The following is a 72,089-nucleotide window of genomic DNA, read 5'->3' on the forward strand; positions in this document are numbered from 1 at the left end:
GATGTTGTCCAAGTTCTCCAGGGCGTTGTTGGTTTCCTAATTGTTGGTTTCCGGATTGTGGGTTTTTTTATTGTTTGTTTCCTAGTTGTTGGTTTCTTGATTGTTGGTTTCCTGATTGTTGGTTTCCTGGTTGTTGGTTTCCATCGGCGAGAGGTGAGAGTAGGGAGGAAGAGAGGTGAAAGAGAGAGAGAGAGAGAGAGAGAGAGAGAGAGAGAGAGAGAGAGAGAGAGAGAGAGAGAGAGAGAGATCACAAACTTATGAAAGACTTTAAAAACTCACTTTGATATTTATATGGCCCAACTTTTTAAGAAATTATAATTTATCATTAATATGCTCCAAAAAGTGGAAATTACAATTGTTATTGTGTGAGAAGCCACGCACGCCCTACTCTTTGCCAATTTCTCCTCCACACCGATGCTCTCGCGTGTGCATTTGACCCATGGTATCCTTCTAATTTGTCGGACACTCGGCACTTTCACATTATAGCGCCTAAGAGACAAGTTTCCCCATGCCCTTTGCTTCTTCATACCGGTTAGTGCACAGTAGAACCAATTGAACATCTAGTTAAACGCATTGCTGCGGATCTTGCCACCACCATGCCAAGTGCTCTTAAAATAGGTAGCCTTTGCTTGATAGTGTGACCTTTCCATCCCTTAATCGCTCCAGAGTGCAAGGGATCTATACTCATCAAGAAAGTATGGACCATGGACGAACAAGATATGCATGTAATGTGTAATATGGGTTTTGCCCCATGCATCGATCATATTAGCTCTGTGAATTTATTAATAGACACCTTGAATACTTGTATCTCATCTTCATATGGTGCAGCCACTCAAGGAGCCTCATCATCTCATCGCATGCTTTCGACACATGCACTCTCTTCAATCCTAGTGCTACCTCATTGCCAAGGTAGGTTGTAATGTCACACACCTGCTTCCATACCTCAAAAGGAGTATGGCTTTGAGCCTCTGGCTTTGAGCCTCACCATAGTTTGAAAGCAAGTGTCTTGCCTTTGACCCACCCATACATATCTTATTAGGGTTATCATGTGTGGTTGCTGGGTTTTTGCGGTCCTTTGAGAGGGTCACTTCACCGGAGTGAAGCCCCACCGATGACAAAGTCGTTTCAAGCACGAGAATGCACTCCTCTTGCCACGACTCTGGCTCCATTTTCCATGCATAATTTATGTGGAGCATTAGCAATTTGTCCAAAATTCTAAGTCTCAAATGCAAGGAACACACATGCACTCGATTAAGGGGAATTAAAAGAATGGGATGCCAATCTAGATCCTCCTCTGCATGAGATGGTGGCTTGCTTTGGTCGCAAGTCATGATGCCATTGAACCACACATATCCCCCCACTTGCATTTTGATTGTCGTTTGGGCTCTTAGCCCCTGCTTGCTTGCGGATTTTTGATCTTCTGACCTTGTGTCCTTCCCCAATGCATCCTTAGGCATTTTTACATGGCAATAGAAAATGTATAGAAATAAAGTATTTGCAGCACTGCTCTTAGTGCCCAACATGCATTTAGGGTCTTCAAGTCGCCACCAAGGTACCACTCTATTTCAAAGTTGCCAATGCCAGTGACATTGAGGAGTTCCCCATTGCATTGTCGGTCTATTGCCTCTTGAATACCTGAATGATTGAAATACCACCTCAAACTGTCATGGTCCTCGTGTGGGAGTACCCATGCCACGTGCCACCATATGTTCTTTTCTGATTGCACCCCATAAAAATCTTCCCTTTGCCTCCTGCCAAGTGACTCCGTCGCCTCTTCACATTCTAACCACCAGTGCCCTGCTCATTAGTGTGAGGCTTGTGCACTCCACCCTTTGGCCTTTGACAACTTGACATTTATCTAATTTTAACACAAATATAGCTTTTCCACTTGTCTCCTCTATTGTGATATCATATTATTGGATTATAGCTTGTTGTAGGGCTTCTACTTCAACGTAAACATTGTTGAACCTGTTGTAAACAAAACTCTTTGAGGACATTGGCATGTTGCCATCCACCCACTTGTACCCGCCTAGTAGGGTTGAAACCTCGTTGTTTGTCTATCCATAGCCATACTGCACGGGTTGGTAACATTGATCGAGCCATTCCCTTCTACTTCAACGTAAACATTGTTGAACCTGTTGTAAACAAAACTCTTTGAGGACATTGGCATGTTGCCATCCACCCACTTGTACCCGCCTAGTAGGGTTGAAACCTCGTTGTTTGCATTTTTTTCTATCCATAGCCATACTGCACGGGTTGGTAACATTGATCGAGCCATTCCCTTGTTGTGTAGACGCCCTGTTATGCATGTATACAATTCTTTGTACCCCTTATCATTGATCTCGGCTAAGTCACACATCATAAGCATGTCACAAGGGGGAATAACATTCTGAAACCCGGTAGCAATTTTTGAAGGGATTGTCTCAATGTAGCATGTGCGAGATCAGAGATTATATTTAAAATGTGTTTCTCATCAACCATGTGCCAAAGCATGGATGCCTTGAATGACTCCTCGATACTATTGCAACCTAGAATTGTTTCTGCACATTCTCTGCAAAAAGAAAATAGAAAAGGAGTCAAGCACTAAATTCTACTAACAAATTACACTCTTACAACCTACAACTACCTTGTTTGGTGCACAGGTCTCTTATGAGCGCCTCCAATTATTTTTGATATCCCTATTACAAATCAATTGCATATGCCTGCATCGATATGCCTTTTGATCTGCATCCTTCTAATCAGAATTTCTCATAATTGAACCAATCTATAACTATTGGGCTTGGGATGTTCACTCAAACATGCCACTTGTGAGCAGAAAGTCTTGGAAGACCCCCTATTGATGACTCATGTGAAGTAAAAAGGACCCCCCTTTCTACACTTATACGACATGGAGTTACTAAAACTATTATGCCCCTAACTTATATACAAGGTTTGGTATAGTTTCTCACCTTTAAGTTTAAAAAAACCAAAAAAACCAACCTTGATTCGGTACAAGTTACATTTTTAAAGTCAATACCTTAATCATACTAGCTTGTGTTCTCTTTACAAGGGCACGTAATGGGGTAACCAAATGTAATTCACTAGCAATAGTTGGCTTGTTTACTTAAAAACCCCTGATTTGTATGTCTATATGTAAGGTATCAATCTCTTCCATTATTCCTAAACATCCCTTATTTCACCCCTGAAGTATATATCACACCCCCCTTCCTTATGTTTTGGTAATGATGGAGAAATAATTAGCGGTCTACCCCTAACTTATATGTGTATCTAAAGTCCCAAAGAACCCCCTTCCTTTGCACTTACATGGTACAATAATTTTATCATGGTGAGTCCCCTAGGCTACTAGGCACAATCATTCATAGCTTCCTTGCTCAAGAGAGAATTCAATGTGAGAGAACCGATACTCCCTTCCCTTCTTCAACACCGGTGCTCAAGTGAGAATTCAACCCCAAGAACCGATCTTCCCTTCCCTTCTTCTGCACCGCATGCTCAAGAGAGAATTTGATCCCAAGAATTGATCTTCCCTCCTGTGTTTTTCTCATGGCTATGGCTTACTCAAGAGCAAGAAGGAGCATCCCTTTGATAATTGCTATCATTGCCTTTCCCAAGCATGAGGGAGAGAGCTTCCCTGCTTAGGATCTTCACGAGCTATGTGAACTTTTTCCCAAAAATGTCCAAGAGCATGAATCTCCCCTTCCCCCTCTAATCTCCAAGAGTACGCTCACTTCCCTCAGTTTCTTTTAATTCTCTCTCTCTCTCTCTCTCTCTCTCTCTCTCTCTCTCTCTCTCTCTCTCTCTCTCTCTCTCTCTCTCTCTCTCTCTCTCTCTCTCTCTCTCTCTGTTGCAACTTTTTTTAACCCCATTTTTCATCCTTATCTTTTATTTAAAAAACTCTCTATTTTTGGACTCTACTTGTAGCAATATCGCTATCGCTACACGCAAAAAACACCCCTTGATGGTGTGGCAATCAAGACCCTGGCCTATACAAAATTGGTTGCCAATAATGCCAAATGAGGGTGCCTCTAGATTTTTCGCATTTTTCACTTCTAAGTCGGGCTTGTTTGATGGCCATGGTGACTAGCAAGAGCATAACCTCCTTCCCTCCCTCACTGCTTGTCATTGTTGGGGCCCATTACCCTCTTTTTTCTTCCTTCATTCTCAATATTAAAAAAAAAGAAAACCCTTATGGGCAGCCACCCCCAATTTTTCTTACATGTCAACCAAGCATTTCCTTAGCACAACATATCAACCAAAGCATTCCCTACCACAACACATATTGCCAATAGCCCGTGGATGGAAAACTCATCGCCACTCATTCAAGGTGCAAGCATAAGTGATGCTTTTGTGAAGGCGCCACATTTAACATACATATCGGCCAATGCACCACTATGAACAACATCTTTCTCCAACAACTCATGACTAGCAATCATATAGTGAATTCTCTCACCCGTGTCAATTTTTGGCTTAAGAACACGTGTCTTCATTGCCTATTACAACACATATTGGCAATAGCCCATGGATGGAAAACTCCTCACCACTCATTCAAGTTGGAAGCATAAGTGATGATTTTGTGAAGGCACCAAATTTAACATACATATCAGCCAATGCACCACTATGAATAACATCTTTCTCCAACAACTCCTGACTAGCAATCACATAGTGAATTCTCTCACCCATGTCAATTTTTGGCTTAAGAACAAGTGTCTTCAAGTGTTAAGCATAGATAATTGCATCTTAGAGAGGTCTTTCCTTCACATTCGGTTGAAAAAAAGCACAAAGTTTCCTTGCCACAGCCATGTAGGGCATATCTTGTAATATCAACTTGTTCCAAAAGACAACAATTCGGATAGAAAGCTTATATTCTTTCATACATTCAACAAACATACCAATCAAAGCATTGTCAAAAACCCTGTTTTTCATATATATCAACCAAAGCATTACCATGCACGACATTTGGCATGCCTACCAGTCAATGCATGGATAAGCACGTCATTTATCTCTAGTAGCCCTTGTCTGGCAAGAAGATTGGATGGCAATCTACACCAAATCTATCAAAGTGTGCAATGACTCTTAGATTCCTGATTCTCTACCCATGCTTGCAAAGCAACATGACATTCACCCCCTTTGACCCTACACATCCTCCGGTATGTGTGAACTTTTAGAAGTCATCTAAGTCAACATCTTCATCTAAACACTCATCTTCATCTCATTGAAATACATGCCTTCAGGCACACTCAAGGCTCCATCTTCAATTTGAAGTTTTGCATCTCTCTTTTTATATATTTTGACATGTTTACTCACAATTGGAACCTACAACTCTATGCCATCCATTTCACATAGGGTATAGTAGCATTAGGAAAAGCATGTTTAACCACATAGGGGCCAAATTAATCATCTTGTGCATAGATGCATATTGATTGTCCAAATTTCTATCATAAACAAGAACCCAATCACCTTCTTGAATAATACTTGGCCTAAGCCTATGCCGTTTGTCAAAAGCATCCTTATGTTCTTAAAATGAGCATTCTTCAATTTTTCTTTTGCAACTTCATCCTTACTTCTCCTTTCTAGTTGTCGAATCAAAAGGAGCAAATCTTCCATGCTCGTTTCTTTATCCCAAGGCAATTTACTTCATGATGTAACCACCACCTCCTCTAGAGGAACAATAGGCTTCTGACCATACATAAGTTTTGATGGCATGAAACGTTCAACTTTGTTGTGTGTAGTGAGGTCTGCTACCCTTAAAGCATATGGAAATAACCAAGGACAATCCCCAATATGACCCTTACATGCTTTAGCCAATGCCTTGATAATGGGAGGATGCCCCCTTTCACTCTTACCATTCCCTTCTGGATTGTATGCAATAGAGTGATAATACCCATATGATAAAAAAAAGTATCATGCTTCATCAGCATCCAACTCTCCTCTATCTTCAGTAATTTTTCCAACACAACCAAATATGCATATTTCATTGTCCAACAAAAACTTTCATACTACACTTGTAGCTTTGGTTCACAAAGCCCTCCCTTCAACTTGGTTTGTCAAGTCTTTTGTGGCAAGCACGGTGTAACTCATTTTCCATAAACCTATGGGCATGGTAATCAAATTGACTACCCACTTGTAATGCACACATAATGGATATGTTGGATGTTATCCGTCATGATACTTTACAGTTGAATACATTTTATATATAGCACATCTTTATACATACCCTTCCATCAATACCAATCTTTGATTCTTGGTAAACTCCCATGTCACCAGTCTATAGTGACTCATGAAATTCCCATGTGACCAATCTATAGTAATGTGATGTGACCAATCTGTAGTGACGCGTGAAATTCTTTAAGTACATAGAGTTGTAATTCCCATGTGACCAATATATAGTAACGCGATGTGACCAATCTATAGTGACGCGTGAAATTATTTAAGTACTATCCAAAGGATACACCACTATTAAAAAACTCTCTAATTTAACATTTTTCCAAATGAAACACCAAGAAATATTGATTGCAAGAATAAGAGGCTATGTGAGAGTCCTTGAGAAGATGTATGGGATATTTGAAAACACTTTTTCTTATAATTCTTTGCTTACATATGTCCTTTTTGTTAGGTGAAACTCTTGTCTCCGATGTCCCAAAAGGCATAGACTAAATCTCTAATTTCACTTATGATAATAGTACATTGAGGCAATTTGTCTCTCACAAGAACCCAATGGTAACAATTCATCCTCATCTTTCATCTCCATGTGAGAACTAGTTGTTGCTTTTGTTGATGAGTGGGGGACCTTGAGATGATTGAATGTGTTACAAGCACCAGAGACAAGAGTCAATTTGACGTTTGAATTTTGGAGCTTGAAGAATGTTTGATGGTACATGAGCTACCGAAACATCTCCTTTTGTTTGTTTATTGAGAGCCCTTGGGTCTTCTTGCACCAACATTGAGCCATAGGTGAGCATATGTTCTTTTTTTACCTAGTACTTGGTTAATTTGATGTCAATGAAAGTAGGCACACTCATTTCCATGGCATCCAATGTATATGGTGGCTTTAAGTCAACGTGGTTGTATGGACTCCCATGGATTTTCACACACACACACACACACACACACACACACACACACACATATATATATATATCATAGCCCTAGCTATGGAGGGCATTGAGCTACTGCACAGCAACATGCATATCTCAAAGAGAGAGAGAGAGAGACTTATGGCTCTGGATATAGAGGTCACTGAGCTACTGCCCAACGACATGCACAACCACAGAGAGAGAGAGAGAGAGAGAGAGAGAGAGAGAGAGAGAGAGAGAGAGCGAGAGGGAGGGAGTAAGGGAGAGGCTATGGATTCTAGTAGAGTATGTAGCAACAACATTGCAGTAGCCACCACACAGTCGATCAACTAACTCCCCCTCTACCCCACATTGTGAAGGACCCATGTTTCAGTTTTTATAACGTTTATAAAAAGAAGCTTATAAAAACTAGGCCATTATTTAAAAATAGTAAACACTTTCTCTTTTACTAGCTCAATTTCACTTGAAAATATGTAAAATTTCATACAAAGAACCCCCAATCCAATGTGGTTTCAAAGACGCCCCTTTTTGTACCAACAAACCCTACTTTCAGCCTAATGTCTCTTAGAAGCAAATTTTGGGACCAATGTCAACAAGTTCGCACTAGCTGTGCGATGATGCCCTTGGGATAGCTCAATGTATCGATCCACATGGAAAGATGCAATACGCTTTCTCATTGAATGGAAATGAAATCTGTTTCAGGGGATGATATGAGATGCATGGGATTCCAAAGACATCATTTTACAGGTACAAGAAACAATTTGAAATAAAGGTGCTAGTATTCTTGCATGGGAGCACGACCATGTGGTGGGAAGGTCAAGGGACCATGTTGGAAATAATTTACAACAGATGTTTCACAAGAAAAATTAGGGTTTTTTTTTATCTTTACATAGAATTTTAAAATATTCAATAATGTTGAAGCATTGCTCTACAATAATTGTTATTCTCTTGGCCACAACAGCAATGCACGCAATTTCTATCTCCCTTTGTCCTTAAAAAACATCAAGCAAGGTCTAGATTCATGCTCCCAACTCAATCACATAATTTTGAAGAGTCCTCCAAGGCAGTCATAGAGCTCATTAAGATTGACTCTCTCTCCATTTTTCATGCCAATTGTTCATGACCACGATTAGTTATTCAACCTGCAATCTTCAAGGGATATCAAATTACAAAAGTGAACCTACAAGCATGAAGTGCTTAAATTCTCCCCATACAAAGAGAAAAAGAGGAAACCCTTTTACGGAAGTAAAATAGGGTATACCCTTATGTCTCTCTTCAAATCTCTTTATATGGTCAATTGAGCAAAGAGAACCAGCATCTTCAATTTTGCAATTCTCCAACGGGCAAAACCAAAGAATTTCTCTACATACTTCAGGTTTCTTAGCTAGCTTTTTAAGGATTCTTGGATATCATTCAATAATATACACATCAATATCTTGGATATCTATTGCTATCATTTTGGAAGCTCATTACAAGCTATGTTAATTGATCAAAATCGGGAAATCTCAACACAAAATGTCATCTATCTCCACAACTTAAATGGCAAGATGTTGAGAGTAGATCTGATTTTTTTCATTGCCAGTTGTATTGCAAAAAAATTTGTATTTATCAACCCTAAAGCCCTTAAAAATCCCTCTTTTTCATTAAGCTATGTATGCCCTAGTCATGATTTTTGGTGATGATGTGATCATTCTCGTCTTGTCAAGGAGCTAGACACTGCCAAGGTGATAATCCTTCGGTAAGACCTCTCTTCACACACATACCTTTCATCACCATTAGCCTCTTGTACACATGGGGAAATTTTCTTTAGAGAAAATTAACGGTTATGGCTTTCACATATGGCAAGTGAACGTTAGAGGTCGTCCCATGAAAAGAGCCTTTGGGGGGTAGTCAGGGATAACCATAAGAAGGAGATATGCATGCTGCACTAGCCCAATTCCAAGCAAAGGATGAACAAGCTTTGGTTATTCTCATTAGCTTTCTTTATAACAACTATGTGCTTTTCTAAAATGAAGCCTCTTTTGCATATGTTGCTTGGACCATACTTGAGAAAAAATTTGGAGATGCTTGGACCATTCTTGAGAAGAATTTTGGAGCCAAAATCAGGCATTTGACGGCGTCTTTGAAGACAGACGTTTATAAAATCAGCATGGGTGATGGAGAAGACATCTCAAGACTCATCGATAGGCTTAAGAATCTATGTGCTTAGCTTTCATCCAGCCAAGTCCGAGTGGAAAACAAAGACAAAGTTTCTCTTCTACTAAATGCCTTGGGCCAAAGGAATATGACAACATAGTGATCAAGATCCATGTCCAAGCTTGGAAGAAGTCACCAATTCTCTACATGAAGGGGGAAGGAAGATCAACAGAAAGTAGAAATTCCCAAGGTAATCAAGCTCTTCATTTCATCAAGGTTTAAAGCTAAAAAGGATTGCACCCATTGTGGGAGAACAAACCATCAAAGTAAAGATTGCTTTCAAGTGATCCCTTGCCCACATCATTACAAGACAAATTATCCCACCTTCTTCAAAGACAAAGTTAAAGCTCCAAATCAAACCAAACACAAAGGCAGAGTCAACCACATTAAAGAAGGAGGCGGTACCACTTCATATGTCATGGCATGGATTATCTTGTGAGCACTCCTCACTCATGTTAGAAAAGCTTAACTATACCCAATCTTTTTTAAGGAGCTACTCTTTGAGTTTTTCTACTAGCCCTTTAGTTATACCTCTTAGGTGTTGTCAATAAAGCATGTACTCGTGTAGGATGGTTTGTCTTATCTCTTGTAATTATAAGGAAGTTTTGTTGTCATTATACTTCCTTTGCTCAAGGGGAGGACCTATAAGTCACCTTGTGAAGAGTCTCTTGTTTTGTCTTGTGTCATCCATACCCCTAGGTTTAAGGAGAGGAATGTTGGCATTAAACCTAGGTCTAGTCTCCTTAAATTGATGGGTTGAATCTTGCAAATAAAGCCCAAAATCTAGCTCAACACTCAAAGGCTACAAGCCTATAAAGATGTAATCACTTTTCACTTTCATCTCAATGCAATCCTAGTTTTCTTTCCAACCATTATGGTTCTTTTATATTTCATCATCTTCCTCTTGAGAATAAGGTTTCTTTGGTCATCAATAATACCTTCCTTGGAAAGATACATGTCAACCTCAATGAATGGCATCGCATGAATAAAGCTTTCTTCTTTAAATGAATGATCGAATGTATGACTTCAATAAATGATCTTTCTTGTAACCTCGAAATGGATATAATGGAATCTAGTAAGATTCAAACACTCCCTAACAATAGCACATGCTACTACAATGTGGTACCTCTTAAGATAATTTCTTTTTCCGATAAATTAATATGAATCATGTTGATGCAACTACAAGGAATCCCAAGAATAATGAAAGGAACGTTTATGGCATCAATGTAAGGTAATGAAGAAGTAAATGCTTATCCATGTTCTTCTTCAATATTTATAAGGAAAGATGTGTGTCTCATAGGAATATACTTGTGGCAGACTATGTCTCTCAAGCACTGCATAGATTTTCTTCATATGGTGGAATGGTGAACGTGGAATAAGTAATAACAGTTGAGGCTACGGATTGATTCTCTCAAGTACCAAGTAGACTAGCCATGTACTATGGAACCATGTCTATGCTAACAGTGGATCTAATACAATATGGGATCTCTCTCTCTCTCTCTCTCTCTCTCTCTCTCTCTCTCTCTCTCTCTCTCTCTCTCTCTCTCTCTCTCTCTCTCTCTCTCTCTGACAATGTAAGGGCTGGTAATGTCAATATAAGTTTAATTCAAGCTTAAAATTCTCTAGAAGAAATTAAATGTCAATTTGATCAGTAAAAAACACTCTAGAGTGACGAAAATAAAGATCGAAGGCTTGATGAGAAATTTCTTTCTAACCTAGAGGGAGAAATCTATCCATATTTGCCCTAGAATGGAATACATAATTAGTGGTTAAGCTAAAATTAGTCTAAGCAATACAGCCTCTTGATCACTAAAAGTTGTTGTATAATGATCAAAATGAAAATCTACGACTTTATGGGGAATTTTCTCTCTTGGCTAGAGAGACAAAATGATTGTGTTTGCCTTAAATGAGCTACAGATTTCAAGGGAATGGAAATATGCTTATGAATATTAAATGAAAATTGGAACATTCAAAGCCACTTGGATATTCTTTAGTGGTTCTGATGAATATTTTGACTTGAGAAGCCCCTGTAAAAGGAGGAAAAAAAAGTGGGCAATTGTAACGACAAACTAAGCATGCAAGGTGTGTCTACTAATGAAGTAGCTTCTTTGTTATTTTGAGTTGAGAAATGGCACCCCCTACAATTGAAGGTGTATACATATGTGTGTGTGAAGAGCATGCCAAGGTAGCCTATGTATACTTAGCCTCAACTTGAAGCTCTTTCATACTTCCATATGTCTCTCTCTTCTATTCTTACTATAGCTACCTGCTTAACTAAAACCCAAAATCCTTCTTTGTTTTAGTTATGTAATCAAGATAGTCTACTTAGCACCTAAACCTAATCTCTCTTCCTTTTTGCAGAGCTACCCATTAAATTGTCACAAGTAAGTTTGGGTCAATTTAGTTTGATACCCATTCACTAACTTTAGCTAAAAATCTTCCAAGATCTTGAAGTGGGAGGGCCTTTGGAAAATTGCCAAAAAAATTAAAGGGATTCACAAAAAAATTTGGGTCATCTTAGCTTTTCTAGCATCTACATTGTTTTTTGGCTTATTGCATATAAATATTGAACCATCATACATGTACCATAAGGGGGTTGCTTTCATGGAAATGTGCGTGTGTGTGTGTGTGTGTGTGTGTGTGTGTGAGAGAGAGAGAGAGAGAGAGAGGCCTAAAGAGAAGCGATTGGAGAGAGATTATGATGCAAGAGAAAAAGAGACATACCAAGAGGCACACAAAATTCCATTTAATTGCTCATCCCAAAACTCAAGAGAGATGTATGTTTTGTTTACTTCCGTAAGCTATTCATGAACCTTGCCTCCATCCTTGGTTTTCTCGCACCTTGTCTACCTTATTGCTAGACTAGATACTTGTGCAAACACCAAGTAGCCCACGGCACACCTATGGGGAAAATTTTAATTTTTTCCCAAACCTTGAATTCAAATCCCCCACAACCCTTAATTGACAACATCTTAGTTCTAGTGGAGTCACATGATGCAAAGTACACTATTATAACCCATGTGCCTCCTATTGGCACGTAGTATGTTTTATTCAAATCATTTCAAGATTCCTCCGATTTCGTTTCTTACCTTACCTCTCAGGGCATTGCTTTAGTACCTCTGTAAAAGGTAGATGGCAGGCTCGAACCCATAACCATTCTTTCAACGGCCTTATTGAGATGTATCGTAGCCACTCAAGCAACCAAGTTGAGCTCCTCCTAGGCTTCAATCCATGGGCAAAAAACTCTACGCGGCTCAAGCTCTCGGCACCTCCTTCTCACTCTCCACCCTCTGTCCCTACGCTACCTCTGCTCTTCTACCCTCCACCTTGCCCGCACGCCCTCCTGTCTATTGACTGCTACGTCGCCCGACAACCGACATTGTGCTTCGACTTTCATTGCGTCCCTCGTATCTATCTACATTGATTCTTTGTAATTTCCGATTTAATCTGATTGGGCCCCCCCTACTACTAGAACACAAACTACATCATACAAAACCATCCAAGACCACCCATTCAAGCTTGAAAGGTTTACAATGCTTGGGAACCCAAGAAAAAAAGATGCATTGAATGCATAGCATAGAGCACAAAGAGGAAACCATTGGTACATCAGCAGTATTCAATTTAAGACTTCACACCTCAGCAATGAAATTTGTAACCAAAACAAGAATTGAATATGAATCGATACCTTTAAATTCTCCTTGAATATTTCGTTTGTGAGAAGATAAGATATATTATGTTATTGATGTTTATTGGCAGATGAATAGATAAAGGTTACAAGGATTTGTTCACTTCTGGCGGCAATTATAAAGGAACATCAATTTTTAGCTTATACAAGCTTAGTCTATATGCAAACTCTATCTAGCTCATGCAAAATTCTAATTTTATCAACAATGGAATGTACCTCTATTTTACACACTTTACATCTTGACTAATAGAGATACATTTACGAGGGGTGTGTTCATTCACACAATAGGGCCAATTGATCCAAGCTATGCATGGTCCTCCTTGTGTGTTTTTAGATGAATTCAATGTTCATGTCCACAACAATTGTGTCTTCTTATCCTAGCATATTGATGATGCTACAACATCCTTATTTAATAGTTCAAATCAGCATGAAAATTTTCACTTTACGCAATCCAATTTTAGCTTCTGAACTTGGAAACTTCACATTTTAGTCCCCTATGCTTTTTATAAACACTTTCAATCTTCTTCACTAAGCAAGTTACATTCTCAATCGTTGCAAGATACTTGGTTTAATTAGCTGCACCTCAAAACATTCCAACTATCCTGATAATTATCGATTTCAATTCCTTACACTTAAGCAATCTTCGGTTTCAATCCCTTTGCATATAATCCGAGTGAGTTACACCCAAAAACTCTCTTCCAAATGATTGATTTCAAAAGATTCAAAACTTTCGAGTGTAGCAAACTAAAAAAATCATCACAGAAGGAAAGTCAAAGAATAACCATTGCTTTTTATGTGATTTGTGATTCGCAGGTGCTTGCGCTGCGCAATGAGCATTACATTGTGATTTGCGCATTGTAGCATAATTATGATGCAATCAATTGTTATGGTTGATGATTTGTTGTTATTTTACGAATGTGTATACAGCTTATCATAGTACAATTGTTGTGGAGTCTACATAGCAAGTCCAACAATTGAGCCTTTCGTTGCCTACCTATGCTTTATTTGCCAATATTCTATTTGTCAAAAAACGATATTTTTAGATGTGTAAGCATCAATTGATGACTTGATTATGTTTCATAAGGTGCAAGCAAGATTGAATCACCTTGCTCGTGTTCGTCTCCTCTTCTGTGAACACTCCTATCTTCTTTTAATTTTGAATGCGAAAACAATTACATCTTAAGGTTCCCTTCACATCTTAAGACATGGAACTTATGTGCTCACATGCAAAATGAGCTTCTCAATGATGTGTGTATTCCATCCCTCCAAAGTCACGGTCCCACTTTCAATACTTTAGGTTGCTAAAATTTAGACTAGCTCTTTAGCAAGTGGAGGTTGCATCCTTGCCTGAATCAGTGTGAAACCTCTCAATGCGTCCATAATAATTGGTTTTTGGCACTGCATGGCCACACACGAGAGAAACACAGGGCAAGTTTGTATGGGATCTAGTAAACCAGATTTTCATCTCTCAACATGTGAACACTCCTTATTTTCAAAGAGATTTATATGAAAATTAGCCCATAAGCCATCGTGAAATAGGTGTCAAGGTGGAGACTAAGATGTGCAATCCCAAAATGCCAACAAATGAATGTTCCGATCTCCTCCAATAGGTCACTTACCATTGCCGTCACTAACGAGCTCTGAATCTGGATCAATGATGGGTCCTTCTGTCCATATAGTTAAGCGGTCGTCAATTTTTCAGTCTTGACAGTTAATTTGTGATGAATAAAAACATAAGCATTTACCTTCTAAGTAATCAAAAGAACCACTAGGATCATTCACCCATTTAGTATGATGGCTTCATCCGTTCAAACATTACAAGAATTTTCCAAGTTCATCACCCATTGGTCATCCACTCGGTCACTGATTGCAAATCAATTCATGTTAATTTAGGTGTACTTGAAGACCACTGTCAGTTTTTGTGGATTTAAACATGTTCATCTCCTGCTGCTATTTCGAGTTGAGAAAATTACCTCTGAAATAACCGCATTTGGGATTGCTTAACATGCCTCCACTTTCTTACGTGCCTCGTTTTTCACTAAGAAGATGAAGGTTTTGCTCATAAAAGCTCACAAGCTAGCTCCAAGGCAAGAAAATGCAAAACAATAATATGCGAGTTTAATTATGAAACCGTATGATTAAGCCCAGAGCTGGAGACAAGGCTCTAATGATGCAACTTACCAACAGAGGGTACATGGACCGCAAATAGATATTATCGACTATCACCTCTGTCTCATCAGACCTGCAAGAGATTGTCAAAGCATTACTCCAGTGGTTCAACACAGTATGAGATGCAAGTATTCTGTTAAACCATTGCTCTTGTTTATGATACCTTAAAGCTTTAAATAAAACCATGGCTTCAGATTGCCCATCTAGCCCAACCTGGCTGATGCTGACCGCCTTCACTATTCGTTTCACATAAGGAATGTTAAAGGTTGTATGTGCTGCAGCTGCATCAATTTCTAGTAGAGACTCATTTTTTCCGGACAGATCAACTTCTATCTCAATTTCGCTGTTCATTTGGTTTTTTAAATCCTCATCCTCTGTTTTCTCACCATTTACCAATGACATCAGCACCTCCACATGTTCCACTTCCTTTGGAGGCAAAGAATCTCCCACAATCTCGGTTTCTGATACCACATTACCATCCTTTCTACTCTCTTCAAAGTCATAGCCTGTTTTCTCATCGTTGTCGACTAATTTCAGGAATTCTTCATTCTTCCTTTGCATTGATGGCATAGAGTACTTTATTTTCTTCCAGATTTTCAAATCCTCATCTTCTGCTTTCTCAGCATTTACCGATAACATCAGCACCTCATGCTCCCCTTTCTTTGGTGGCAAAGAATGTCCCACAATCTCGGTTTTTAATACCGCATCACCATCCTTTCTACGTTCTTCAAAGTCATAGTCTGTGTTCCCATCATTGTCGACTAATTTCAGCAATTCTTCATTCTTCCTTTGCATTGATGGCATAGAGTGCTTCACTATCCAGCTTTCTAAATCATCATGGCTTATTTGGTGAGCAGTCCAAGAGACCGTTTCAGCTAGCTTCTCCCTACTCATCTTGCACGACACACTTCGTATCCTGGATTTATCATCCTTGCGTGACTTCATGCTCTGCATTTGTTCACCCTCATTTTTGGGAAACAACCACTTCGCAGCTTTTGGGGGCAAATCCTCGAACCACGTCTTCTTTCTCTTGCCGCGAGGACCTGATTGATGCAGAGAAGCATCCACTAGAGCGCTTAAGGCAAGTTCCTGCCCCTCAGAGAGTTTTGCACAGCAATTGCTGTTTTCTTCTACCTGAGATAGAAGACGCTCCATCATTTCGTGTTGCGAACAGACAGACGCCAAAAACTTTGATGGATCTTCAAAAATAGTTTTATCACAAGCACTCCTCTTGATCTCACTTATGAGCTTGGCATAATTGATGAAATCGCACGAGCATTGCTCAGCATTCAATGCGAGGTACATGCCGTACATCCAAGTCCTTATATTGGTTAAAGCACTTGCCCACTCTGGGGTGCTGGCAAAGTTTCCGGCACACAACAATAAAGTGCGATCGAAATCGTACCCCGCTGTTAAAGCATTCCCTTTCTGAAAGGAAGCAACAATATTCAAAGCCTTACAAAGCTCTTTTACATGTTCTGACAAGAGACTGAAACTTTCTAGCATTGAAACTTGCTTTCTCTTCATGCGGGCATTCAACCTGTGGTAATGCAACACACACATAAGGCCCCAAACCAGGGCAGTCATGTAAAATTCGAAAGAGAAGACAATACGCTGCTGAAGCTGACCATTTTTTCATGTTCTGTAGATCATCCTGACAACACAAAAAAAAGAACTTCAAAAGCATGAAACAATATACCTTCATAAGTTCAGAATAGTCTGAACTCACGAATTATAAGAGGGAATAAAGCACTCATAAAACTATAAAAGCAAGGGACACACGAAAAGAAAAAAACAAAAAAAACAAAAACAAAAACAAACAAACAAACAAACTAAATCACTTTGTTTGCTACGAAACAAAACTAGATAAAACAAAACATTATTAACTTAAAAATATTTTTAGAAAAGGCATGTGTAAAATAAGTTGACGCAACTTACTTGGCTTAAAACAAGTACTCAACTTTAAGCAAAAAAAAAAAAAACAAAAAGGATAAGACATCTTAAAAACTTAATCCTAGAAATCAAACTTCACACAACAACTTATAACAGAACACATTCTTAAGTCCTCAGGTAAGCTAAATATGAAATCGAAAAATGAATACTACTACAAACCTACGAAGAGCAAAGAACCAAACTTGACAATATGTGATCTCAACTTCACCGCTTGTCCAAACAGGAAGAATAAGATTATCACCTTTATCATGCATAGCTTGGACAACAGCTATGACATCCCTACTCACGTCGTCAGTGCCCAAGAGTAGGTGCAGGTTTATATAGAGGCCATTCATGCTTTGAACGTACTCTACAAAACCAACGAGCTGAGTTTCTATCACCATCCGGAGGTGATGGGCATACTCAGCCATGATAAAGGCTAGCAATTGTCAAGCTATAGTGAAAATACTAGAAGCGTTAAAGATCAAAACAACAACATAAGGTGTTATTAAGTCAAACAATAAGTGGGCTTTTTAGCTCCCCACTTCTATTGAATTTACTACTGATTATCTTGAACATTCCAAAGGAAGAAACACTAAAAATAAACTTACTACGATGCAAAAATGAACGAACTTTTTTCATGATTCTTTTGAATGAGTATCCTTTTTCAACTAGTAAAGAAATAAGATGGCAAGATTGAACAACAAAAGTAGATTTACTAGAACAAAGACAAGAAAATCTAAATAGTTGAGAGCAAATGACACCGTACTTAGCTAAAAGAGAAATGTTCGAAGAAATGTGAGGCATGCGGATGATTTTTAGATTGGCATATTCTGGTTCAAGGCGCTTATCATAGATATCTACTTCTAATCCCAAGGGAGTCTGAAAAATCTTAAGGTCTAAAAAGGCACAACAATCACTATTTGTGGTACAGTTGAGTTCACAAAACTCCTTGGGATAAATTCCTCCGCCTACAAAACTCGAATTCAAGTACATAAAATCTTGAAAAGAAGGAACGTTAGGGACAAAAAGATCATCTACAAAGCGTCTTACATTGCCTAACTTGTGCAAAAATATTGGGCAAGTGTTAGCAATGACAAGACGCTCCATAAAATCAAACTCATAAGTAAAAAGATAGAAATTAGCAAGAAAAACAGCACAATTGGTGCCCATAGGGATACCAATTGTTTGCTTGAAAAGAGAGTCGCCGATGGTTATATATAAATTGTCCAAAAAAAAATCTAACCAAGATATGATGTCAATGTCATCTACAATCCTAGTGAATCTCTTTCTTCCTTTGTCTACATCTACATTCTTATTTTTCAGCCATAAGAAGTCAAAGTTCAAGGCTGACTTTTCTACTAGCAATGCCTTGTACCTATCCTTCTCAAGCTTGTACGCAAAAACTTTTGAAATAAGAGACTTGACTCTAAATTTAAGGTCCTCCAAATTTAGCTTCGTGTATAGCGTTGTAAAGTCAAAAGTTTGGAGACATAAAGGAGAAGATTTCTCCTTAAGGCTTCTTGAAGAGTTCAAAAACTTTAAAACAGGAATCACGCCTACTGAATCATTTAAAATCCAACTTGAATCGGTAGGTACATCTGCTTCCTTTAGCATATTATTCCACAATTCATTTACGCTAGGTAAAATGGCTTTGAAACAATAACTAAGCCATTTGGAAACCTTGGTCAAAGAGGTGTTACAAGAAGCAGCTATAAATCTAGGCTTTATAGGGTTCTTGTGGAACTTCCAAACGGTATATAAAAAAGGTATTTTAGGCTGGCACTTGAAACCAAAAGACTTACAAAAGTCTTGATGTTTCAAGATAACCTCTTGCATTTAATATGCACCAGCATGAAACAATGCTGGTGCAGATTAAAGGTCCCTTAGAAAAGAGAAATTTAGTGAAAGACATACGACAACCCCGATAAACTTAAATACATAAAGCACTGGAATTAGCTGACTGAGGAATCAAGACACACATTCATGAGGAGCGGTCTCGATGTAGCCTATGCTGTTGCCAAAGAGGGGCTTCCATTGCTAGATAAAGGCCAAAAACATTCAAACACATGCATTGATAACCTGAACCCCCAGAGAACTACAAATGGAAGAGGGCAAGCATTCAAGACGTCTGTCACATGTTTTTACATAATCCCTCCCTGGGGAAGACTTTTCACCCCATGTATGTCATAATTTAGTGCAGTTATCAAATTTCTACGAAGATCTTGATAACAATTTTTCATGATTGGTGCATGAACATGCAGACGCTGTTCTTAATAAGTAATGTCCACCAACCAGAAAGAATGTGAGAATATAATGTGCAAGGATTGCTTCATTTGTTGATTTGGCCAAGTGATAATATACTTGATTCTACTATCAAGAGATAATACAAGCATGCATACAATGATGCTACAAGGGGGTGCCCCCCTCCCCGTATATAGGGGACAAACCAGGCTGCCCAGATCCTCATATGTGGCCAATGACCGATAATATGTGGAAAACGCACTGTGTACAAAACTGAAGCAGCCAGAGTTCAGACAAATTTTGGGAACCGCCCAGGACCTGCACACAAAAAACTAGCCTCACAAGATCGGAAACAGACACAAAGAAGCCCTCTCTGTCTAGATTAGGCAACGTATACAGAAGATGACCCTCAAACAATCAATACCCCATCTTAGATTCTGGGTGGGTGCAAAGTCCCGAGATTAAAGGCCACATAGCGATATGAAGTTATTTGACAAGTCCAGTCACTCGTATTGAAAACCACCACACCATCAAACACACCACCTCTGATGAGAAACTTGCAGTGCACTAGGATAGAAAATCATGTTCTTATGGAAAATCAAGAGGATCCATCACCACAAGAATATTAGCATGCGCCAAGTCCTAGGAACCTATGTCAGCCGTACAAGGTAGGACTCCATCGCATGTACACCATCCCATTTGGTGGCATGGAATGAATAGCTAGGAATTAAGAAACATAGGTAGGAGATCAACTGCGGCTTCTCCCGGGAACAAATCCATAGTAGCCATTGAGTTTCAAAACGGGAAGTTTTGAAACACAGTACAAAGCTTTTGGGAGGTTGTGATCCCTGCAATGCCATCTGTAAAATACTTCAAGATAAATGTCGACAGATATACATGAACCTAAAGGATCCTACACATTGCACAACATGTCAAAGGCAAACATTAATCAAGTACCATGTGCTCCAAAACTCATGACTTCCTTGAATTTTTAGAGCGTCAATAGAATAAATGCAAGTGACCAGGTTATGAAAGACTTCCTGAAAATCTTTGGTAGAAGAGGTGTCATGTGCCCAAGTATCACGAAGATTAACAGCCTTCGCCTCATCCACCACATCACCTTCCCAAGCCTATATAAGTCCTCTATGTCCTATCTAGAACCTACAGGAACTGTTGAGCTTAGAGTTGCAGACAACGTACAAAAGAGTGTTGAAACCTTTCTATATGTTAAGAAAGGATGGTGAATCACAATAGCAGACAATTCAACTTAAAGAGAGAGAGAGAGAAACCAAACACAAGAGCACAGGAAGGCAAAGTTCCTTCCCTAGAAGCGTTGGCCCTCAAGACGAGCGCCCCCCAAGGGTATTTCTTTTATATTGCAAAAGATCGCCAATACAAGTTGTTGTCACAATTGCTCAAGCCTTTGTCGTCTTCAAGAAAGCTCAAGGCCTTGGTCGTCTTCACAAATGTTCAAAGAGATTGCCCCAAAATTGATGCTCCTTACAAATACCCCTAAGAGGTCTTTCTATAGGTACTAGCCTAGCCTCTTGGGTGCCCCTAACCCTTGGCTTTTCATTTGTCCAACCGTTGCCTTTTCATTTGTCCGCCGGCCTTTGGCTTTTCATTTGTCCTACCTTTGGCTTTTCATTTATCCGACCTTTGGTGTTAATCCTTCGCCGGATCCATCCTGCACACATGGCATGACACAAGTCATACTCACGCATAACGAGCGTAGAGAGCATACATTAGACTCACCTCCCAGCCATAGAGCCGATACACACTCACCCCAAGCCTGGAAGCCTGCACGTAACGGTCTAGCCTCTACTACAAGGACTGGTGTCCCATATCACCAAGCCCACATCAAGCGCATGTGTGGGTAGAGTTCCCAAGGGCCTAGAGTCCAAGTGTGGTGATCACACATGAGACCTCGGTCCTATTTATAGGGCTCCTTAACCTCCCTTCAACTAAAGGTGCGTTCACATGCAGGGTCAGTTCTCACACTCGTAGACATAGCTCTCGCACCCATCCTGATGTCTAGGGCCATAACACTTTCCCACTTATTTTTAATTGTTGTCCTCAGCAACATCCTCGGTTATAAAACCAGGAAAACAATTCTTCAACGATCTAATCAACTCCCAAGTAGCTTGAGATTCAGGACGATGCTTCGACTTGATCAAATATTCGGGGGACGTGTCACAAATTGGTGACGTGGCAGCTTGTGTACACCCACACACCTTTCCCCCTTTGGCATGGATAGTCCCGGGGAAAAGCAGGCTGAAATGGAAAAGACTGGAAAAGCTGACGTAGCTAGCCGTACAGCAGTTCCGAAATTCGCGGAAAACCTGCCACGTGGCAGCAGTATGGACGCCTGCAAAAAGTGGCGCTGATTGCGGAAAATTGGGACAGCTTCTGGGCTTTTGCTTTTTCTACGCAATTGAGAGAGAGAGAGAGAGAGAGAGAGAGAGAGAGAGAGAGAGAGAGAGAGAGAGAGAGAGAGAGAGAGAGAGACAAACTCTTTGTTTTCTTGCTTTTGGCTCAAGAGAGAGCTTGTGAGAGAGAGAGAGAGAGAGAGAGAGAGAGAGAGAGAGAGAGAGAGACTGTAGAAAAAGCAGAAAGCCTTTGGGGCTTTTGATTTTCAGCTTTTGAAGCTTTTGGGGGCTCTGCTTTTAGCATCCCTTTGTACTCTTTAAATAAGCAGGCAGGGCCTCATAACTCAGAGCATCTGGACGCAGAGTCTGAGTGTGAGCGCCTGCCCGCACTCTTGTACTTTGAACACAGATTAATACAAAAAGAAATACCGAAAGGGGCGCCAGTCTTTGGGGCCAATACCTCTAGGCACGGAACTCCGCCGGGCCAGTGTCGAATAAATTGTGAACTGTGAACTGTTTTGAAGTATTTATTTGTGCTGTCGTGGTAGATTCTCGACTTGGAGTGTCCAAGTCTGTTACAGTGGTATCAGAGCATGGCCAATTTCTCTACTACAACAAATCCGATCCCTAATTTTTTTCCGCGGCACCTATGGCTTCACGCAAAGATCAGTCGACTCCCTCTGCATCCGGAGATGCGAGAAGGGATCACAACGAAGATTCACGCAAGGAGTACGGCCCACCTCGGCCTTCTCCGACGGACTGGAGCATTTTGGTATGAATGATCTCAAATAGACATGGTTGCAATAGGGGTTAGTCAGTCGGGCATCTATGAGGTCCTGAGTGGATCTAGATGCGATTGCTAACTTTGCCGATAAATCATGGTCTAAGATCCGAATGAATGCTGAATGTGATTTGTCATGTGATGTCCTGTGATGTCAAGTGATGTCCTGTGATGTCGTGTGATGTGACTGTCGATTGGTACATGTGCTAGATGTGTGTTCCTAGTGCGTAGGTACTAACAGTCAGTGTCTACTAAGACAATTTATGGCTTCTGTCTGTTTTGCAGGCGTAATCAAGGGCAATTACAATGCTTTCAAGAAGGGGGTATGTCACAAATTGGTGACGTGGCAGCCAATGTACACCCACACACCTTTCCCCCTTTGGCATGGATAGCCCGGGGAAAAGCAGGCTGAAATGGAAAAGACTGGAAAAGCTAACGTGGCTGGCCGTACGGCAATCCCGAAATTCGCGGAAAACCTGCCATGTGGCAGCAGTACGGACGCCCGCAAAAAGTGGCGCTGATTGCGGAAAATTGGGACAGCTTCTGGGCTTTTGCTTTTTCTATGCAATTGAGAGAGAGAGAGAGAGAGAGAGAGAGAGAGAGAGAGAGAGAGAGAGAGAGAGAGAGACAAACTCTTTGTTTTATTGCTTTTGGCTCAAGAGAGAGCTTGTGAGAGAGAGAGAGAGAGAGAGAGAGACAAACTCTTTGTTTTATTGCTTTTGGCTCAAGAGAGAGCTTGTGAGAGAGAGAGAGAGAGAGAGAGAGAGAGAGATTGTAAAAAAAGCAGAAAGCCTTTGGGGCTTTTGATTTTCAGCTTTTGAAGCTTTTGGGGGCTCTGCTTTTAGCATCTCTTTGTACTCTTTAAATAAGCAGGCAGGGCCTCATAACTCAAAGCATCTGGACGCAGAGTTATGAACACAGATTAATACAAAAAGAAATACCGAAAGGGGCGCCAGTCTTCGGGACCAATACCTCTAGGCACGGAACTCCGCCGGGCAGTGTGGAATAAATTGTGAACTGTGAACTGTTTTGAAATGTTTATTTGTGCTGTCGTGGTAGATTCTCGACTTGGAGTGTCCAAGTCTGTTACAGGACGAAGTTTTGCGAGACTTGCAAACCCTTTGATCCAAATCCTTGATCGAGTTCCGACTCGGGTCCAAGTGGAATATAAAGGGTGGTGTCTTCCAAGTTGGGGCTTCCTCAAGAGGAATCACTAAGTCATCATGTCCCAACCATTCTTTTAGACGGCTCATGTGGAACTCGAGATGAATAGCAATGCCTTGAGGCAAGTCCAACTTGTAAGAAACCCCATTTACCTTCGTTGTGATCTGAAACGGAACACAATAGCAAGAAGATAATTTCAAGCATGGACCCGTTCGGATCGTTTCAGAATCCTTCACTACCCTAAGGTACACCCATATGCCCTCCTCGAGTTCGTAGGGTTGTCGATGCTGATTAGCATAAGAAGTGGCACAATCTTGTGTAGTCTTTATGCTCTCTTTTGCGAGCTCATGCATATCACGTAAGAAATCAGAGACCAACCGCATCTTGATCCCCTTGAGTCCAGTGGCAATCGATGATTTCGGCTCATAACCGTACATAAGCATAAACAGGCTATAGCCACTAGCCGAGTGTTTAGTATTGTTATAAGCAAATTTAATCTTGGGGAGATAGCGTTCCCAATCAAATTGACGTCGAGAAACATATGCTCATAGCATATCCTCTATGATTTGAGAGAAAGGTATAGGAGTGTTGGAGATCAAGCCTGATGACCTAGCCTAGGAGTACTTTAGTCCTAGTTTAATATCTGCATTATAAGCATTCAATAAGGCTAAAGGGTTTTTTACTTTTGAATAACATTAGCATCCATCTTACCGTCATACTTACTGAACGTCAACTTCTCAGTGACGGGGTTGTTGGAGTCCGAATCTCTGCTTGTGCTACCTGATGAACTGCCAACATCTTTGACCGGCTCAGGCTTCGAGGTGAGTTCCTGCACGACCAACTCTTGTATGCGTTGGCCTCTCTGCGCCTCACGCTCCAACTCCAAGGCCGCTCGTCTGTCTTCGGCCGCTATGCGTTGGGCTTCGCGTGCTTGCTCACGCTCAAGCTCAATAGCTACCTTTCTTTCTGCGGCCGCCAAGCGTGCTTGCTCACGCTCACGCTCCAAGGCTGCCTCGCATACGGCCACAAGCTATCAACCTCCTCAAAAGCATCTTGAGTAGACTTTAATGATTTCTTTGGAATTAGCTCTATTTTTGCCCCATAGGTAGCAGCCTCCACTGCAGAAATAGCATGATTGGTCGCCATATCCTCCACTAGCTTCCGCATACCCCCTTTTCCAAAGTTAGTTCCTAATGGATACCTGTCTCCCACAGATCGATCTTGCCAAGGTACTATGGGGTACTTTGGGTACTACAAGTACTGAAGGTACTGGTGGGTGTTAAATATTGATGGGTTCTATGTAGATGACGATGAAGAGGTACTGATGGGTTCTATGTCAACGACGATGACGACGACAAGGTACTGATGGGTTCTATGAGTCCTTATGTTGAGCTAGGCCAGAGCCAAAAGCTAGAGCACAAGGGGTACCAGGTGCTGGGATGTTGTGTCGACAACGATGACGACGACAAGGCTATGGCTGAATGCCTAAAGGACTAGTGAGGTCGATGGCTAGAATTTGCAACCATGACAAGACTAAGGGCTGAATGCTTTCGCCGAGGATGACGACGGCTGAAATCTGTTGGCTGTTCTGGCTGAAAGCGCTTATGATCAAGGGCTGAAAACACTAATCACAAATGCTGGTTCATGCTGAGAAAACGTTGGGAGATATGTTGGGTCCTGCGAGTACTGACTAGTGCTTTTGTATCCCCTAGATCTTTTTGTAAGGTGCAGCGGAATGAATGTTTAAACTTTGCTCAAGATGAGTGCTCCGATGTAAGGTGCAACGGAATGAATGTTGTATTTTCTCAAGATTAGTGATCTATATTTGCTCAAGGTTCCTTTTAGTTCTTAGAGAAGGAGAGAGCCTTCCGTCTTTATGGAGAGTGCTATGATCACGAACAAAGTGAGTGGATATTGTTCGTGCAAGTGTATGAGACTGAGAGAAGGAGAGAAAAGAGATACAACACCTGAGAGGTTGTAAAACCCTCCTCCGAAGGCCCCACTCTCGTCGGCGAGAGTGGTCTACTTTTGATTGCACAAAGGTGTACAATGATCATGCATGGACTGATGCAATTCGTGACTATGTTGGTGACGACGATGATGACTTTAGGGCTGAATTCGATGCTCTTCTATCTGCTGTCCACAAAGGGGTAATGGCTGAGAATCTGGACCACTTTGGGAGGCTGAAAATGATTGTCTTGCTGCTGTTTTTATGGCTGAAAATCCCTGATTTGTCGAGGCTCATATGGATGATAAAAACGCTGAGATTTTAGCACGATCAGGCTGCGTTTTTTAGGCTATCCGTCGAAGGCTGAAAACACTGTTTTGTCGCAGGTGTTGGGCTGCGTTTTATGGCTGAAAACGCTGCCCTCTTGCAGGTATCGCTGATGTTAGCAAAACGCTAGAGTAGGGGCTGCCTGTAGTAGGGAAAAACGGCAAGAAGGCAGACCTTGATGGCGATGGCTGTAAAAACGCCAAGAGGGAGATGGTATGGCGCTAGGTCTTGGATGGGGATGGCTCACCAAGGATGGCTTGGGGAGGATCTTGTTGAGAGAGGTAGGGAGTACCTGTTGCTTGCAAAGCCTGCTGTGCTCCTTGCTCATCTGCCCAATTGTGCTAACTTGGGTTTGCTTATATATTAACTTACCCAATTTGCCCTACTTAGTTCCCAACAAAAGTCGCTTAATAAATAAGTGAAAAATGTCAAAAATAGGGAAAAATAGGATAAAGTCACTTGAAAAATCCCCAAACTGACTCTGATGGAATCTGATGGAAATGCTTATGCTTATGCGGTGTGCAACCAAAGGATATGCATCTACACTAAGTGACTGGGCATGCACGGTCTACGAATAGACTCACAAGAGTGCCAGATCACTTCTAATCTAGACTGACTGGACTGACGGGAACCCTGTTATGGTGTTGCTTGTCCACGGACACATAGGGTTGGATGTGTCACGTGACATCCGAACTATGCTCAAGGTTCCTTTTGTTCTTATGGAAGGGAGAGGCTTCCGTTCTTAATGAGAGAGTGCAATGGACACAAACAAAGTGAATGGACGATGTGCATGAGAGTGCATGAGACTGAGAGATAGAGAGAGAAGAGAATACGACACCAGAAACGTTGTAAAACCCTCCTCCGAAGGCCCCACTCTATGGCGAGAGCGGTCTACTTATGATTGCACAAATCTCGACAATGCTTGGACTTGCCAACGATGTCGACGACGATGAGGGCGACGACGAGACGGGCTGAAATCTGGAAACTCTAAGGGCTGAAATCTGCAAATCTTCTATTTGCTGAATTCTGACTCTATGTCGGTGACGATGTTGATGGCGACGATGCAACGACGACGCGTAGAAAACGCAGATGCTGAAATCTGCGTTTTCCAGGCTGAAACTGTAAACCTTACGGAAACTGACCGTGCGGCGAGGAACTGCTGCGGGAAGGTGAGATCTGCGAGGTTCGGGACTTTATCTACGGTGTCTAAGGGCTGAAAACTGAAAACACTGATGTTCCTTGAGTTTTCGTCGTGGTAAATCTGCAAAACGCTAGGACTGATCTGCAAACCAAAAACGCTAGGGCTGAAATTCTGCTGCCGTCGCCGGTTGCTCTGCAAAATGCAAAACGCAAGGCTGATCTGAGGTTCTGCTGTCGTTGGAATCTGCAAAAGCAAATCGCTGGCTGATCTGGTGATGAAAACGCTAGGTATTGGCTCTGCTCCAAAAACGCTAGGTCTCTTGGGGGGGGGTTCTGCTGAGAAGGTGCCTGTTGAGCGTGGAGCTCCTGCTGCCTCTTCTGCCAATTAGTGCTAGCCTAGGTTTGCTTATATACAAACTTACTCAATTTGCCCTACCTACTTTCCAACAAAAGTCACTTAAAAATAATAAGTGAAAAATGTCAAAAATAGGTAAAATAGGCTAAATGCACTGGAAAATTCCCCTGAAGGATTCTGATGGATTCCGATGGGAATGCTTATGATCATGCTGTGTGCAACCAGAGGATATGCAGCTACACTAAGTGACTAAGCATGCACGGTCTACGAATAGACTCACAAAAGTGCCAAATCACTTCTAATCTAGACTGATGGAACCCTTGTTATGTTGTAGCTTGTCCACGGACACATAGGGTTGGATGTGTCACGTGACACTTTTGGCTTCTCCAAGCGCCCAAAGGCTGTCTTTATATGTACATAAGGCTGGGTCGAGCAGGGATGGCTGAAACCCCACGATTTGGAATGTCGAGGGTCACTTTAATAAATTAAATGTTGTAAGAGGCGGTTCACACGCGGTAAATTGCCTACATGCTAAAATGCAGTACTGTGCAAGAGAGAGTATGCAACTATGACTGGCATGGGCATACACGTCATGCACAAAGGTGCCAGGCTAGGTCCTAATCTAAGACACATGCTTAGACTGTAGCAGAAGAATGTCCACATAACTCAAGTGAAGTGCACACGTGACATCCCCCCCCCCCCCCCCCCCCCAGTTAAAGGTGAGGCACGACTGCCGAACTTCTATCTTGGGATTCTTTCTGTACTTCTGATGCTGAATGCTTTTGATGACGAAGGCTTCTAATACTTGTGGATGCATAAGCCAATCAAAACTCCACCAAACTTGTGGATACTGTGGATGCTGAATGCTTCTGATGTTGAATGCTTTTGGTGCTTGTGGATGCATAAGCCAATGAAAACTCCTGCAAACTTGTGGATACTGCGGATGTAGGTATTGTTGCAATGTAAACACCGACCAACCGAGTTACTAGTAGCCTTACTAGTGCTGAATCGGCCTTGCCAGTAAGTACGCCCACTCGAATCGTCCTGCATGAAAACATTGTGTGTCACAAGACGGGCACCACGTGCCAATAGAAAAGAACAGACTAAATAGACTTTTAGCACTTCAATAACAACTTAACTGAAAGAGAGAGAGAGAGAGAAAGCACAACACGCGACACGGAGTGGCGGAATTCCACCCCAGAGAGTATTGGCCCCAAACCTTGGTGCCCCTTTCGGTATTTCTTTATATTGCATCAACACAGTACAAGCCGGTACTCTAGACTCTGCACCTTCTCCAGGAAGCATGTCAAAGAATGAGCACATGCTCTGATACCGCTGTCACAAAACGGGCACATGTGCCAATAGAAAAGAACAGATTGAACAGACTTTTAACACTTCAATAACAACTGAACTGAAAGAGAGAGAGAGAGAGAGCACGACACGCAACACGGAGTGGCGTATTGGCCCCAAACCTTGGCGCCCCTTTCGGTATTTCTTACTATTGCATCAACACAGTACAAGCCGATACTCCATACTCTGCACCTTCTTCGGAAAGCATGCCAGAGAATGAGCCCATGGCCTCATATTTAAAGTACCTAGGTCCCAAAAGCAGTTTACATGAAAAGCCTTCAAACTCAAAAGCTTCTGGTCCAAAAGCAATGCCAAAAAGCTGTCAGCGTAAATCATGGAATTTTGTACAACTGCCACCTCAACAATCAGAAAGCGCGGAGTGTCCGTACAGCTGCCACGTCATCAGTTTTTTTCGCAAGTCTTTGTGTGTGTGTGTAGGTCCTGCTTTATTTTATTTCTTTTATGTCACTGGGGCCCCATCGGACGGGCTCCCCATAAGTTGGTAGGACTTCTTCTTCTGTCACTTGTTCTTCTTAGGGTTTAGGCCCCTCGACCAAGATCTGCAAGTTGGCTCCATTCTTCAGGGCTTTGACACGTCAGTAGTTTGTGACATTGCAGGTGAAGCTGAAAGGTAAGGGTGCCCGGAGGTATTTCCAATGGTGTAAGGTGCAGCGGAATGAATGTTGTATTTTCTCAAGATTAGTGATCTATATTTGCTCAAGGTTCCTTTTAGTTCTTAGGGAAGGAGAGAGCCTTCCATCTTATGGGGAGTGCTATGATCACGAACAAAGTGAGTGGATATTGTGCGTGCAAGTGAATGAGACTGAGAAAAGGAGAGAAAAGAGATACGACACCCGAGAGGTTGTAAACCCTCCTCCGAAGGCCCCACTCTCATCGGCGAGAGTGGTCTACTTTGATTGCACAAAGGTGTACAATGAGTATGCAATGGACTGATGCAATGGGACTATGCCGATGACGACGACGATGATGACGACGACGACGATGATGGCTGAAATCTGGGATCTTCTATTGGCTGAATTTCGTGGACTGTTTCGGGGCTGAAATGGACTGTTTTACTGCTGTCTTAAGGGCTGAAAATGGTCAAGTTGTCGGGGTCCACGCTGAATGTACTGCACTTCTGGCTGCGTTTTTAGAGAGGTGTCATATGCTGAAAAACGCTGGAACTGCAGGTCTTTTCCTTGCTGAAAATGGCAGCCCTTCTAGCGTTAGTAAATCCCTGTGGTTGCTTGCTGAATTTACTGAAGAAAAACGCTGAATTTGCAGATGATGCTAGCGTTAGTAAATGGCTGAAAACGCTGGAAAAACTCGGCATGGCTGGCGTTAGTAAAAACGCTAAGGGCTGAGGTTTGTGGTCGTGGGAAAAACGCCAGGGACGGTCACTTGCTGGCGATGGGTTGCTGTGGGAGAAAACGCCAAGGATGGGGTGAGGATGGCGATGGTAATCTGCTGGGGGTGTTGAGGGGGGGGGTACTACTGAGAAGTTGCCTGTTGAGCGGGAAGCTCCTGCTGCCTCTTCTGCCTGAAAGTGCTAACTTGGGTTTGCTTATATATTAACTTAGCAAAATTGCCCTACCTACTTTTGTTGGAAAGTCACTTAAAAATAATAAGTGAAAATAACCAAAAATAGGAAAATAGGCTAAATGCATTGGAAAAATCCCCTGACTGAATCTGATGGATTCTGAAGGGAATACTGATGATCATGTTGTGTGCAACCGGAGGATATACATCTCCACTCAGTGACTGGGCATGCACGGTCAACGAATAGACTCACAAAAGTGCCAGATCACTGCTAATCTAGACTTGATTGAACTGACTGAACCCTATTGTGGTGTAGCTTGTCCACGGACACATAGGGTTGGGATGTGTCACGTGACAAATGGTTACTTGTCGACGGAAGTGGATGCACGCTACATGCGAATGCGAATGTGAATCCATAAGGGGGTTAGGGATCCTATCTCCAACTCCTTCCATATCCGCATAAGAGGCAAGTTGTAATAGACTTGGACAGTCCAAGTCAAGAATCTACCACGACAGCACCAAATAACCACTTCAAAACAGTTCACAGTTCACAATTTATTCGACATTGGCCTGACAGAGTTCCGTGCCTAGAGATATTGGCCCCAAAGACTGGCGCCCCTTTCGGTATTTCTTTTTGTATTAATCTGAGTGCGGGCAAGCGCTCACACTCAGACTCTGCGTCCAGATGCTCTGAGTTGTGAGAAGCCCTGCCAGCTTATTTAAAGGTACAAGGGATGCTAAAAGCAAAGCCCCCAAAAGCTGGTAAACTCAAAAGCTTTGAAAATAAAGCAAAGCCTATTTTCTCTTTCTTAGGCTTTAATAAAAAATAAAGCAAAAGGGTTCTCTTTCTTTAATAAAGCAAAAGGCTTCTCTCTCTCGCTGGCCTGCGTGGGAAAACAAAGCATCGCCAAAAGCTGTCAGCGACTGCCTCCGCAAGTTCCGCCGCAAATCGCGGGCTGCCACGTCAGCATTTCCGTACAGTCCCGTGGACTGCACCGCAGAATCCAAACTGGTCTGAACACTACCTGCCACGTCACCATCATCGCGCAATTTCCGGTTTTCAGCCAGACTGTATCATGTGTGTGCATACTATGTCCACCATGCCACGTGTCATTTTTGCAGCCAGGCAGCCCGTCACCTTTTAGGGTTTCCTGCCCCATGTGTGTGGATGTGTACCGGAACGCCATGTCACCAGTTTGTGACATACCCCCCTCTTGAAACATTGTAATCGCCCTCGATTACGCTTGCAAAACAGACAGAGGCCATAAACTGTCTTAGCAGACACTGACTGTTAGTACCTACGTACTAGGAAACACACATCTAGCACATGTACCAATCGACAGTCACATCACAGGACATCACATGACATTCAACATTCTTTCGGATCTTAGACCATGATTTATCAATGTAGCTAGCAATCGCATCTAGATCCAGTCAGGACCTCATCGATGCCCGATTGACTAACCCCTTTTGCAACCATGTCTATTCGAGATCAATTAGACCAAAATGTTGCAATCATTTCGTCTATCAGTTCCTGCACTTAAAAACAAGTCAAGAACAAATCAGTTTCATATTCCGGAATTCCATTTCATAAAGTCATCCAGCAGAACACTGTCAGCTCTCAGTATCCCTGAAGCTCAAAGAGACATCAGTGACTCTAGTATTCAAAAATCGAAGCATCTGTTGACAAAGGAGCGGAGTAACTCCCCTCTTGTGCAAACCCACTGCACCAGATCTCCGGCCAAGCTGAATTCTGGGTTCCATTTGGAGTAGACTATGCTAAACCAAAAGCTGCAAGGTAAAGGTTCACGATCTGAGGAGTATCTGCTAGGTCCTCCTCATCCATCCACTTCGTATCCAATGCAGGATAGTTCTTGAATTTAACCAAGAACCGCCTTCGTACTTTACCCTTATTCTTTGTGTCCTTTTCGCCAAAATCTGTTCAGGAACAAGGATCTCCTCGTTTTCCTCCACGTCGGGTTGCTCATCGGGCTCCCCATCATCAGACACATCACCTTTGAAAGGTTTCAAGAGACTCACATGAAATGCATTGTGAATCCTCCAAGTGTCGAGCAGTTTCAATTGGAAGGAGACATCGTTGATCTTTTCGGAGATCTGGAAAGGTCCATAGTATCGCATACTAAGCTTTGGAAAAAGCCTCTCCTGTCCCTTTTCCTTTCTCAGGCGTGCCTTCTCAAAACGTAAGAGCACCCAATCATCCTCCTTCAATTTCAAATCACGACGATGGTGATCCGCTGCCTTTTTCTGTCTTTCTTGAGATTTCTGCAAAGCCTCGCAGACCTTGGCAAAAGCCATATCTAAGTCGCGTGTATACTCATCCGCTTCAAAAATCTTATCTTTCGTACTTAGGAAGGGTGAAACCTTCGCAGCACCTTCAACAATCTCAAATGGTGCCTTCCCCGTCGAAGAGTGGATCGTGTTATTGTAGGCAAATTCCACCAAAGATAGATACTTTTTCCATTGAGTCTTCTGATCCGAGATGTAAGACTTCAATAAATCTAAAACCACTGAATTGGCAATCTCAGATTGCCCATCGGTCTGCGGGTGGAAAGAAGACGAGAACTGCAACTGCATGCCAATGTTCTCCCAAATTGCCTTCCAAAACAAACTCGTAAATCTAGGGTCCCTGTCGGAGACAATCGTCTCAAGCATGCCATGTAATCTGAAAATCTGGGCCACAAACAGTCTCGAAAAGTGATCTGGCTTGACTGTTTTCTGCACTGGAATGAAATGAGCCTGCTTGCTAAATCTGTCAATAACAATCCAGATACCATCGTGACCACTCTGTGTTCTCGGGAGATCAAAAATGAAATCCATTGCAATACTTTCCCAGGGGCGGGTGGGTATGGGCAAAGGCTGTAACAATCCCTGTGCTTTAGCCTGTCAAACTTGACCTTCTGGCATACCAAGCAACTGCGCACAAACTCTTCCACATCCTTCTTGAGTCTCGGCCAAAAGAAGCATCTCTCTACCCCTTTCATGGTGGTAGCAATGCCGCGGTGACCCGTGAAAGGCGGACAGTGGCATTCAGTCATAACCTTTTCCCTCAATGGCTGTGTAACGCACAACATGGTTTTCCTCATCAAGTAGCCATCCCGAATGGAATATCCCGCTACTGTTTCCCCATCCCGTATCCGTGTGAAAACGTCTGCAAAATCCGGATCTGTGGCCAATTGGTCGACCATATTCTCGAAGCTCCTGTGATGTATCGCGGAATAGCCAAAACCAACGGCTTCCAGGACAAAGCATCTGCCACTAAATTCTTATGTCCCTGAACATGGACAATCTGGAAGGGAAACCGTGACAAGATGTTCGCCCACCGCATCTGCTTTTCCGAAAGCTGCTTCTGTGACAAGAAGTAGCGTAGACTCTAATGGTCTATAAAGACAGTAAAATCCGCTCCGAGTAGGTAGTGCCGCCACTGAGTAAGAGCATGGATAACCGCCAAAAGCTCTTTCTGTCACAAAGTGATGACGTGGCTATTGACAGCATAAACCCTAATTTTATAGAAACCCTAATTTCTGGAAATCCTAACCCTAACTGCTGGCTGAAACCCTAAAGTGGCTGGAAACCCTAAAATCAGGCGCCAAATGCCACGTGGCAGCAGTGTACGGACTTCCGGATTTTTAGGGCTGAAGAAAAGCGACGCAAGTGGTGCTGATTTTCTACGCAAATTCAGCTTTTTCTCTACGCTGAGCCAAGAGAGAGAGATTGATTTGCTTTATTTTACAAAAGCCATAGAGAGAGAGTTTGAGAGAGAGAATCTCTGCTTTTGATTTTTAAGCTTTTGGGGCTCTGCTTTTGGGCATCCCTTGTAATCTTTATATACACCGTGAGGGCCTCACTTCTCAGGGCATCTGGACGTAGAGTCTGAGAGTGAAACCCTAACCGCTCTCTTGTACTTTGACATTGATTTAATACATAAAGAAATACCGAAAGGGGCGCCAGTCTTTGGGGCCAATTCTCTAGGCATAGAACTCCGCCGGGCAAGTGCAAATCTATTGTGATCTGTGAATTGTTTTGAAGTGGTTATTTGGTGCTGTCGAGATTGATTCTTGACTTGGAGTGCCCAAGTCTGCAGTGGTATCAGAGCACGGCCGATTTCTCTTCTACGGGAAATCTGATCCCTAATTTCTTTTTCAGCGGCACCTATGGCTTCACGCAGGGATCAGTCGACTCCCTCTGCATCTGGAGATGCCGGCAGGGATCGCAATGAAGATTCCCGCAGAGAGTATGGCCCGCCTCGGCCTACTCAGGCGGAGTGGCGAGAGATGGAGCGTCGTCAGTTGATCGGCGATGCAACGAAGATGATGCTCAATTTTGCGAAGGATCCAAAATTTGCAAAGTATATGAGCGAGACTTCTTTTCAGGAAGTGCACGAGCAGTGGCAGAAAACCACTACACCACCCCCGAAACCCGCTCTCAAGAAACCTTCTGCTCACAAGAAATAGAAGGAACTACAAGAGGTGGTTGATGCACGGATTGCTCAGCTTTTTGACGCGCAAAAGAAACCCAAAAAACAGGGCAAAAAGTAGAAGAAAGGCACTGACTTCCCGGGTTATTTGGGTCGTCAGTCGACATTTGACAAAGCAAAGAAACAAAAGAAGCATGTTCACTTTGAAGGAGTACCTAGTTCTTCTTCTTCTTCTTCTTCTTCTTCTTCTTCTTCTTCTTCTTCTTCTTACGGTTCTTCTAGCTCTTCAAGTTCGAGCGAAGAAGACAGAAAAGGTAAAAAGCGAAGCAAGAAACAACACTTCGGAAAGGGCAAGAAAAAGGCAAAGAAGGCTAAATCTCGCCCAGAGACTGACAGTTCTATTGAGGACTCGTCTACAGACAGCTCAAATTCCGATGACGGAAACTTTTATGCGAACAAGAAGAAGTTTTATAAAGCCAACCAGTATGACTTTCTGGAAGATAAAAGCAAGAAAGTCCAAAAATTTAAGGAAGGTGGACGCTCGATCAAATTTGATACTTTTTCAGGATGCTCAGATGCTTCGAAGGCTTTGTCTTTTATACAACAGTTTGGCATCGCTTTCGCGGGAGGACGCTATTCAGAGCACTCCAAGATTCGAAGAGCTGCCTCTTACTTTAAGGGGAATGCTCGCACTCGGTGGTCCACAATTCTTTTAAACAAGACTGCGCCAATTAAATGGCTGAAATTTAAGAAGCTTTTTATTTCTTCTTGGTTGACGCAAGAGTATGAACGAGATATACGAGCTGCTTGGAACCATCTTCGGATGACCAAGGAAGATACAATAAATGCTTAGTGCGAAAGATTCTAGAGCTCTTTTCTACCCGCCTCTTCATTCAAGAAGATCTCATTCAGAGAACAGATTGAGCGGTTTACCTTGGGTCTACCTACAGAGATCCGAGATCACTGCTTGGAATAGAAGTCAGCTTCTATTCAGGAGTTGATGAGTCATGCGAAGCGGGGCTTTGCCATTCACTCTGGCAATCTGACCTACCCCACAGATGAGGCCATGACACAACGAGCCGAACAAACTTCTGGGAATGAAAGTAAAAAGAAAAAGAGCAACTTAGAGAAAAAGGATGCATGACCCAAGCTTACTCCTGAGGAGAGAGCTCGATTCAACAGAGAGGGGAAGTGCTTTGGATGAAGGGAACATGGACATATCTCCGCGAAGTGCCCTAAAAAGGCACCGAAAGAACAAAATGATAAAGACGACGACAGGCCTGAGAGTTCGAGAGCAGCTGAGGAACGTGGCAGAAAAGGCAGATAGAGAAGCAGAACTGGTACCACATGGCGTGGGACCTGCACCGAATCAAACGAATGAAAGTACAAACTTTGCCGATTTTTGAGGCAAAGTGAAGGATCAGGAAGCTCTTTTGAAGGAGCCAAGGCCAACTTCTTTTCACTTGGAATTGGCGGCTCGATTTGAAATTACGCCCGACAGACTGACGCCACAGGCGGAGGTAGTTCGACTCGCACCCGGACGAGATGTTGCCATTACACCGAGCATTGGCAAACTTCGTTTGCAATGACAGGGGTGTTCAAGGCACACGAGTGACGTTCTACTCGGAATCCCTTGGTACTACCAGAACTACGCCGTGGTTGACTACCGAGCCAAGAAAGCGACTTTGACAAATGAAGGGCTCAAAGATTGTACTTGATGAACTTCAGTTTCTTTACTCATTCTTTTGGGAGAGAACCGAACAATGGATAAAGGTTGAATATGTTTTAACCTGAACAAAAGAACGCCAAGATTTTTCACCACACTCATGCCGATTGCTTTTTAGAGGGCCTGAAGATCAGACCATTGACTTGATACCTGGAAGCACGTCACCGAACCGGCCACCTTACCGTGTGAGCCGAGCACATAATGAAAAGATTATGAACCCAGTGAAAGACCTCTTGGAAAAGGGTCTTGTCCAGCCTAGTACTTCACCGTATGGCTCTCCACTGTTGTTGGATTTGAAGAAAGACGGATCTTGGAGAATGTGCATCGATTATAGAGCTCTCAACAAAATCACCATCAAGAACAGATTTCCGATTCCTAGGATCAATGATATACTCGACAAGTTACAGGGATCCTCATGCTTCAGCAGGATTGATCTGAAGAGTGGATATCATCAGATCCGAATCGCGCCGGGAGACGTCTACAAGACAGCCTTTTGGACTATTTTTTGGGTTATTTGAGTTTTCGGTGATGCCTTTTGGCTTAACCAATGCTCCTACGACATTTAACCGGATGATGGACAGGATTTTTCGAGAGTATAGGCTATTTGTTGGCACTTTCTTTGATGATATCATTGTTTTCTCCAAGAATGAGGCAGAACACAGAGATCATCTGCTTCAGAGATACACTTTTTTTTGGGACACTTTGAGCAGCAGGAGTGCAAATGGATCTGGCCAAGATAGACACTATCCGTGATTGGCCCGATTTGAAGAATGTCCATGAAGTTGAAAGCTTCTTTGGACTGTGTTCGTACTACAGACGGTTCATTCGAAAGTTTGCAGAGGTTGCTTCCCCTTTGCATATCTTGATACAGAAAGGAGTCCCTTTCTCGTGGGGATCCACAGAGGTGACTTCCTTTCAGACATTGAAAGAGAAATTGACTACCGGACCAGTTTTGACTTTGCCGGACTTGTAGAAGTCATTCGAAGTATATTGTGATGCTTGTGGTCGTAGTATGGGTGCGGTCTTGATGCAAGAAGGCCATGTCATTGCTTACGAGAGCCAATTGTTCTCTAGGTCGGAGATGACAGCACGGATTTATGAGAGAGAGCTTTTGGCGGTTATCCATGCTCTTACTCAGTGGCCGCATTACCTACTCGGAGCGGATTTTACTGTCTTTACAGACCATCAGAGTTTGCGCTACTTCTTGTCACAGAAGCAGCTTTCGGAAAAGCAGATGCGGTGGGCAAACATCTTGTCACAGTTTCACTTCCAGATTGTCCATGTACAGGGACAGAAGAATGTGGTGGCAGATGCTTTGTCTCGAAAGCCGTTGGTTCTGGCTATTTCCCGATACATCATAGGAGCTTCGAGGATATGGTCAACCAGTATGCTACAGATACAGATTTTGCATATATTTTCACACGGATACGGGATGGGGTGACAGTAGCAGGATACTCCATTCAAGAAGGCTACTTGCTGAGAAAAACCATGTTGTGCGTTACACAACCGTTGAGGGAAAAGGTTATGACTGAATGCCACTGTCCACCTTTTACAGGTCACCGTGGCATTGCTACCACCATGAAAGGGGTAGAGAGATATTTCTTTTGGCCGAGACTCAAAAACGATGTGGAAGAGTTTGTGCGTAGTTGCTTAGTATGACAGAAGATCCCACCCGCCCCTTGGAAAGTATTGCAATGGATTTCATTTTTGATCTCCCGAGAACACAGAGTGGTCACCATGGTATCTGGACTGTTATTGACAGATTTAGCAAACAGACTCATTTCATTCCAGTGAAGAAAACAGTAAAGCCGGATCACTTAGCGAGACTGTTTGTGGTCGAGATCTTCAGATTACATGGTATGCCTGAGAGGATTGTCTCCGAAAGAGACCCCAGATTTACGAGTTTGTTTTGGAAGGCAATTTGGGAGAACATTGGCATGCGATTGCAGTTCTCGTCATCGTTCCACCCGCAGACTGATGGGCAATCTGAGATTGCAAATTCAGTGGTTCTAGATTTATTGAAGTCTTATATCTTAGATCAGAAGACTCAATGGGAAAAGTACTTACCTTTGGTGGAATTTGCCTACAATAACACGATACACTCTTCGACGGGGAAGGCGCCATTTGAGATTGTTGAAGGTGCTGCGAAGGTTCCACCCTTCCTAAGCACGAAAGATAAATTTACGCGAGACTTAGATACGGCTTTTGCCAAGGTTCGCGAGACTTTGCAGAAGTCTCAAGAACGACAGAAAAAGACAGCGAATCGCCATTGTCGCAATTTGAAATTGAAAGAATGATTGGGTGCTCTTACGTTTTGAGAAGGCACGACTAAGAAAGAAAAAGGGAAAGGAGAGGCTTTTTCTAAAGCTTAGCATGCGATACTACGGACCTTTCCAGATCACTGAAAAGATAAATGATGTCTCCTTTCGATTGAAATTGCCAGATACTTGGAGGAGTCACAATGCATTTCATGTGAGTCTCTTGAAACCTTTTAAGGGTGATGTGCCTGATGATAGGGAGCCTGAAGAGCAACCCGAAGTGGAAGAAAACGAGGAGATCCTTGTTCCTAAACAGATTTTGGCACATAAGGATACGAAGAATAAAGGTAAAGTCCGAAGGCGGTTCTTGGTTAAGTTCAAGAACTATCCTGCATTGGATGCGAAGTGGATGGAGGAGGAGGACCTAGCAGATACTCCTCAGATTGTGAAACTTTACCTCGATGCTTTTGGTTTAGCATAGTCTACTCCAAATGGAACCTAGAATTCAGGTTGGCCGGAGATCTGGATGCACAAGAGGCGGGTCACTCCGCTCCTTTATCAACAGATGCCTTGATTTAGATACTAGAGTCACTGATGTCTCTTCGAGCTTCAGGGATACTGAAAGCTGACAGTATTCTGCTGTATGACTTTATGAAATGGAATTCCAGATTATGATACTGATTTGTTCTTAAGTTCTTTTAAGTGCAGGAACTGATAGACGAAATGACTGTAGCATTTTGGTATGATTGATCTCGAATAGACATGGTTGCAATAAGGGTTAGTCAATCGGACATCGATGAGGTCCCGATTGGATCTAGATGCGATTGCTAGCTACAATGCCGATAAATCATGGTCTAAGATCCGAATGAATGTTGAATGTCATGTGATGTCCTGTGATGTCCTGTGATGTCGTGTGATGTGACTGTCGAGTTGGTACATGTGCTAGATGTGTGTTCCTAGTACGTAGGTACTAACAATCAGTGTCAACTAAGACGGTTCATGGCCTTTGTCTGTTTTGCAGGCGTAATCGAGGGCGATTACAATGCTTTCAAGAGGGGGGTATGTCACAAAGTGATGACATGGCTACCGAGAGCAGAAACCCTAATCTCTGCCAAAAACCCTAAAACTTGCAAACCCTAATTTATGCCAAAAACCCTAATTTCTGGATGAGAAAAACTATGTTGTGCGTTACACAACCGTTGAGGAAAAAGGTTATGACTGAATGCCACTGTCCACCTTTTACGGGTCACCGTGGCATTGCTACCACCATGAAAGGGGTAGAGAGATACTTCTTTTGGCAGAGACTCAAAAAGGATATGGAAGAGTCTGTGCGCAGTTGCTTAGTATGCCAGAAGGTCAAGTTTGACACGGATAAAGCACAGGGATTGTTATAGCCTTTACCCATACCCACCCGCCACTGGGAAAGGATTGCAATGGATTTCATTTTGATCTCCCGAGAACACAGAATGATCACGATGATTTTTCGATTACATGGCATGTCTGAGACGATTGTCTCCGACAGAGACCGCAGTTCACGTCATCGTTCCACCTGCAGACTCTGACGGGCAATCTGAGATTGCCAATTCAGTGGATTTAGATTTATTGAAGTCTTGTATCTTGGATCAGAAGACTTAATAGAAAAAGTACTTACCTTTGGTGGAATTTGCCTACAATAACACGATACACTCTTCGACGGGGAAGGCGCCATTTGAGATTGTTGAAAGTGCTACGAAGGTTCCACCCTTCCTAAGCACAAAAGATAAGATTTTTGAAGCGGATGAATATACGCGAGACATAGATACGGCTTTTGCCAAGGTTCGCAAGACTTTGCAGAAGTCTCAAGAACGACAGAAAAAGGCAGCGGATCGCCATCGTCGCGACTTGAAATTGAAGGAGGATGATTGGGTGCTCTTACGTTTTGAGAAGGCACGCCTACAAAAGAAAAAAGGAAAGGAGAGGCTTTTTCCAAAGCTTAGTATGCAATACTATGGACCTTTCCAGATTACTAAAAAGATAAATGATGTCTCCTTCCGGTTGAAACTGCCTGATACTTGGAGGATTCACAATGCATTCCATGTGAGTCTCTTGAAACCTTTTATGGGTGATGTGCCTGAGGATGGGGAGCCTGATGAACAACCCGAAGTGGAAGAAAACGAGGAGATCCTTGTTCCTGAACAGATTTTGGCACATAAGGATACGAAGACTAAAGGTAAAGTCCGAAGGCGGTTCTTGGATAAGTTCAAGAACTATCCTGCATTGGATGCGAAGTGGATGGAGGAGCAGGACCTAGCAGATACTCCTCAGATAGTGAAACTTTACCTCGATGCTTTTGGTTTAGCATAGTCTACTCCAAATGGAACCCAGAATTCAACTTGGCCGGAGATCTGGTGCAATAGGATGCACAAGAGGGGAGTCACTCGGCTCCTTTGTCAACAAATGCCTTGATTTAGATACTAGAGTCACTGATGTCTCTTTGAGCTTCAGGGATACTGAAAGCTGACAGTATTCTGCTGTATGACTTTAATGAAATGGAATTCCTGATTATGATACTGATTTGTTCTCGACTTTTTTTAAGTGCAAGAACTGATAGACGAAATGGCTGCAGCATTTTGGTCTGATTGATCTCGAATAGACATGGTTGCAATAGGGGTTAGTCAATCGGACATCGATGAGGTCCCGATTGGACCTAGATGAGATTGTTAGCTACATTGTCGATAAATCATGGTCTAAGATCCGAATGAATGTTGAATGTCATGCGATGTCGTGTGATGTGACTATCGATTTGGTACATGTGCTAGATGTGTGTTCCTAGTACGTAGGTACTAACAGTCAGTGTCTGCTAAGATGGTTTATGGCTTCTGTCGGTTTTGCAAGCGTAATCGCGATCGATTACAATGCTTTCAAGAGGGGGGTATGTCACAAAGTGATGACGTGGCTACCGACAGCAAAAACCCTAATTTCTGCCAAAAACCCTAATTTTACAAAAACCCTAATTTCTGGAAACCCTAACCCTAATTGCTGGCTGAAACCCTAAAGTGGCTGGAAACCCTAAAATCAGGCGCCAAATGCCACATGGCAACACTGTACGGACTTCCGGATTTTTAGGGCTGAAAAAAAGCGACACAAGTGGGGCTGATTTTCTACGCAAATTCAGCTTTTTCTCTACGCTGAGCCGAGAGAGAGAGAGAGAGAGAGAGAGAGAGAGAGAGAGATTGATTTGCTTTATTTTACAAAAGCCACAGAGAGAGTTTGAGAGAGAGAATCTCTGCTTTTGATTTTTTAGCTTTTGGGGCTTTGCTTTTGGGCATCCCTTGTAATCTTTATATACGCAGTGAGGGCCTCACTTCTAAGGGCATCTGGACGCAGAGTCTGAGCGTAAAACCCTAACCGGTCTCTTGTACTTTTGACATTGATTTAATACATAAAGAAATACCGAAAGGGGCACCAGTCTTTGGGGCCAATATCTCTAGGCACGGAACTCCGCCGGGCCAGTGCAAATCTATTGTGATCTGTGAATTGTTTTGAAGTGGTTATTTGGTGCTGTCGAGATTGATTCTTGACTTGGAGTGTCCAAGTTTGTTACACTTTCTCATAAATATGTGTTGTCATTTCCGGCCTTGAGAACAATCGGCTCTCGTGAGCAATGACATGGCCTTCTTGCATTAAGACCGCACCCACCCAGACTACGACCACAAGCATCACAATATACTTCAAATGACTTCTGCAAGTCCGGCAAAGTCAAAACAGGTCCCATAGTCAATTTCTCTTTCAAAGTCTGAAAGGTAGTCACCTCTGTGGGTCCCCACGAGAAAGGGACTCCTTTCTGTTTCAAGATATGCAAAGGGGAAGCAACCTCTGCAAACTTTTGAATGAACCGTGTCACAAGACGAGCACCACGTGCCAATAGAAAAGAACAGACTGAATAGACTTTTAGCACTTCAATAACAACTGAACTCAGAGAGAGAGAGAGAGACGACACGCGACACGGAGTGGCGGAATTCCACCCCAGAGAGTATTGGCCCCAAACCTTGGCGCCCCTTTCGGTATTTCTTTATATTGCATCAACATAGTACAAGCCAGTACTCCAAACTCTGCACCTTCTCAAGGAAGCATGCCAGAGAATGAGCCCTAGCCTCATATTTGAAGGCCCTTGGCCTTAAAAGCAGTTTACATGAAAAGCTTTCTAACTCAAAAGCTTCTGGTCCAAAAAGCAATGCCAAAAGCTGCCAACGTAAATCACTAAAATCTGCCACGTCATCAACAAGCACAAAACGCGGAAATCTCCCTACTACTCTTAGGGTTAAGGTTAGGATTTTTGCAGTTTTAAGGTTTTTGGCAGCAGAATTAGGGTTTGCAGGTTTTAAGGTTAGGGTTTCCACAATTAGGGTTTACAGATCTTAGGGTTTCTGGCAGAAATTAGGGTTTGCACGTTTTAGGGTTAGGGTTTCCAAAATTAGGGTTTCTTGCAAAAATTAGGGTTAGGGTTTTTGCTCTCGGGCAACCACGTCATCACTTTGTGACAGTTTAGGCCCCTCGGCCACATCTGTAAGTTAGCTCCATTTTTTAGGCTTTGACACGTCAGCAGTTTGTTACATCTCCCTTTCTTGAAAGAGAGTAATCGTCCATGATTACAACATATCTGCAAAACAACTCAAGTTAGCTTTCCGAAGGTCATTCTGAGGGACAATCAATTTGCTCTTTTGATCAAGGAGTTAGCTTCTCCTTTCGTCCATATCGGAACTCTTGATATTCCGGCGTAGTAAAATTAGCCATCACACCCAGACCGTACTGATCTTCCACGGGTGTCTTGATGCACTAAAATTACAAACCCAGGCAATCTCATCCAATAAGGAATATTCAGTAATTGGCACATCACAATGCAACACAAATGCTTACATATGCATGTTACAAGACACAACAAATAGCGCCGCTGAGCACTCCCCCGAGACAAACGGTCTGCGGTATGAAGCTACTCAACGACTACTTGGTCACTCCTCCCGCAAATAACCTAAAAAGGTCCGGGCCATGAGCTCAGAGGACTGTACAACCAAACGCTTCCCAGACCGCAATTTGCGTCGCTTGGAGGTTCAAGCATTCAACCAAACGCTCCCCAGGCATCGGCCTGCGTCGTTCCGAGGTTTTCTAGCATACAACGAAACGCTCCCCAAGCATCAGCTTGCGTCGTTCCAAGGTTTTCAAACATACAACGAAACGCTCCCCAGGCATCGGCCTACGTCGTTCCGAGGTTCAAACAATACCAAAACAGTATTTCTCACTTCTCCACCCGGGAGTAAAATCACCAATTATTGAAACCAGTATCAAACCAGAGTAAAACAATTCAAATCGGCACCAAAACAGGTTCAAAACAGATACCATCCATTTCAAACAAATTCCAAACAGGATCACCAAACAAGATCAAACAGAACTCAAACTTAAAAAGCAATCTCGACATCAGTCAAGCTCAAAAAGTCGATTGACTTTCCATCCTGAAACCTGCACCAAAAATTAGGGTAAAGTTCCTTCCATGAGGTCGTAGGCGAGCACAGCATGGTCCGCCAGCTCTTGGACAAACAGTGTTGCTTTGGCGGCGATGGTAGTCCCAAGATAGCAATCGCGTTAAATCTCCAAGGTCATCTGCTCATGAAGAGACATCTACTGAGAGATGTCGAGAAATTTCAAGATATAATCTGCTAGGGTTTCCATGGCAAGCATTTCAGGATACCCCAATCTGCCAGAAGTTGCACTCCAAAGGAAGATGTCAGAAACCATGTAACTTCGGGCAATTTATTTATTTTTTCCTTGAAAGCTTGCCGAGTCCTTGGAAGTGTGCAGCTTGGTAGCTATAGACATCTGCATGGTACTGTCTCTGAGAAAAACAGTGATTGGATCCTTCTCTTGCAAGTGATCTTAATTGGCTTATGCCCTGTAAGACATGAGCGGTGAAGACGGGAGCGCGCCCGATGCGCGATGAAGTAAGGGTGGGAGTGGCTAATAAGTCCGGGTTGGAGGGCGAAGATGCCTCAAATAAAATTCCAATAGCTCTGCCTGCTCTTTTGTAGGACCGGTATGCTTTCAGAAAATCACACGCACACGCCTGATGCTCTGATACCACTGTCACAAGGCGGGCACCACGTGCCAATAGAAAAGAACAGACTGAACAGACTTTTAGCACTTCAATAACAACTGAACTGAGAGAGAGAGAGAGAGAGAGAGAGACGACACGTGACACGGAGTGGCGGAATTCCACCCAAGAGAATATTGGCCCCAAACCTTGGTTCCCCTTTCGGTATTTCTTTATATTGCATCAACATAGTACAAGCCGGTACTCCAAACTCTGCACTTTCTCCAGGAAGCATGCCAGAAAATGAGCCCTAGCCTCATATTTAAAGGCCCTTGGCCTAAAAAGCAGTTTGCATGAAAAGCTTTCAAACTCAAAAGCTTCTGGTCCAAAAAGCAATGTCAAAAGCTGCCAACGTGAATCACGAAAATCTATGCAACCTGCCACGTCATCAGCCAACACAAAACGTGGAAATCTCCTTGCTGCCCTTAGGTTTAGGGTTACGGTTTTTGCAATTTTAGGGTTTTTGGCAACAGAAATAGGGTTTGCAGGTTTTAGGGTTAGGGTTTCCAAAATTAAGGTTTGCAGGTTTTAGGGTTTCTGGCAGAAATTAGGGTTAGGGTTTTTGCTCTCGAGCAGCCACGTCATAACTTTGTGACAGTTTAGGCCCCTCGGCCACATCTGTAAGTTAGCTCCATTCTTTAGGCTTTGACACATCAACAGTTTGTTACAAACCGCCTGTAGTACGAACATAGTCCCAAGAAGCTTCTAACTTCATGGGCATTCTTCAAATCGGGCCAATCACAGATAGTCTCTATCTTGGCCAGATCCATTTGCACTCCTACTGCTGACACAATGTGTCCCAAAAAGTGCATCTCTGGGAGAAAAAAATCACTTTTCCTTGCATTAATCACTAATTTATGATCTCATAATGCCTGAAAGACCTGAAGCAGATGATCTTTATGTTCTGCCTCATTCTTGGAGAAAACAATGATATCATCAAAGAAAGTGCCAACAAATAGCCTGTACTCTTGAAAACTCCTGTCCATCATCCGGTTAAATGTAGCAGGAGCATTGGTTAAGCCAAAAGGCATCACCAAAAACTCAAATAACCCAAAAGTCGTCCGAAAGGCTGTCTTGTAGACATCTCCCGACACCATTCTGATCTGATGATATCCACTCTTCAAATCAATCCTGCTAAAACACGAGGATCCCTGTAATCTGTCGAGAGTATCATCGATCCTAGGAATCGAAAATCTGTTCTTGATGGTGATTTTGTTGAGGGCTCTATAATCGATGCACATTCTCCAAGATCCGTCTTTCTTCAAAACCAACAACACTAGAGAGCAATACGGTGAAGTACTAGGCTGGACAAGATATTTTTCCGAGAGGTCTTTCACTTGGTAAATAATCTCTTCATTTTGTGCTCGGCCCACACAGTAAGGTGGCAGATTCGGTGGTGTGCTTCCAGGTATCAGATCAATGGTATGAACTTCAAGACGAGCACGTGGTAACTCGCCTAGCAGGCCCTCTAAGAAGCAATCGGCATGAGTGGAGAAAATCTTGGCGTTTTTTATCAAGTTCAGACATATTTGTCCTATCCTCATCACTCAACTCTTTCATAAAGATCAAGTAAAAAAACAAACTGGATTTCATTAATTTTGAAATGGCCGAAGCCGATATAATAGGGACAGACTCGCCCTTAAGTTTAATGTCAAGTACAATGGTTCTGCCCTTCTCTGTAGTCAATGTCGCTTTTCTCGCCCTATAGTCGACCACGGCGTTGTTCTTGTGGTACCAGGGAATTCCCAAGAGAACATCACAACCTTCCAAAGGCATTATGTAAAAGTCATCATGCCCCAAATACCCCTGACAATGCAACCGAAGTTTGCCAATGACACGTGCAATGGCTACGTCCCTGTCGGGTGCCGCTAGAACTGCCTCCGCAAGTGGTCCCATCCGATCAAGAGTGATCTCGAGCCGCGCCGCTAATTCCTGTGAAATGAAGTTGGCCTTGGCTCCTCCATCAAAGAAGATCAGGGCTTCTTGGTCTTTCACTTTGCCCCAAGCTCGGCAAAGTTCTATACTCTCGTCCAACGTGCTGAGATCGGTACCCATGCAATCTGGAACCAGTCTTGTTTTCATCTTGCCTTTTCTTCCACGTTCCTCAGTTGCTCTCGAACTCTCAGGCCTTTCATTGTCCTTGTCCTTATGTTCTTTCTGTGCCTTTTTAGGGCACTTCGCGAAGATATGTCCAGTTTCCCCGCATCCAAAGCACTTCCCCTCCCTGATGAAGCGGGCTCTCTCCTGAGGAGTAAGCTTGGGTCGTGCATCTTTCTTTTCGGAGTTGCTCTTTCTCTTTCTACTTTCATTTGTCGAAGTCTATTCAGCTCTTTGTGTCATGATCTCATCGATGGGGTAAGTCAGACTGCCAAAGTGGATGGCAAAACCCCGTTTCGCATGACTCATTAACTCCTGAATAGAAGTTGACTTCTTTTCCAAGCAGGGATCTCCGAACTCTGTAGGAAGACCCAAGGTAAACCGCTCAATCTGCTCCTTGAACGAGATCTTCTTAAATGAAGAGGCGGGTAGAAAAGAGCTCCACAATTTCTCGCAATAAGCGTCCACTGTATCTTTCTTGGTCAACCGAAGATGGTTCCAAGCAGTTCGGATATCAGTTCGTACTCTCAAGTCAACCAAGAAGAAATAAAAAGCCTCTTGAATTTCATCCATTTAACTGGCGCAGTCTTGCTTAATAAAAGCGTGGACCACCAAGTTCGAGCGTTCCCCTTACAGTAAGAGGCAGCTCTCCGAATCTTAGAGTGCTTTGAGTAACGTCCTTCCGCGAAAGCGATATCAAATTGCTGTACAAAAGACAAAGCCTTCGAAGCATCTCTATATCCCGAAAACGTGTCAAATTTAATTGACTATCCACCTTCCGTAAACTCTCGGACTTTCTTGCTTTTGTCTTCGAGAAAGTCATACTGGTTGGCTTTGTAAAAATTCTTCTTCTTTGCATAAAAGTTGCTCTCATCAGAGTCGGGACTGTCTGTAGACGAGTCCTCTGTAAAACTATCACTCACGGGGCAAGATTTAGACTTCTTTGCCTTTTTCTTGCCCTTTCCGAAGCGTTGCTTCCTGCATTGCTTTTTGCCTTTTCGGTCTTCTTCGCTCGAGTCAGATGAGCTAGAAGAGCTGGTAGAAGAAGAAGAAGAAGAAGAACTGGGTATTCCTTCGAATCGAACACGCTTCTTCTGTTTCTTTGCCTTTTCAAAAGTCGTCTGACGACCCAAATAGCGCGGGAAGTCGGTGCCTTTCTTCTTGTCACGTGACACATCCAACCCTATGTGTCCGTGGACAAGCTCCAGCATGACCAGGGTTCAGTTCAATCAAGTCAATCTAGATTTAGAAGTGTTCTGGCACTTTTGTGAGTCTGTTCGCAGACTGTGCATGCCCAGTCACTTAGTGTAGATGCATATCCTTTGGTTGCACACAGCATGATCATAAGCATTCCCATCAAAATCCTTCAGGGGAATTTTCCAGTGCATTTAGCCTATTTTTGACATTTTTCACTTATTATTTTTAAGTGACTTTTGTTGGAAAGTAGGTAGGGCAAATTGAGTAAGTTTGTATATAAGCAAACCTAGGCTAGCACTAATTGGCAGAAGAGGCAGTAGGAGCACCTTGCTCAACAGGCAACTTCTCAGCAAGACCCCCCCTCGGCAGGAGACTTAGCGTTTTCAGCCAAGGCCAGCCAACGTTTTTCTCCATTGCAGATCAGCCCCAGCGTTTTGCATTGCAGACCAACATGGCGACAGCAAGACACAGCAGAAGCCTAGCATTTTTGCAGAAGCACAGAATTCAGCCCTAGCGTTTTTTATTTGCAGACCAACCTCAGCGTTTTACAGAATACCGCGACGGAACCTCAAGCAACACCAGCGTTTTCAGTTTTCAGCCTTTAGACATCGTAGAAGAAGTCCCGAACCTCGCAGATCTCACCTTCCCGCAGCAATTCCTCGCCGAGTCGCCGCACGGTCAGTTTCCGCAAGGTTTACAGTTTCAGCCCGGAAAACGCAGATTTTAGCATGTGCGTTTTAGCACGTCGTCGTCGCATCGTCACCATCGACATCGTCTCCGACATAGAGTCAGAATTCAGTAGATAAAGATTTGCAGATTTCAGCCCTTAGCGTTTTCAGTTTTCAGCCCATCTTCTCGTCGTCAACATCGTCGGCAAGTCCAAGCATTGTAGAGATTTGTGCAATCAATAGTAGACCGCTCTTGCCATAGAGAGTGGGGCCTTCGGAGGAGGGTTTTACAACGTCTACGGTGTCGTATTCTCTTCTCTATCTCTCAGTCTCATGCACTTTCACGCACAGTGTCCATTCACTTTGTTTATGATCATTGCACTCTCTCATTAAGAACGGAAGGCTCTCCCTTCCAAAGGAACCTTGAGCACATTATGGAGCACTCATCTTGAGCAAAGTTCAAACATTCATTCCGCTGCACCTTACACTTTGGCTTTTTGCCGTGCTTTTCAGCTTTGTTTTGCGCGTCAAAAAGCTGAGCAAGTTGTGCATCCACCCCCTCTTCTAATTCCTTCTCTCTATACTTCTTGGGAATAGGAGGTTTCTTGAGAACTGATTTTGGGGGTGGTGTTGTGGTTTTCTGCCACTGCATGTGCACCTCCTCCAGAGAGGTCTTGCTCATATAATTTGCCATTTTCGGGTCCTTGGCAAAATTAAGCATCATCTTTGTTGCATCGTCGATCAATTGTCGGCGCTCTCTCTCAATGCTCCTCCTGAGTAGGCCGAGGCGGGCCATACTCCTCGCGCGAATCTTCGTTGTGATCCCTTCCCGCATCTCCGGATGCAGAGGGAGTCGATTGATGCTTGCCTGAAGCCATAGGTGCCGCGGAAAAAAAATTGGGATCAGATTTCCCATAGAAGAGAAATCGGCCGTGCTCTGATACCATTGTAACAGACTTGGAAACTCCAAGTCAAGAATCTACCACAACGCACCAAATAACCACTTCAAAACAGTTCATAGTTCACAATTTCTTCGACACTGGCCCGACAGAGTTCCGTGCCTAAGACTCTGCATCCAGATGCTCTGAGTTGTGAGAAGCCCTACCAGCTTATTTAAAGGTACAAGGGATGCTAAAAGCAAAGCCCCCAAAAGCTGGTAAACTCAAAAGCTTTGAAAATAAAGCAAAGCCTATTTTCTCTATAAAGCAAAAGAGTTCTTTGTCTTTAATACAGCAAAAGGCTTCTCTCTCTGGCTGGCCTACATGGGAAAATAAAGCATCGCCAAAAGCTGTTAGCGACTGCCTCCGCAATTTCCGTAGCAAATCGCGGGCTGCCACGTCAACATTTCCGTACAGTCCCGTGGACTGCGCCGCTGAATCTGGACTGGTCCGTACACTGTCTGCCACATCAGCATCATCGCGCAATTTCCAGTTTTCAACCAAACTGCGTCGTGTGTATATTGTGTCGATCATGCCACGCGTCATTTCTGCAACTAGCCAGCCCGTCACCTTTTAGCGTTTCCTGCCGGGTGTGTGTGGATGTGTATTGGCACGCCACGTCACCAGTTTGTGACACAAGTAGGTCTTGGTACTCAAGATCTGGGTTTTCGTGTATCCGATGTTGACCTTCCTTCATAGAAGATGGGAGCTGGTATTGGATGCTTGATATTGAGGGTTCTTGGTGGTTCTTCGTTCTCCTTGTGTTCTTTATTCTTGGTATCCTTGGGATACTTGGGTACTTGGGGTTCTTCCCTTGAGTTCGCGAAGCCGAAGCACGCACAAAGCTCTCATCCCAATGTCAGGTGCAGCAAAAGTGTTTTAAGGATTTTGGCTCAGATCTAGTACTCCGCACAAACACAAGGGACGCTTTACTTCACGAACTGAACTGGATGAAAGAGAGAGAGAGAGAGAGAGAGAGAGAGAGAGAGAGAGAGAGAGAGGACACGGTATGTCAGGTCCCGAACCCTCAAGGACCCCCTTCCAATATTGCCAGAGCAAGTACTTTCTTTATTCTTGCACAATGCTAATACAATGACTAAATGTTGAGATGATGCTAATGGGTATTGATGCTAGGCACTACTGAGATACTCAAGGATACTGCAGGTACTGAGGTACTGTGGGGTACTTTTAAGTACTGAAGGTATTCATGGGTGCTAAGGTACCGATGAGTTCTATGTCCACGACGATGACGATGACGATGAGGTACTAATGGGGTACTGTGTTCACGACAATGACGATGATGACGAGTAACTGATGGGTTCTATGTCGACGACGATGACGACGACGACGAGGTACTGATGGGTTCTATGTCAACGACGATGACGACGACGACGAGGTACTAATGGGTTCTATGTCAACGACAACGAGGTACTGATCGGTTCTATGAGTCCTTATGCTGAGCTAGGCCAGAGCCAAGCCAGAGCACAAGGGATACTAGGTGCTTGGGTACTATGTTGATGACGACGACGACAACAACGAGGCTATGGCTGAATGCCGAAAGGACTAGCAAGGTCGATGGCTAGAATCTGCAACCATGATGAGGCTACGGACTGAATGCTGTCGCTAAAGACGACAACGGTTGAAATCTGTTGGCTGTTTTGGCTGACAACGCTTATGATCAAGGGCTGAAACACTGATCACAAACGCTGGTTCATGCTGAGAAAACGCTGGAGATCTGCTGGGTCCTGCGGGTCCCCTTTGGATGCAAAAATGCACAAGAAGGTGAGCTCTCCTCGATGAAAACGGTCGCAAATCACCCTATTTCTGCCTGAAAAACAGCATCTTGATCAGCACCTTTCTCACGCTCTCTAACGCACCCCATGCATTGACAAGCCTAGCCTCTTGGACCATGCCAAAAATGCAGCAGAAGGGATGAAGGCACACGAGCATGGGTGGAGGAGAGAGGTGGGAAGGAAATGGTTTAAAGGCAGCCATCCAGACAAGATCCACTATAAGTCAACGAGTGCTAGCTCAGTTGGTAGAGCAAGAGTCTCTTGTGTCTTAAGGTCTCGGGTTCACACCCTTTTGACAGCTCGTGTGACATCAAGCCCTTAGGGGCTGTTCCCCTAATCCATATAATGGGTTGGCGAACCCTATCCAGCCAGGAAGACTCACCTTAAGAGCCGGGCTGCAGTTTCAAAGTTCTAGGTAATTCTCTATATAATAAAAAAAGGGATCCACTACATCCTGACCCTGAGACCTCTACTTTCTACTTCTATGATACTATTGACAGACTTTGACAATTTGCGCTCAGGATTATGACGGTTAAGTTGTTGTGAACTTGTCATATGCTACACATATGCTGGCACCCATGTATTGCACAATGGGTGAGGAGATGTATGCATTCTTTCTGTATCGCATGCTTCCCATTTGTGAAACTCATTTGGTTCATAGGTGATTGACTAAGCCATAACAGAAATAATATAGCTGCATGAAAATCACAATGCGCTTATGTCCACCTCAAAGAAAGTGCAAGAAGCTTACATGAGAATTCTGCTTTCTGCCAATTGTGTGCGAAGGTGAAGGTGCAGATGAAGAAGGGAGGTCTACAGGGGACGGGACCCCTTGTTGCCCTTGTGAAGCACGAACCTCCATCTCCACCTGTTGCTGCTCTTGTTGTTGTTGCTGCTGCTGCTGGCCCTCTTCTGATCTAGTTGGGCTTGTGCGCTTGCGGGAAGCCGCCATGCTCTTCCTTGCCATCCTGGCCTCTGCTTTCGTATTCCTTGCATTTGTGTGTGTATGTATCAACGTATTTATAAAGGGAGGGGAAGATTAATCGAGTAGTCTAGTAAGAGCTTACTGCTTTGTAGGCATGGTCACACTATGGGAGACGGGGTTCACACTCGAGTCTCACATTTCCTCGTCATAAAGATGGAAACTAAGACTGGTTACACACCGGCATCGCAACTTGCATGCCTATCTAAATTATGGTGGTCCGTCTTCGCATGGCAGGCAGGTCGTAGCATGCTAGTGTTTCACACTGTAATGAAAAAGGCTAGGAAAAATGAATGAGGACTTTGGATACATGCTCTAATTGGCTATTAACAACATAGCGCAAAGAACGCCATGTTTAGGAGAGCTTTACAAGTTTGTTGCATTATGGTCTATATGGAATCCAGCTAGGAAATGGCATGCAATGGGAATTGATGTGTGTAAGCATCAAGCTACCCATCTCTTACATATTTGTCTCTCATAAGAGCCATTCCTTGAAATTGCAAGGTCACAATGTAGTGTGTAATCAGTGTAAGTTCAAAAGTACTCTTAAATTATTTTATTACTGAGTTATTTTCTCTCCTCTACAGAATAGGGATTTATGATCACTAAAATTCCTAGAAGAGTGTGAGAAAAGATTTGACCAGCATTAAAAATGAACAAAAGTATTAAATCTAGAAAAAGTGGAGCTTTTGTGTTGGCTGTAGATCGACAACTTCAAAAGATATTAGTGGATGTTTTAAAGGATCGAGCTGGTGAATTGGGGTTGAAGACAAGGCATAGCAAAGCGGGATTTTCATAAAGAAATTCTTGATATCATTATAAAGAAGTGATAATTATTGATTGAGCCAGAGAATGAACATGCGTGGAAGCAATGCAAAGTCTTCAATGACAAGTTGAAGCAAAACTAGACAAATAGAAGATGAATATCAAGAATTGGAACCAAACAATATCGTGGATAGCAACCAATTTTCATGACAGGTGAAGCATGTGTGTTTCATAAAGAGGAGAAACCACGACCTTTACCAAGGAGCCATTTTATTGTAACTCCACTAGAACAACTGAAACCTTGGTGAAGGTGGGAGATTTGATGAACCTTTTTTTGCACTTGTTGACCACCAATCAAATATTAATGTGATGTCAAAGAGCTTGTAGTTGAAAGGGAATTGGCCTACAAATACCAATCAAGGATTGCAAATTGAGGCTGCTAATGTGCTATCAAGAGTTCCCTATGGTTCATTTCCCAACGTTAAAATAACTATTGAGAATGTGTGTGATGAGAGAAAAAAATCTTTCTGCATGAAAACTCTATGTATCCTCTTATTTTGGGACAACCTTTTATCACAATAGTATACATGGATACAAAGGTTTTGCATGATGGGTGTACTTATGCAAGGATTCAAAGTAGAAATGGGAAAAGAGTTGTTCAATTTTGAATTATGTTAGAAATAGAGATAGCCTTTGAGACCATCGACTACCACGGGTAACGAAGGATACAAGGATATATAACACATTTTTTGAAGCAAGCCTATGATCGTACAAAAAAGGGAAAACTCTCACCAAAGTTTTATGGCCAAGAGACTTTTCTTTGGTATTTTTGGACTAGCTTCTGACAGTTTAGTTTCTTACAGCCTTTGAAAAGGTTTCTTTTGTGGATATGATGGCAAGACATCAAGTTTTTGTTAGAGGATGCAAATGAAGTGCATGTTGACACTAAGTACAAAAATGTGGTAAAGAATGTTGGAATCAGGATTACAGGGAAACACACACAGCTTGGAGAAGATGAACAAGCTCAAGGCACACAACAGAGAGTGTATTGCTTAGTGCATAATAAAAGATAAGTTAGCCCTAGAATGATGGACATATATACAATGCACAAGGGAAAACCTCTTAGTGAGGGAAAAAATGCCTTGGTGGTCCCAAGTGTGTTCACACACATCACTACCTTGTATATGGTAGCAAACCCCCCCTAGGAGTGATGCAGTGAACAAGAGCTGACTCATAGTGTATAGAGAAGTGCCATGCCCTGAGGACATGATCGATCCTTAATGGGGAGTAATCCAAAAGCTTTGCGGAAAGTTTCAAACTGCTCACGAGGCATCCTAAAGGTTGTCATGTGTCAACACATAAGCCAAGCTAATCTCTCCTACTGAAAGTCTCTCTCAGACATAGTGATAATGCACCTCAATGTGCTTTGTGCAAACATGAAAAAATGGGTTTCTCACAACTACCAATGCGCTCTGACTGTCAGTGTGGATGATGTTGGCAATGTCTTGTCCAACCCCCAAATCATCCATAAGGTGTCTGAGCCATACACACTCTTTTGTTGTTGTGAAGACTACACTATACTCAGCTTCACAATTGAAAGTGGCCACATTAGGTTGCTTCTTGCTCAACCATGATATGCATGAATTACCGATCATGAAGCAAAAACCACTTGTGGACACTTGCGTGTCATAACAACCAGCCCAATCCGAGTTCAAAAAAGTATGTAAATTTGTGCGGCAATGATCCCCCCTTGGGATAAAACAACCCAACATGTAAAGTGCTACTCAAGTAGCAAAAGATCCTTTTGACAGCCTACCGATGCGTAGATCATGGGCTATGTATAAATCTGTTAACATGTGAGACTGCAAACTGAATATATGGCCTCGTATTGCATACATAAATAAGGCATCCAGTTTGGTAAAGAGTGACATTGGCATGATCACTAGCATCATGAAGACTTGTTTTCAAACCTATTTCCATTAGAGTATCAATAGGTTTGCATTCTTTAAGGCCAAACTTACATAATAATGTCTCTATGTAGCTTGTTTGATGCAAGGCAATACCACCATCACACTGCTTAAATTGTATGCCCAAATAATGATGCAAAAGCCCCAAGTCTTTCATCTTGAAATTAGCATTCAAATTAGCCTTGAATTCGGCAATGTGTGTCTCATTCAGACTAGTAATCAGCAAATCATCTGCATATAGAACAATGATGAGAAATACATCACCCGCACGCTTTACATACAAAGTGCTTTCTATTGGATTGTTACGAAAGATTCGTTTAACCAAATGAGGGTCAAGTTTTTCATACCAAGCACGAGGAGATTGCTTCAACCCATACAAAGCTTTCTGCACACTTTATCTTCTTGACCTTTCTTGACAAAACCGTGAAGTTGCTTTCCATAAACTTCCTCAAATATTTCACCATTCAGTAACCATGTCTAATAGATGTACATCCCATTCAAAATGAGTTGCCAATGCACATTACAAACAAACAGTGGTCATACAACAAGTGGGAGCAAAAGTCTCTTCATAATCTATGCCTTTCTATTGTGCATAACCTTTTTAGCAAGTCGAGCCTTGTAGCGAGTAGTCTCACCATCCGGCTTACGTTTCAATTTGTACATCCACTTCGTACCAATGGCCTTTTTGCCAGGAGGTAAATCACATAATTTTTTATAAGTGCATCAAAAGATAGAGGTTCCTCCACATCACATAAACTAGAAACAGCCAAAGCATAACAATCTAACGCATAAGATGCATGGTGAGAACATGAACGAGTCTAACTAAACAAAGGTGCATCCAAATTACTATTGCGCAAAGTATGCACCATCCATTTTTGCATACCTCTAGCCCCCTCGTTCTCAACCCTTTCCACATCATGACATCTACATTAGTAATAGGTTGATTCGAGCATTTTTTGAAACCCCCATAGACTGTACATCTGCCTCATTAGAATTTACATATAAGTTTCCACCATTAAAAGAGAGGCAACAAAGTGTCATAAATGTCCTATGAGCTCACATTATTGTCTCTTGTACATGATAATAAAGGCTAATGAACAGAATCTTCCACAAACACAACACCTCGCGAAACCAAGATATGTTTTATTTGCAGATGGTATAACATAGCATGGATACTACATAGTCTTCAAAGTTACAAAAGATGATATCCTACACTTGGGTTTTGACCTTCTTTGTCAAGGTGGTCTCTAATTCCACCTTTGTGTTATTGAGCTTGATTTTATGTGTTCCATTAATTTTTTTTTGTGGTTATCCAGTGTGGTGAGTCAAGCCTCGATGGCGATACGCTATGCTTCAGCTCCTCATTCTCCTTGCGAAGCTTCTCTACTTCATTTTGAAGAACTGTGTAACGTTGTGCTATTTGTCTTTGAGGGTGTTTCCATGACCCCGGAGAATGTAGACTTGCCTTGAGATGAGGCTCGATTCACCATGCTAGGCATAGGCTCCCTATGAAGAGACTCAAAGAATCACTGCTAGAGAGTCACACGCAACTCTAATAGAGTCAAAGTTGGTGCTCAAGACGAGTCTGAGAGTTGAGGGCAGCTCGGGCAGAGTCAAGGTTGGGCTAGTCCGACAAGGACTGGGTTGTGGGTAGCTTTAAAAAAGTCAAAATTGTGCAAATGATTAGATGTGTGGGCAAGGCGGTGTTGGTTGGGAGGGCAAGGGTGTGTTAACACTTGCCACAAGGTATCCCCTTGCCCCCACGGGGAGGCTGAGGACAATGCAAGAAAGATAATTCTAGGGTTGAAATGTTGCAGAGAGAAAGAGAGAGGGCGTAGAGAGAGATAGATAAAATATTATTAGCCTCTCTATCTACTCTATACACACCTCTCTTTACAGCCTAATCTTTCCTAAATTCTTACCTTATATGTCTACACTCTACCTAATCTCTATCTTTATCCTCTCTCTACCCTCTAAACATAGAGAGATAAATCTCTACGCTCTCCCTACTCTATCTATCTCTACACTCTACGTATCCTCCCTCTTTCTATCTACACTCTCTACGTATCATCTCTCTCTACCTTGTCTACCTAAACTCTACACCATCTCTATCTACTCTATCCACGCCTCTCTGCTCTCTTCCTGGATCCTAATCTTATCCATCTACTTTATACCTAATCTCTATATCTACCCTCAGACTCTCTACCCTCTAAACATAGAAAGAGTGCTAAATAGAGGCAAATCTCTACACTCTCTCTAGTCCAGCTATCTATCTCTAAAATCTACATATCCTCCATCTCTCTATCTACACCCTATCTACATCCTAACCTCTCTCTACTCTCCCTCTACATCCTAATCTCTCTCTCTCTCTCTCTCTCTCTCTCTCTCTCTCTCTCTCTCTCTCTCTCTCTCTCTACCTAATCTCTACACCCTCTCTATCTACTCTATCCATACCTCTCTCTACACCCTAGCTTCTTTTTCCAAATCCTAACCTTATCTATCTAATCTCTATATCTACCCTCTCTCTATCCCCTAATCTTGACTCTCTCTATTTCTACTCTCTACATATTCTCCCTCTCTACCTAATATACATAATCTTTACCCCCACTCTATCTACTCTATGTACACCTCTCTACACTCTAATATATTTATAAATCTTAACCTTATCTATCTACTCTCCACCTAATCTCTATCTCTACCTTCTCTCTACTCTCTCTATCCCCTAATCTTGACTCTCTCTCCACGTAATCTCTATCACATAATTTTCTATAAGTGCATCAAAAGACAGAGGTTCCTCCACATCACATAAACTAGAAACAGCCAAAGCATAAATCATAACAATCTAATGCATAAGATGCATGGCGAGACCATGAACGAGACTGACTAAACAAAGGTGCATCCAAATTATTGTTGCGCAAAGTATGCACCATCCACTTTTACATACCTTTAGCCCCCTCGTTCTCAACCCTTTCCACATCAAGTACATCATGACATCTACATTAGTAATAGGCTGATTCGAGCATTTTCTGAAACCCCCATAGACTGTACATCTGCCTCATTAGAATTTACATATAAGTTTCCACCATTAAAAAGAGGCAACAAAGTGTCATAAATGTCCTATGAGCTCACATTATTGTCTCTTGTACATGATAACAAAGGCTGATGAACAGAATCTTCCACAGACACAACACCTCGTGAATACATTTTGTTTGCAGCTGGTATACCCTATAACCTTTGCTTTCAATATTGTAAACAACAAAAATACATTTGATAGCCTTATCATCCAATTTCCTGTGATGCATTTGTGGCACCAAAGAATAAGCTAAACAACCAAAAGCACGCATGTGATCAATAGATGGCTTCTTATCATACCATGATTCATAAGGAGTCATAAATTGCAAAGCTTTTGTAGAACATTTGTTAAGTACATAAGTAGCACACATGATAGCCTCAAGCCAAAACGAATGTGGCAAAGCTTTCTTCTTGACCATACATCGTGCCATCTCCGTAGCGACCTATTTTTTTCTTTCAGCAACACCATTTTGTTGAGGTGTATATGGCATTGTACATTGGTGTTTTATCCCACGATTAGCCAGAAATGCATTAAAGTCATGAGTCATATACTCCCCCCCTCAATCTGAACAAAGGGTGCCCATAGTACATTTAGAGACTTTTTCAGCCATAGCTAGAAATTGCTTGAAGCACATGAACACTTTGAACTTAGCTTTATGCAGATACACCCATGCATGCCTGGAGTAACCATCAATGAAGTATAGGTAATTGCCTAAGGACGGGGTTTTTGAATAGGCCCACATACATCACTATGCCCAAGTTGCAATATGCTTTGTAGCCCTTACTTAACCATCCTTTGGAGACTTTGAATGCTACATCTTACCCAAAATACATCCTTCACAAACATGCTTAGAAGGTGCTTCAAGAGGCGGCAAAGAAGTAACCATATTAGATTTCTGCAAAGGCAGCAAACTAGAAAAATTTAATTCCCAAAACGTGCATGCCAAAGTTTTTCATTTGAAATAGACTTTGAATCCACAACTGCATTTGCAAAACTCTTCCCACACTTTTCATACAAAGTGAGCTTGTACATCCCACGACACAAAATGCGAGTTGAATTATTTCATGATCAAACTGAGAGCATGAACTGTGCATAGATCTGTCATCCACAAATTTGACAACAAGACCAAGGCTCGCAAGTACAAATACAAAAAAGGTTCTTTTTTATCCCTGGTACATAAAGTGCATCACCAAGTTTAAAAGAACTACCATTCACAACATTTAGCACAATCTTTCCAAGTCGCTTCACTGGATAAGAGGCATTGTTGGCACAAGTGACTGTATTCCCATGAGGGACAGACTTGAGAGGTGAACAAGTCACGATGTGAAGTAATGTGCTTTGTAGCACCACTATCAAAGTACCACACATGTGAATCTACAACAACTAACATACATGCATCATGGACAAAAGGATCATAAGTGCACTCTGCACTAAATGCCCGCTCTATATCTACATCAGCATCACAATCTCCTTTCACAAAAGATTCTACTATAGATGCACTTGTAGTGGAACCAGCCTCTTTCTTCTTGGCCTCTTTTGCCTTCAACTTAGGACATTGTTTAATCAAGTGATCATTAGCCTTGCAATAATGGCTAAATAATGGCAATGCATCCTCTTCTTTCCTTTTTCACCAAAATTCCCAGACGAGGTGCTGCCAATAGAAGCATTAGTAAGAACATACACTTTGCTACTCACCAAGAACCATGAGAAGTGGCTACATTATTGTTGCCACCTTTTCTTTGAGCAACAACAAAAGCCTGTTCTGTTTAGCCATGTTCTTTCTTGAAAGTGAAGTGCGTAATGCATCAAACTTGAGAGTCTCCAAGTACTAGCAAAAAGTCGAATAAGAATATGGTAATGCATCAAGAATAGTCCGCACAAGTGAGCTGCCATAAATGACTTCGCTTGCAGAAATGAGCTGCTCATTAATATCCTTGATACTAGCAAGGAAAGTGTCCATGTCAGCTTCCTCGTGCATAATCTTTGACTCCAACACTTTCTGCAGCAATGCAATTTTAGCATCATTGCGGCTTGCAATGACTAGCCAGAATATCCCAAGCTTGTTTTGTTGATTTAGCTTAGCAAATGTGAGGAGTAAATAGACTTGCCACCATAACTTGCAACATCCTCAATAGAGCTTGTATCCACAAAAGGTAGACATACATCAATGCCCTACACAACATTACAAATGCCCTTTGACACAAGGACATGTTGCTTCATGTAAGCCCACATTGGGTAGTTATCCCCATTCAGTTTATCCTTAGCAACAAAACTCTTAAAAACATATGTGTTGTTGTCAACCATGGTGAGTGATTGCACATGATTGAAAAATACAGGAAAAGAGGTACAATGAAGTAGGACCAGCACGTGCTATATTGCACAACCCAAAGAAGGCTATAAGGGACCTGTTCTATAAAAAATTGCAATGACAAAAATTTTGCACTAAAGGATAAAATTGCCTCGCAGTATTGCCTGTAGTGGAAATGGAGTTCGAAACAAGCTCGAATGAAAATTTTGAGCAGACCAAGCTCTTTCAGCTTGCCCAAAGGATTTTCCGACCTACTGATGCTCACCAAAGCTCACCCAAAGCAGAGAAAGTGAGCAGGCATATGCTGGCGACTACACCCGAGAGGACACAACCTGCTCTGATACCAAATGTTGCAATTAGGGTTGCACAAAAACATACACAACTTGGAGAATATGAAGAAGCTCAAGGCACACAACAAAGAGTGTATTGCTTAGTGCACAATGAAAGATAAGTTAGCCCTATAATGATGGGCCTATATACAATGCACAGGGAAAAAACCACCTAATGAGGGAAGACATAGCCATATGTAGACCTCATGTTGTCTACATTCCTTGCATAATCCACATCTGTGTATTCAACAATAGATGCATCATTGTTCTTGAAGCATAAGAACTTGTTTGTTGTACCTTTCAATTATCTAAGCCTATACTTCACTTCTTCCCAATGTTTTGTGCTAGGATTTTCCACATAGCTACTCACCATTCCCACTAAAAATGCAATATTCGGCCTCATTGTTACCATCGCATATACAAGATTGCCAACCGATGAGGATATGGCACCTTTGCCATCTCTTCCTTCTTAGCATCTAACTTAGGAGAAACTTCTTTGCTAAGCTCACATGTGGTGGCAAATGGATACTCAATGCCTTCCCCCCTACATATTGAAACGATGCAAAACCTTATGAATGTATGCTTCCTGAGACAATTTGACCTTAACATCTGCTTCAAATTGGAATTCTCATGAGTGGATTTCCCAACAATAAGCATGTCATCGACATGCAAAATGAGAGTAAGAAATCAGCAATCGTTGAATTTTCTCATGTATAAGTTGTGATCCTCTCGACTTCTCTTATAGCCGCCATAAGACTACATAAATTTATCAAACTTCTAATACCATTTCCTAGATCATCTCTAGTAGTAAAGAGTCTTCTTTAGTTTACATACCAAGTACTCCCTACCATTAACTGTGCAAACCCCTTAAGTTGCTACATATATACATCATCATGGAGATCTCTGTGAAGGAAAGTCGGCTTCACACCCATTTGGACCAATTTCAAATCGTGAGTAGCTACTAATCCAAGCACAATATGCAAGGGGGTCATCTTGACCACAAGCAAAAAGATCTTATCAAAATTAATGCCTTTTTATTTTGCAAATCTTAGCAAATGAATCTAGTCTTGTACTTAGCGCAGAGCATCTACATATGTACTCTTTAGCTTGTAAAACCATTTTCAAGGTAAAGATTTCTCTCCAGTGGGAAATTCATCAACTACCAAGACTCATTGTTTACAATTGAGTCATATTCAAATTGCATCTCTTGCTCCCGCTACAACTTGTCATCCATTTGCATGGCTTCTTGGTTGTAAGAAGATTCACCGCAGTTAGTCTACATAAAATAATTGATGCCTGGTTGAAATTGATGAAGTGGATACAATGTTCTCATAGAACATCTCAAAGCATAACTACTACTTTATGCTCGTTCATGAGCATTACTAGTGGAAGTCGCATCACTAGAATTTTGAGTTTGTACTGTTTCTGAGGTAACATCCTAAGATGTGACTCTTTTGTACTCAATTTCCTTAAAAGGTTGTCTATGCATCTTTGACTCATCAAAACTTCTGATAATCTTACAAGATTTTGAGTGCCATAGATGATAATCCATTTCATCATCAACACCATAGCCAACAAAGATGCATTTATGTAATTGTGGGTCGAGCTTTGACCTAAGAACTTCTAGCACATGAGCATATGCCTCACAACCAAGACACATAAGTGATCATAATGCGGCTTTTTGCCAAACCACATCTCTTTAGGAAATGGCATGCTAGGGGACCTATTGCCAATATGCACTACTATTAAAACAACCTCTGTCCCAAAGCCTTGTGTAAGGTTTGCCATAGAAAGCATAGCAAGAACATGTTCATGTATAGTACAATTCATTTGCAACTCCATTTTGGGATGGTGTGTATAGTGCAATAATTGCACTACGCACACTAGCAATAGTAAAGTGTTGATTAATCCCTCTCTTGAAACAGTAGTCAGCCAACTTTCTAGAGAGATAGTCCTCATCGTTATCAATCCTAAAGCCTTTAAGGTTTTTGCCTAACTGATTCTCAACTAGTGTAAGGAAATTTTGGAAAATAGAGAAACTCATTTTTAATTTCCAAAAGGATAAACCCACACATTCCTTATAGAGTCGTCAACAAGGAATGTCACAAAGTAACTCGTCTGCATATGACCATATACGTCACTATGAACAAGTTTGAGAGGCTCTAATTACTTTCTAATCATGGCAAATGAAGATCCTAGTTTTCCTACCATAGATACAATGTTTACAAATCCAAAAGTCACTAAAACTAAAGACATGCAAATAACCCAACATGCTCAAGAGTTTTCATTCCATTTTGGGTCATACGGCTTAGCCAGCAATCCCTGCCTTTTATGCACAATCAACCATGCTTTTGACCCTTGAGAATAACCAAATTTCCCTTCTTGATATTCAAAGATTGATTCCCAACTATGGTTGGGTAACCCAAGTAATCAAGCTATCCCATAAAAACCAAGCTCTGCACTAACTCAAGAACATGGCTGACATTGTGTAGTACAAATTCCATATCATTTGAGAGTATCAATTGAATGTCTCCAATGCCAACATGTAAAGTGAATAATAGTTACCCAACTTGACAATACCCTAGTAACCTTTTGCATCAGTAGAGGACCAATCTCTATTTGGCATAACATGAAAACTTGCACAAGAATCTATCATCCAATTATGTGTATAGCTGGCCTCATGGTCACCAAGAGTATCTACAATAAGATGTGAAGTAAAATTCAGGATATCCAAAACATGTGATCAACGCCATATGCACTAACACCCTGACCAAAACATGTGGATCAACACCATATGCAGTATCACCCTGACCAACCATCTGTGAATCAATAAGCTTGATTCCCTCAATCTTAGTTGTACCCTTAGAGGTTAAAATGTCATAATTTTCATCATCATAATACTTTCTATTATTGTCCGTTTTTGTTGCATAGCAATCCCTCTTCATATGCCCCTTATCATGGCAATAAAAGCACTCAACATCATGCATAGGATCACAAGATTTATTATGAGTATTTCTATGTTCTTTAGAATTACCATGATCATGATTATGGCCTCTTTGCTTGTGAGAAAGAACAAGATAAGCATCAATAGATTTGGTTAGCCTAAGAAATTTCCTACGAACCTCTTCTATAAAAAAACTGCCAAGACATCATTAAATACCAATGCGCCTTTTGGTGCTAAATTACTTATGGTTGTACAAAACATATCCAATGAGGAAGGCAAGGAACACAACAAGAAAATAAAATGAACTTTGTCATCAAAGTTAAGTCCCTGTAAGTCAATTAACTAACGAATATATTGAACTCATTCAAAGGTGTTGACTAAACCTTATTGCCAACATTTTTCTTCTCATAAATGTTGTATCTTTTTTGACATAAATTATGAGTGGTAGCCTCACCAACAGTGATAAAGTATAACTAAATATTCAAGCAAAAACCGAAACTTGCGGATTGAAAATGCAATGTTTGAGATAGAGTGGAAAATTTTGTGTGAAAAATTCTAGAAATTTGATTGCAACAATGTGTTTTAAAGGTTCCAAAACCCTAGGATATAACCCTAGATCACAAACATCCGAGTCCAGGAGAGAAAGAAGTGCAAAAAATTGCACTTCAAAACCAAAAACAAAAGAACGACGTGCTGAAATTTGTTTTTTTGTACTTCTTCTCTGACAAAATAAAAAAATACCTTACTAGTTTAGCTCCACACAAGCTCAAGATTCATACTCGCACTCAAATCTGCACTCCCTGTTCAACACTGCTCGATCTTCTTCGTCAAGCACCATGCCTCTTTGCTCCGTTGACAAGGTCGTCGCTCACAACCGCAACTTTGATACCATCTAAAAGAAATGATATTGCAAGGATGAGAGAGAGAGAGAGAGAGAGAGAGAGAGAGAGAGAGAGAGAGAGAGAGAGAGAGAGACACTAAGATCTGGCGGAGCACAATCATAGTAGTCATGGAGCTCCTTATTCTCTAGTATGCATGGAGTATAGAATAATGTGTAAGCAATGGGTGTTAGTAAGGGGATGGGTGGTTGACCATGTCCAATCACTTGGCCATAGTGGCATTTGTCCCAAAAGTTTGGTTAAAGAAGTCCAACAAATGTTGAAGCCATTCAAAAGATGAAGGAAACATTCACTTTTGTTATTGAAGTCTGAAGCTCTTCAAGTGCATGTCTGTTCTATTTGGCTACCTCACTTTCTCATGTTATCGAGGCGTCGTACCACTTATTATGAAAAGGGCAAAGAATTCAATGGAAGGACGTGTATACAAAGGCAATAAGGAAGCAAAAGAAATTGTTGCAAAGTGCTTCAACTATGAGCTAGCTCCATTTAGAGCCACATACTTATAGTTGTGCACAGTCTCATGCACAATCTGGCATGGGCCGCCAAACTTCCCAAGCACCAAGGCAACACCCCGCAATATAGGCATGAACCCCGTAGCTTGAGGGAACGCCACAAACTTGGAGTGGGGGTTCTCAACCAAGGTTGAGATTCAAGCATCATTTCAGTCATCTCCACAATTTTTAGATTCTTTTGCTTGACAAATCCATTCTATGATGGAGGGTAGGGAGTAATCAATTTGCATTGAATGCCCTCTGTGCAAACTCCTTGGAGGTGAACTCACCAACGCTATTTGTGTAAAGAGTGAAAACCTTGAGATCCTTCTCTTTTGGGACCATAATGGCTCTAATCTTGAAAGTAGATAAAAGCATCCCACTTGAGCTTCATGAAGTAAACAAGAGTGTATTTGTCAAAATCATCCATAAGGACAAGCATTTATAGGGACTCCCTAAAGTATGGGACCACCCAAGTCCACATGAATGATTGCAAAGGGCTTTTGGGCCTCTTTGTGTTGCTTGCTCAATTAACAAGCCTTGCAAATGCCAACAGGCTAAGAAATAATGATAGGTAATCCCTCCATGAGAGACTTCTGAGCTACCTTCTACAAATTCCCATAGTTCAAATGGCTAAATCTCGCATGCCACAATGAAGAAGAACCCACTCCATGAGAAAGACGAGCAACAAGATTGAAGAGGAAACCATCTCGCCAAGCTTGTGAAAGACTTGATCCAATCACTGAAGCAAAGATCATGATCTTGCCTCTAGAAAAAATTCCCTTTGCTCCGTGGGAAGTAAGGCTAGCCATGAAAGCACATTGAAGTCCATGTCGGGAACATGAAGACACCCTTTGTGGCCTTCGTAGCCACTTAAGAAGCCGATTTCTTCTATTTGGCTACCTTGTCCTTCTTTTATTCTAGCATTGAGCTTCCGTAGCATTGGATGTCCTTTCTCTTCTTCTTCTTCTTTTGCTTCAATGAATCTCCCCATGACTTCTTTCTGCCTTTCACGTCACCACCCTTCGCAACAAGGGAACCTCTCGAGCACCATCCACTCTAGCAACACTTCCAACCCAAAATACTTGAAGTGGCCCTCAATCATCTTAAGCTAAGAGACAATCTCCTCTCACTTTGGAAAAGTCATATGATTGGAGGTGAGCGTACTCTGAAAGAATGGGGAAACTACTCAGGAAGCTTAAAGAGTAGAAGTTCTACCATGCATTGCATAAAGACATCTCCATCATTGGTTGCAATGAGATCAAACTAAATGGCCCACGTCTTGTAGCTCAATCTATCAAAGGAGTTAAACTAACTATACTAAACATTCTAAAGATCCCACTCTAGTCAAAGGTTTTGGCCAAATGCCTCCTCCTCGTACATGTCAAGTATCCTTCACCAAAGACCATGTGCATGCTTCCTCCGTGACTTTGCTCAAATGGTTGAGCATTAAAAAAAGGAATCTTAAGAGCACACAACATTAAGCATGCAATTATTGCCAATGTACAAACATTTGTTGAGTCCTACGGTTGTGGGCTTATATATAGGGGGGGGGGATTAGTCACAAAAAACTGCGATAAAATCATATCAACAGTCTCAATTTCGCCTCCAAAAGTTTGGTCGACCAACAAAAGCAGGAAAAAAGGATGGATTAAGTAAAAATAATCGCAGTTTGCTCAAGTGTAAGTACCCACTATCCTTGGTGAAGAAACGCACCATTTCTTGGTATTTGCTTTGCCCTTTGCATTCAATATACGCATCCTAAAGCTAATTTTCTACCCCTCCTCTATTAAAAATTCTTGCAATTATTGCATTTAAAAAGAAAAATACATGTGCTTTGTGACGGAAACCATGTTTGGCATACATGTTCACCAAAACCATTGCAAAATATGTCAATGTTGAAAAGCCACTAACTTATTCTCTCATCATATATTTGTTTGATCATGTCAAATTTTTGAATGAATGCCACATACCTTCAAGATGCAAGAAAGGGTGATTGAATCCACATAACAACCCTCACTTTTCATTCTACAACAATAGCCCACAGCTTCCTCACCACCCTAACCTTGTTGCACAAATCATGCAATCAAAGTAGGATAGTTTTTTCTATTGATGCATCTTTAGCTCATTGGCAAGGAAGGCCCACCACAAACATTGAATAAAAATGAAATTCCTATGCCATACACTTTGCTACACAAGAAACTATTGAAATGCTTGAGGTTGTACATGCATGATACACAAATATATGCTTGGATCACATAAAAAAAGTGATTACATCTAGGGTGACACCCTCTTGTTTCATCTATAGAAAATAGTTCAAAGCTTTCTTGGACATCTATTGTTGGGCATATCCTCTTCTAAGTGTAGCCCAAGTGACTATATCTTGAAGATAGGCTGCTTGTATGTTGAACTTCAATGACTACATCTGCTATCAACCCCTCACTTTGTATTCATCAAGATGCAAGCATTTGTGATTGTGTCTAGGGAGGGATCCACTCTGCATTTGACATAAACCTACTAGGGATGCTTCACCCTTCTTCTGTTGGAATTCCAAGTGGCCCCATACTAGGAAAGAAGCTCAAAAGCTTTATGTACTTTCAAAAGCACGGTTCCTTCGCCCTTCGCATCCCATACACGGAGCTCATCAAAAACTTTTAGTGTTTTTGGAATTATATCCTATCTAGTATGCACGTAGATCAAGGAAACCGAAATCAAAATCTAAGAGAGTACACATGGAGTCAAAGACCCCCTTTGCATTCACTCAAAATCCTTTCTTGTTAATTGGTGAAGAAAGTTATTTATTCCTTGCCTTGTTGCAGTTGTGGGCATATTTTGCAATAAAAAAAGATCTTCTTTTAAGATGATGGGCCTCTAGAACTACGCTACATGTATCTATGTTAGCCAATCCTTGTGAGTGCTCTCCAAAAGACTACATCTTGAGTCAAATGTGGGCTTTGTATTTCTTGACAACAACCACTCCGGCCTTGCTCAAGACATATGATCACTTTACATTTGCAAAAAGTAGCCCATTGCATCCTGGATTTGCCACTATTGGGCACATAGAAGCTCATTGAGAAATGTTTGTGCTTTCAAAAATAAAGCAAATGTAGTATATAAACAATCACCAACCTCATTAAAAGCTTTAGTTATTTTGAAACCATTTATATTTAGAATACATATCAACTAAAGTAATAGAAAAAAAATATCCAAGAAACTACATTTTCAATATGTGCAATGAGGTCCAAGAGCTACACACAATGTCATCCATCAAATTTCATATTGAGGACATGATTGCATCTAAAGGTCAATTTCATTATGATTGCTAGGATAGTGTTTTGAAGCACGATGGTCCAGGAGGGCCAAATGGCGGCTCAATGGTAGCAAGCCAAGAGATAGTGGGGGGGCCTAGTGGAGAAGAGGGAGGGACTTGGTGAGTTCATGACAATAGGCTTGGTGGTAGCCATAGCATTGTAAGTGGTGGGGATGATGATAGCCTCTAATTGTGTTGTCCTCCTGCTTCATGCCATGGTGCCAAAGGGGCTCACCCCACGATATTAGCGTCACTAGGCTACTACCACTCTTGTAGCTAGAGGCAACATAATGTTGTCCTATAGTATATTGATGATGATAGAGAGCTTTGAAATGTGAGACCTAGGAGTTTCAATCCTACCTCGCCTCCCAGCATCTTGGCCCTTATATAAGAAAACCCTTGAGTTTGGTTCAAAATGGTCTCTAGCCTCTAAAACCTTGGCGTGACAATACTCCCCCCTTGGAGAAGTGTTTTTGTCCTTGAAAACAAAAGTGGAAAATTTATTCTTAAGAACACTAATGTTTTCCCCAGTGGCACTTCCTCAGGTCTATCTTTCCACTTGACTAATGCTTGACAATGCACATGTCGCATACGTATATCATGATAGTCAAGAGTGCTCTCGGGTTCATGCGACTAGGTTGGAGGTTTAATGAAGTCAAGAAAAATAGGTTGGTCAATGACATTGTTGTCCCTATGCAAGCATTTACGTAAATGGCTTACATAAATAACCTGATGAATATGAGAGTGTGTACTTATCTTAATAGTAGGCCCATGATATCTTGGAGATAATTTAGGTGTTGGCTCAATTCTCTGAATTTCTAAATGTTCTGGCACACGTAAACATACCTCTTTCCCTTTCCTGAAGATTACTTGTTGACACTTCTCATCGGCATATTTTTTGTATATATCCTGTGCTTGTCAAACATTTTGATGAGCAAGTTTTAGCATATTCATGTGCTCTTGGAGTAAATCCTTGATATGTTGAAGTTTCTCAGTTTCCAACCCCACCGTTACTGGTTATTTAGGTTGAAGACCATACATAAGCATGAAAGGACTAAAACCAGTCGTGACATACTTTGCACTATCATAAGAAGACTCAACAATAGAGAGATAATCTTCCCAATCTAATTCCTTATTGATAAAGTATGCCCTTAGCATATCCTCTAGCACTTGATTAACACATTTAGTCTAACCATCCATTTCTGGATGATCTGTAGTACTGATGTTGAGTTGTGTACCCAATCGTTTAAACACAACCCTACATAGCCCTCCAAAAATGACTGCTAAACTTGGGATCCCGATCACTCATAATATTGTTGGGCAATGTGTACAATCTATACAGATCGTCAACAAATAACTTAACTAACTCTGAAGTTCTAATTGTGGATTTGGTTGGAACAAATTTGGAAAGTTTAGTGAACCAATCTACTACCATCCACACTAAGTCATGTCCTCGTACAATGGTTGGTAAAGCCACAATAAAATCTATAGAGATACTTTCCCATTTACCATTGGGAACCCCCAATGAATGCAAGATAGCTCATACTTTCAAGCGCTCCGCTTTATTAACTTGGCACTTTTGGCAATGCAAGACATAGTCTTGAACACACCTGTATAAACCTGGCCTTTAAAAATGCCGTCGTACGAGTACATAAGTTTTCTTTATGTGTGGGTGTCCTACACTGGGACTGTCATGACATTCATGAAGAATTTGGTGCCAAATGTCTACATTTGTCGGTACAAAACTCTCTCCTTGTAGAGTAAATACCCATCATCTATGGAAAAAATTCTTCCATCTTTGTAGTTCATCAATCAAGAGAGGAGAACTGGATGTCAAGGAAAAAGACACATTGACAACATTGGAATGAGAAGGATTCCTCACTTGCACATGACTCCACACTTTGGAGTATGTTTCATTATGCTCATATTTGCCCTTTAAAGATTCCAAAAACTCACTTCGAAGCTTTGTAAAGAGAAGAGAGTCGATCTCAAGCGTATGGCTAAGAGCATCAACTACCGCATTTTATCATCCTTTATCATACTTCTAAAGAATCTCAATCCACTGGACCTTTTGATCCTTCAAATTGGTTTGTTGTGTAAACCATTTTATATTTTCATGGTCAAACACGATTTCAAACCAAGCTGCATACAAATAATGTTGCCACATTTTCAAAGCAGACACTATTGCATATAATTCTCTTTCATAAGCAAAATAATTATGTTGTGTAAAATCAAGTTTCTTGCTTTCAATGCAATTGGCCTTCCCTCCTGCACAAGGACTACTCCAATGCACAATGTTGTGTAAAATCAAGTTTCTTGCTTTCAATGCAATTGGCCTTCCCTCTTCCACAAGGACTACTCCAATAGCACGATTACTAGCGTCCGTTTCTAACACAAATAGTTTCATAGGATTCACAATTGCTAATATAGGAATTGTAGCTAATACAACCTTGAGAGGGTCAAAATTTTGTTGTTGTTCTCCCTAGTGAAAGGTTTCCCCCTTGGCTTTTAATTTGTCTGTCATAGGAACAATAATACTAGCATGGTTTTTTTATAAATCATCTTTAAAACTTTGCAAATCCCAAGAAAATTTGTAACTCTTCCAAATTTTTGAGATAAGGATATCTCCTAGTGGCATCCATTTTGGATTTATCCATATGGAGTCCGACAACCAAAATTACATGTCCCCAAATAGTGAATTTCCTCCTTGAGAAAATCACACTTGTATTCCTTTATCATATAACTTGTTTTGCCATAACAACTCAAACACCTAATTTAGATATGATAAATGCTCTTCCTCAGGGGCACTATACACTAGAATGTCATCAAGAATAACCATAACAAAATTGCCCAAATATGGTTTTAAGACAAAATCCATTAGCCTCATGAAAGTAACTGGCGCATTGGTCAACCCAAAGGGCATAACCAAAAACTCGTAGTATCCAAACTTTGTTAAGAAAGTAGTTTTGGGTATATGAACAAGCCTAATATGTTGATGATACCTTGATCGCAAATCTTTCATAAAGATACAAGCATGGCCAAGTTTATCAAATCTACCCTTAACAACGAATACTTGTTCTCAGTAGTAACCACGTTCAGGCCACAATAATCTACACACATGCCATTACTACCATCCTTTTTCTTCACCAAAAAAATGGGAGAGGCCCATGGTGAAGAACTTGGTTGTATAAGCCCTCTATTGAGGTAGTCAGCAAGCTAACATTCCACCTCAATAGCCTTAGAATGACTCATTCTATAGGGTGGTTTAATTACGTATTTATTGGTTGTGAAACCACGTTTATGTCGTACTGCACAACACGTGTCGGCACTAACCCTGGTGGCAAATCCTCTAGAAACACATTTTTGTATTGCATTAAATAATTCTTTTAATCTACTAGCAGCATTTGCTTGTTCTAGTGATAGAGACTAAGTACCACATCTGCCCAACCCATATTAGTGACTTGGAAATCCAAGGATGTGCGATACCCTTGAATCTCCAGTGATACATCCTTTACTTGT

The 72,089-nt window shown here is 41.9% G+C and overlaps 1 protein-coding gene across 3 annotated transcripts; it reads right to left on the reverse strand.

Annotated features, from left to right (window-relative positions):
* Positions 1 to 13,925: 13,925 nt before the first annotated feature.
* On the reverse strand, positions 13,926 to 52,573 carry LOC147462216 (uncharacterized). Of its 3 annotated transcripts, XM_086509623.1 has the most exons (8): positions 52,254 to 52,573; positions 16,749 to 16,774; positions 15,284 to 16,660; positions 15,133 to 15,193; positions 14,975 to 15,027; positions 14,697 to 14,749; positions 14,571 to 14,618; positions 13,926 to 14,349 (listed from the first exon to the last, which is right to left on the reverse strand). In XM_086509623.1, the coding sequence occupies exons 1-8, from the start codon at positions 52,467 to 52,469 to the stop codon at positions 14,273 to 14,275; spliced, it is 1,911 nt and encodes a 636-aa protein (XP_086365749.1). In that variant the 5' UTR covers positions 52,470 to 52,573; the 3' UTR covers positions 13,926 to 14,272. The 3 variants fall into 3 exon arrangements, 1 of the variants encoding a protein (XP_086365749.1); XR_015187693.1 differs by lacking the exon at positions 13,926 to 14,349 and having other exon boundaries at positions 14,482 to 14,618; positions 14,697 to 14,814; positions 14,925 to 15,027; XR_015187692.1 differs by lacking the exon at positions 13,926 to 14,349 and having other exon boundaries at positions 14,482 to 14,618; positions 14,697 to 14,814; positions 14,925 to 15,193.
* Positions 52,574 to 72,089: the final 19,516 nt, after the last annotated feature.

The sequence above is a fragment of the Adiantum capillus-veneris genome, chromosome 3, assembly GCF_014529385.1.
Source record: "Adiantum capillus-veneris isolate H3 chromosome 3, ASM1452938v2, whole genome shotgun sequence".
Taxonomy (NCBI): domain Eukaryota; kingdom Viridiplantae; phylum Streptophyta; class Polypodiopsida; order Polypodiales; family Pteridaceae; genus Adiantum; species Adiantum capillus-veneris.

Bases quoted from the DNA above. Each gene is read 5' to 3' on its own strand.
- LOC147462216 (XM_086509623.1), bottom strand. From the start codon at position 52,469: ATGGCAAGGAAGAGCATGGCGGCTTCCCGCAAGCGCACAAGCCCAACT. The intron at 16,661-16,748 runs GTCAGCTTCAGC...GCATTACCACAG, and splicing joins CTACAGAACATGAAAAAATG to GTTGAATGCCCGCATGAAGA. The intron at 15,028-15,132 runs GTAAGTTGCATC...CCTTGGAGCTAG, and splicing joins GGTCCATGTACCCTCTGTTG to CTTGTGAGCTTTTATGAGCA.